We start from the raw sequence: 71,289 nt of genomic DNA, 5'->3' as shown, positions 1-71,289 counted from the left end.
CATCCTACACCCACTCACATCATGCCTCTCCCACCTACACCCGCTCATAGCCACCTACCCGGCTGCAACTAGACCCCCTCACTCCCACCCTCCCACACTTCCCTCTGTTGGGATTTTTTTTTTTTAAGGCACTGCCAAAACCAACATGAGTAATAAATTTCGTTGTTTATTTGATGGGATTTTGATTGTGGGTGCAGAGGATTTCTGGGATTTGGCTCCTTGGATTTGCCACGATTTTCCACGCCCTCACCCTTTCACACCCACCTACAGCTACACTCTCCCACACCCACCTACAACTACACCCACCCACACCCACCTACAACTACACCCACCCACACCCACCTACTGCTACTCCCACCCACACCTACTAAAAGGGTAGTGGTGTTAGGTCTAAGCATAAAGCGGTCATTCCCCTTCTCGCCTCTGTCCCCTTTACATACATACATACCTACACACGCACACACACACACACACACACACACACACACACACACACACACACACACACACACACACACACAAACACACACGCACGCGCGCGCATAATGTTATATAAATATGTTAGACTCAAAGACCGAGAAGTGCTAGAGTGTGTTGTGTGTATATTTAGGTGCGCCATATGGTGTCGATATTCTAGTTGCCAATTATACACTGAACACTGCAAGCCTCTCCTAACACAACCAAGACAAGGATGACCTCATCGCGCTTTGGGTTCTGTTAATGACTTATCGCCTACAGACCGACATGCACAAATGTCTTATCATAGTGCATCGATGTGTACATGATATCACTCTTCAGACACAAGCAGCTTGCTCACCAACATTTCACCAGCATCAGCATTGTTAATATTCAGGCCTTTATTCTCCTACCTAGAAGAATGTCGGATAATTTAGTGGACCTATTATGGCCACTTTAATTCTGAAGTAAATAATTTCTGACCCATCCATCAAACTGACATAGCTGCCTAGGTTACTTGTATAGGGGAGAGAGAGAGCGGCAGTTAAGGTAAATCTTCGTGTGAAAGTACTAATTCTCATTTTTTTTTTTTTTCACTACCTTTGGACGATTTTTATTAGTAGCCTAAGTTCCATAAGTATTGAAGAGGTTATGGTACATCCGCCACCACTATACTCTTTTTACCTTAACCTGGCTCAGATTTTCGTCCTTTTGAGGCTTATTTTCACGTAGGTCAGTAGAGGAAAAAGACAGTGCTACGGCTCTACGTACTGACCATAGCACTCCATGACTAGCATCATAATTTGTTAATCTGTTTTTCAACCAGGCATTCAAGAGGGAGAGATTGCGGTCTGTAGGCCAAGTTAGAGTAGAAGCAGCGTAGTTCGATATCTCAAAAGCTAACTAAAATTGCTGAATGATAGCCAGATGTTTTACAAAGACGTCCTCGTGTGAAAGGGTTGTGTCAAATAATCGAACTGAAGGGGCAGATAATTTGCTGTCTGCAGCCAGATGCTTTAATCCCTTAAGGAGGGCCACAAACAACTCGCCTCCATGTCGCCCTGTCCCCTGCTATTGCACTGTCCTCCTCCTCCTCCATCTCATTCTCGGTCTCCCCCTCTCTCTCCCTTCTTTGCACCTCACTCGTATGCTCTCTTCTAGTTAGTGTCGCACTCTCCGTCCATTTTTTACAAATATTTAATGGAAGTGAAGAGTTGATCATTTTCTGCTAATCCTTTCCTGCATACACTGTATCAAAGGGTTGGGTCATTGTGTGGATGTAAGATAGGCGTATATGTGGCCCCCTGCTGTCTACCTCCTGTCTGCTCGCTGTCTGCTGCCGGGCTCCTCTATCGCTCCCTATCGCTCTCCTATCTCTGTAGTATCTCTCAGGGCAAGTACGATTCACGGTCCCTCTTGGGCGATTATGTGAGTTGGATTTTGTTAGGTAAGGTAGACTGTGATGGAATAGGTTTGGTTAGGATGCTGTAGGTTTAGTTTGGTTTAGTTTGATTTGGTTTGCTTTGGTTAGGTTACATTAACTTAGCTTGGTGAGGGGGAGCTCCCCCCCCCCCCCAATAAAAACCATGATTAGAAGATTATATTGAAAGACCTTCGGAGTAACCAGATGAACTCACTTGGGAAGTTTCATTCCATCCATCCATCATCCAATCCTATGCTGCCCCATGAGGAGCTAGTCCGGGGCTAGGCAGGTTGTGTTATGACATTTAAGTATGAGAGTGACTGCAGATCCATTAAATAGTGTAGGAGGAGTTAAAGCGCTCGCACCCACACTGAATGATGCGCAGTGGTTTAGGGCAAGTTGTCGAAAATTATACCATCCTCGTTCGTAGAATTTAAGGGTAAATAAATAAATACATAAACCGTTCAATTAATATGAAGCTTTAAGGATTTTAGACAAGAAATAGTTATGATAATAAAGTAAGGATTAGGGTGAAAATCAGTGAAATGGTGTAATGGGAATGGAGGGAGGGAGCAGGGGTGGAAAAATGAGAGAGAAACTATATAGGAGGGTGGATTGTGAGTGTGAAGGCTGGCTATCTCAGCGTCCAGCCCTCCTCCTCTGACGTCACGAGAACGGTTGCCACATTTAACTAGATAACACAGCTTCGCATGTTGCATTTTTTTCTCTCCATCGTTATTATTGTATTTTTCGATATTTAGGAATGGAAGAATTTAGTTTCCCAATTAAATTTTCGTTTTCTATATATTTTCTTTATTCGTTTTATTTTTATTTTTTTTATTTTTTGTATATTGGTTTTTGGAGGGTATGGTTTCCTTTTTTGGTTTTTGGAGGGTATTATTTGTTTCCTTTTCTGTTTGGATATTTGGAATGATTTTTCCAGTACCTCCTTTGTGTGTGTACACACATCTATCTATATTTATTTATTTATCTTTCTACACACACACACACACACACACCTACACACACACATTCCCTCCTCCTCTCTTTCACTGTTATCAGTGTCTTTCATTCAGTATTATTATCTCCCACTTTTCATGCCATTTTTGTATAATAGACGTTTTAGTACACATGAATAAATATGTAGTTTCAGCCGATTAGTTTTCAAACCCGTACATTATATTCTTGTCTTGGAACATCGTTCGAGGATTCCAAATGCATTGTTCCCTGTCCAGTAATTTGAGTGGGTCAGAATTTTTGTCCGCAATGGTAGCCTACGTGTTAGGAAGGTGTCGGGAGGAAGACCTTGGGAAGCTTTAGCCGTACTGGAGATTGGAGAATTAGTGGCTGAGTAAGAGAGTGTACTGGTATGTGATTGTCGGGGAGAGAGAGACTAAGGATGAAGTGGCGGAATGAGTCGAGATCAATGAGTGGAAGTTGGTGAGGGTTACCTGATGGCGGAGGACAGAGTTTAGGCTATAGATGGATAGATAAATAGATCGGTAGATAGAACACTACATGCGCTTGAGTACCTAGGAGTACGGTAGAGGTAGTGCGATAACGAGACTGTTGGCAATTACCTTACGTTTATCCTTTCATAGTTGTTAGATAGATATATAAGTAGGTAGGTAGGAAGGTATGTTATTCAGAGCACCTAGGCTTGGAGTACGGTAGGGGCAGCGCGATAACGAAGCAGTGTTGGGGAATATCTTTAGCTTATCCTCTCGTGGTATATTCCACCAAACGCCAAACTATTTTAGTCAGCTGGAAGTGAGTCATAGGAGCCTGAGTGTTAATAAGAATAAGAACATTTACCCTCATGATAAACCTGTTTATGGGGGTCATGTTTGACTTTGCCGTACGCTGTGACCGGTTGACTTCCTCTGCTATCATTTGTTCTGACTTTCCTGTTTTCTAACCTAATCTAATTTAACACCTTGTCCTGTTTTTCTGTAATTTCCTCTAACTTTACCAGCTTCTGTTTTCTAACCTGACCTAATCTTACACCTTTTGCAGTTTGATTTACTTGATTTTTTCATCCTGCATTGTCTCACAACCTAACCTCACTTACTCTGCTCAGTCTCTACCTTTGCTTGCTATGACAGCCTAACTTGATTTGCTCAGCGTTACGCAGTGTAACTTAACTTTCCCTGCAATTATTATTATTATTATTATTGTAGTAATAGTAGTATCCTCCACAAACGTTCAATTAGGTGTTTCACTCTCCTAGACTGGAGTGAAGCCATATTTTACCGCCCCGATGATCCCGCATCTCCAGTATTTGTGCACTTGCCATTATATTCGTGCTGCAGTTAGACCCCTGTATTCGGCAGTTATTTTGTCCTTTTTTTGTGGGGGGCAACAATCTTGTGGGCTTCTAGTCTTTGGTTCCTTCTTTAAAAAAAAAAAAATCCAAAATGGAAAGCCATTTGAAGGAGGTTTGTAACGTACTCATTTAGTAATCCAGTCTAACTACTCATTTGTTTATTTATTTTTATGAATTTATTTACTTACATTTTCACGGGTAACTCAACACCTTCAGCCTATGCTTTGCTGAGCTGAATAAAAATCGTGTTTCGAAAGCCAGAAAAAGATATAAATTACGTCCTCGAGCTGGATTGGTTAGTGCAACATGATCTTAATGGTAATGTAAAAAAAAAAAATGCATCCCGAAATTCTTGTGTAACTTAGGAACACTTTTTTTTTTTTTTAGGGGGTCTGTCACAATATGCCAGAAGACAATGCCTCCCCCACCCCCTCCTTTCTCTCTCTCCCCTCTTTCCTCTCCCCTCCCCTCCTTCCTCGCCCCCCTCCCTCCATTCTCGCCCTCTCCCTCCCTCCATTCTCGCCCTCTCCCTCCCTCCCTCCTCGTCCCCCTCCCTCCCTCCTCGCCCCCTCCTTCCCTTCTCGCCCCCCTCCTTCCCTCCTCGCCTCCTCCCTCCTTCTTCCCCCCTCTTTCTTCCTTCCTTCCCCCTTCCTCTTTCGTCCTCCCTTCCTCTTCATTTTCTCCCACTTTTCACTTTCCCCTCACCCTCCTCCTCCTTCCTCCCCGCCCTCCCCTTCTCTCTCTCCCCTCTCCTCTCCTCTCCTCTCCTCTCCTCTCCCCTCCCCTCCCCCCCTCCCTTCTTTCGTCCATTCCTCTCACTCCCCTCCACTCTGCCTCCCAGTCCTCCTCCTGCTTCCTTGCTCTTCCCCCTCTCCTCTTACCTATCCTTTCCCCCACTCCCTCGTCCCTCTCCCTCCCTTTCCTTCCGTCCTGTCTTTCTTTCCCCTTCCCCCCAGATCTCCCATTCCTTATTCCCTCGCTTCTCCTCCTTCACCTTTTCCCTACGTTCTCTACACAACCTACTTTCTCGTGCTTCTCTCCCTTTCCCAACCCTCCTTCCTCATTCTCTCCCTCCTTTCCGTCCTGTCCCCCTGCCACCCCATCCTCTCTTCTCCATTCTCTCCACTCCCACCCCCCTCCCTCCCGTTGGTGAAATGTAGATCAGGTAAAGTTTGAAGTTTGTTTGATTTAATGTTTGGTTCCGATAGGCCAGACCTGACCTGACCTACCTAACTTGACCTCATCTAACCTAACACTTAATCTGAGTCCCCAATAACATCACTTACGGTACTTTAACCTAACACTTAATCTAACCTAGCCCCCAACAACATCACTTAATTTAACCTAGCACCTAGCCCCCAACAACATCACTTACTTTAACCTAGCACCGAGCCCCCAACAGCATCACTTACTTTAACCGACATAATCTAACCGAGCCCTCAATATCATCACTTTAACCTAGCACTTAATCTAACCTGGCCCCCAATTACATCACTTACTTAAACCAAACCTAATCTTACCTGACCTAACCTATCCTATTCTATCCTGACCTTAGCGATACCTAACCTTACGTAGTCTCACTTGGTCTCTCCCAACCTAACTTATCCCCACCAAAGCTAGTCTGGTCAGAACTAATCTCCCGTAACCTAAATACTGTATGTCTAGTGAGGTTAGGTAAGGATAGTGGGGTGCATTAATGTAGTTTGGGTTGGTGCATATGGGCTATGATTGGTGAAGCTTAGTTACAGCAGGTTGGGGTGGGGTTAGGTAAGGTATGGTAGGGTAAGATACTGTAGGAGGATTGGTTAGGATGGCTTAGGATCAAATAACTTGGGTCAGATTGAAGTAGGTTAGGGTCAGAAAAGCCAAGATCAAATTAATAGACTGATTATATTACCTTTTTTTTTTTTTATACGTACCTACTTACCCACCGTACTAATTTACCTGCCTACCTTTTGACCTACCTGCCTACCTAATGTAGCAGCATACTTCCATAATTAACCTACTTCACTCCTGCTTAGCTACCTGCCCGCCTACCTACACACCTAACTTAGCTGGGGGAACCATATCCCACAGAGTTAGCATAATCCTTAAATACGAAAAATTCGCGTCACAAGACAGCGGATTCGAAGTATCGAAACCTGAATTTATTTAAGAAGATAATAATATATGTAAATGTATATAATCTTTGGGTTGGTGACGGGATATAACTATATAGGTAAATCTAATATCAAGGATAATATTACTCTGTAATGATGTGTTTACAGTACTCTGTATTCAGTCTGAATTTACAAGTTATTAAAATCACGAGACATTCACTATACTTCTGAAACTTCGACCGTACACGAAAATGTTTATAGAAGTTGCGTTAACAGGAATTTTTCGAAGCTTCAGTTACAGACCCGAACTAAACCCTAAAGGAAGGGAGTTTAGTCAGTTGCCTCTTAACCGCCGGGCATTAAACACGGAGTGGTTTTTACAGATAACACTTTTGTGAACTAAAATGGAAAGGTTCTGAAAACAGTTGAAAACAGTTCAAAGTGTTCTTATGACTAAGAGCAGGAGCCTCTCTGCCTAAAGTTAAGTACCCTCATATAGGATGGGGCTTGCCAGTTTGTATACACATTTTTTTTTTTTTTTTATATAGGTTGGCGTTACACCGCATGATATCTAAAATTATACCGTGAGTGTCCTGGTGTCATTATCGTATACAATTTATGTTCGTGCAATAGGCCTTCATAATGGGGATAATAGTTGCGGTAAATTCAGACTGTTAGACTAATCGACAGTATTTGATCATGTTATAATTGTGTTTTGGCGCTAGGAAGAGAGGGTAAGGACGGAGAGCGAAAGGTAGTGGTGAATATGACAGTTAAATCCCTACCTAATTAATTTCAAATGCATTTACTCAGCCCATATTTAAAACTAAGTGTTTGTAAATAATCGTCAGTCGAGGGACGACTAGGGAGGTCGTGACGGATATTTTCCACATTAGCAGCCTACTTCCATAACCTACATACATATCCTCCTGCATACGTACGTACCTACCTACCTAATTTCCTACCGTACCTGCCTGCCTGCCTGCCTACCTACCTACGGTTTCTCGCCCTACTTACATAGTTTAAGTATCTTCTTTGCCTGTTATGCTACTTTACCCACATATACCTGACCATGTCACCCCAACGCCATCTGTCTATCACACTACATGACTTACAAATCCCACTCCTTAACCATGTGTCTCATTAAATATCTATCTGTCCATCCATCTTTGTTTGACTTTGTCTGTCCGTCTCTTTGTCCTTCCTCTTTGCATATCCATCTCCTTCCAGGTATGTGTCCTATCCCCGTTGCTCTCTACCTATATCTGTGTACATATCCATCTGTGTTTCTGTCTGTCTTCATCTGTATAAACATCCATCTTTTATATCTCTGCATCCACAGGCATGACACAGCAAAAGGAGTGTGAAGGGTAACAAATCATTGTTTGAAAAGGTGGCTTGTGGAACATGAAACACCATCCATACTCGCACACACAACTGTCTGTCTGTCTGTTTATCTGTCTACCTTTGTATTTTTACTTACTTATATATCTATCCGTTTATCTAACCATCTCTTATGTTTATCTTTTTATCTATATCTGTCTATATAACTTTCTCAGTATACATATGTACTTGGCTATATCTTTATCTGTACCGTATCAGTTTATATCTTACATTTGTATCTGTCTTCATCCTTATGGACAGTACCTGTAGCTGCTGTATCTAGTTACCTACCTATCCATCTTCATCTAATCTAGCAGCCCACATTCACAACTATATCAATTCCTCCCATCTACCACACTAGCCCTCATTCCTCCTCCTGTATCTCTCCTCGGAATACCCACATCTCTGTCAATCTTTCCATCCACTTGTCCCCGCTGCCATCACCCACAGCGCCATAGGAAGCAGTAAAGAGAAGCAGGGATGATTGCTTGGAACGGGTAGATGTGGAACAAATGAAAGATCACCGCCCATACATCTGTCGTTCTGGCTGTGTCTGTGTTAGTTTATCGATATGTACCTTTGACTCAACCTGTTTGTTCGTCTGTATATATCTGTCCGTCGATCTAACTATACGTAACTGTATGTGTCAATTTGTCTACCGATATCTTTCTATTATATCCATTTGACCCTATGTACCTATCAGTATATTTATCTGTCCGTCGATCTATCTTTCCCGTATATGTCTGTCTGTTTGTCTGTTTACGTATGTCTGTACATATCTCTGCCTGTATCCTCGTACCCATAGTGAGTAGGACTTGAAGGATGCATTGAAGGGTGGTAAAGGTGACCGTTTTGCTTGATGGCTTGTGCAAGATAGGCCTTTACCCATATATTTACACACACACACACACACACACACACCACGCAGAGAGAGAGAAACACCTTTTAAGATATTAACACAAAATTGTAGTTCAGTATAGCGTTATTTAATGGGATTTTCAGAGTCAATTTAATCCTTCGATCCAGCGATTTTAGTTTTCGTGTTCGTCGTATCTCCAGACGATTGGAGCAAGTTACAGCTAGCTCATCGTATTTTAAGGCATCTTTAGAGCAAGTTAAAGTTATCTCTGCGTAATTTAGGACCATTTTAGAGCAAGGTAAAGTAAGCTTAACTCATTTTAGGACATGAGAACAATTTAAAATTTAAAGTTCGCCACGTATTTTAGGACGATTTCGGAGAATCTTAAAACAGCTTTTATGTATTTTACTATCTTTTCCAGCAAACACAAGTTAACCCTACTGATTCAGGGACCTAAGCGGAAGTTTGTGCTAGCTCCGTATTTTATTTTATAGCAAGATAAAGCTAGCTCTACTGCACTGCACCACGCCTCGCCGGGCTTACATTCGTGTGTGGGCACAGGAAGTACACACACTGCTTGCTTGCACAATACACACGCGCGCGCAAGCACATTTGTTGGGGGGGGGGGAGAGAGAGAGAGGTTTCTGTCCATCTAAACATGTTTTTGTCTATCCATATATCTATATGTCAGTCTGTCTTGCAAATATCAATCCATTTACCGTGCCATTATGTATTTATCGATGTGTCTGGCAGTCTGGTTCCCAACCCTGCATCCTGTGAGAGGTGACTTCGACAAAAAGGTCCTCAGGTGTATTTTTCCCTACTCGTTAACGGTCCCTCCCAACACACACTACCCTCCTTCATATACTCCATCCTTAGTCCATATATTTGTCCCCGTTTAGTAAGGGCCCTTCCCGCCACCCATCATATACTCTTCAATCTCATCCCTCTCTTCTTATTTCCGGTCTGATTAGTCTTCGTCTTCCTAGTTTGAGTCCCCTGAATTCGGCGACTGTGTGTTGTGTCTGTCTGTCTGTCCATCAATCTATCTATATCTGTGTCTATCTGTATATCCGGCACTCGGTCACTTCCTCCATCCTTCAGTTGCCTTCACCTTGGCGGTGGTCCTTCTCCTACTCTCCCTCCTCCTTCCCCCCTCCTCTCTCTCTCTCTCTCTCTCTCTCTCTCTCTCTCTCTCTCTCTCTCTCTCTCTCTCTCTCTCTCTCTCTCTCTCTCTCTCTTACCCTACACTACCCTACCCTATCCTGTCCTGTCCTGTCCTACCCCACCGAGATATGGGAAAGGTTTACGTAATAATAATGATGAACTACCATAGTCTTATTATGTAACACAAGTTTCCTGTGTCAGTATCAGTATTTTGGAAAGTTTTGCCAGGAGGTCCCCGTCCCTGTCCCCCTCCCCATCTCTGTCCCAGTCCCTGACCCCATCTCCGTCCCTGTACCCCTCCCCATCTCCGTCCCTGTCCCTGACCCCATCTCTGTCCCTGTCCTCGTCCCCGTCCCCTTTACTCACTTTGTGTGACTCCCAAGGAAGGCTTTGAGCAGTCGTCTTCCGCCAATGGGTCCTGATGCATGAACAGCTTTTGATCGCCTGTCTCTCGTAACTATGATTTGTTTGTATAGGAAGGACAAGAAAGGTCGAGTTCTAATTCTTACCGTTTGTAGGAAACACAAGGACAGGAGAGTTATGATTCTTACCATTTGTAGGAAGGACAAGAAGGAAGATCTTTGAATCTTATCTCTTTTTCTTCGTTCAGATGCATAAGAAGTGTGTGTGTGTGTGTGTGTGTATATATATATATATATATATATATATATATATATATATATATATATATATATATATATATATATATATAACCTGTCTTTTCTTGACAAAACAAGTCATGTTTGCGAAAGGGAGATGGTCGGTTGTTTATCATTATTGTTTACACTTACACACACACACACACACACACACACACACACACACACACACACACACACACACACACACACACACACACACACACACACACACACACACAGGATGACGCTTTCCACGATCATTGAAACATTTCTCCGTAGATATGTGACAGAATCACACGTGTGTGTGTGTGTGTGTGTGTGTGTGTGTGTCCCCCTCTATCAATAGCTAACTATGCATACATAAATTTCTCTCTCTCTCTCTCTCTCTCTCTCTCTCTCTCTCTCTCTCTCTCTCTCTCTCTCTCATTTATCCACAGTCAGGCCACACACCCACCTCCCCCATTCATCTATTCACTAAGCCAGTCCTAACATACTCGACATCGCCAGGACAATGCAGGAAAGCATGAGCTTCTTGTCCTGTGAGTTTTACCGGAAGCCGAGCCAGAAATTGCAAGTCATGATGAGTCTGTAAAATTATAGGTTTGGAGCGTTATTTATGGAGCTGTTGTATGAGGTGGCGTATATAAATATGAAGCTATTGTGTGTGTGTGTGTGTGTTTGTGTCATCCATGTAGAGACGACAGAGGGTCACCTTGAAGGATTATTTCCTGTGCTTCGCTAGTGTCCAGTCGTTTAACCCCTTTTGCTTTATATATATATATATATATCGATAGAAAGAGAGAAAGGTAATGCCTTCGAAAATGGTGGGGTACGCCGTCCCTCCTATATAATATTGTAGTGGGAATCCGGGCCGTCCCGACCCCCTCCCGTACTTGAAATTTCGTGTTATTTTGTAAGGACAGTCTGTAGCCTTGTGCCCCGTCCAGAATATGTCTTGGCGCCACCTCCCCCACGCCATATTGAGACCTGACAACGTCATTAATTATTGGTATTTCATTCTGTTTGTGAATAATGTTTTTCTTAGATTAGTTGGTGAAATGATGGGGCCATTGATATGGGACATTGCGGGAACTGTAAGGATGGAGCGAGATGGAGTCGGGGGGGGGGGGGGAGGCCCAGTTATGTGAGCCACCCATACTTAATCAAACTACAGGCATATACATCCAGCTTACTTTAAAGTAGATTTTATTCAACGTCCATATTTTGTAAAGGAGACGAGTATACTGTATGTCAAGGGAGAGTGCATCAGGGCGGTTTCGCTTGAAAAGCAAATGCGTTCTAGCGAATTCCTCCCAGGACGGTACATCTTGCTCTAGGGACAGTCGAAGAGCTTTTATTTGCATGTTCACTATATTAGTTTTATTACTCATCTATATATGATAAACATAATGTAACGCGTGGACTTCATAAACTCGTAAAATCTCATACTAACTCTAATTTTTGTAATTGTACGTAAACGTGGATGAGCAAAATTTAGTAAACACAACACCGGCGTGGAAGGGGACGGCAGAGGGCAGCTTGTGTGTTTTTAAAGGTACATCAAAGTACCGCTGATGTCTGTGAGTACAATTATGGCATTAAAGTGAAATAGTGATTAGGGAAGCCATTTGCCAATAATATCAATGTTGTCGTGAAGACTTAATGAGATGTGAGTATATTTATGGTACCCCCCTCATTCGGAGCACGACCTTGTGAGATTTTGTATATTACTATTTAAGGTGATTTTTAAAATTTTCGTAAGGTATTCTATATTTGATTATAACATTGTAAGAAGCTGCAACACATGGTAGGCAAAATGTATACTTATGGTTGGAATTCACACATTTGGTTTTATAATTGAAAGTTTAATAAAGTTGAAACCCCAGGTTAACATACTTTTTTTTGGAAATCTAGAGTTCAGCTTTGAATAATAATACTGAAGAGGCTACAGCTATTCTTGTTCTGTTACTACCAGGTATGTGCATTTTTGTGTGTGTGTGTGTGTGTGTGTGTGTGTGTGTGTGTGTGTGTGTGTGCAAGTTCTTTAAAAAGTAGGTAATAGGAAGGAAATCTCAGATTATAGAAATTTGAGGCCAAAGTTAAAAGAGTAAATTTTTTAGGTCAAGGCCAATGGTAGGAGCATAAAGAGCTCAAGTAAAGACCATACGATATTGCTTTCTCAGGTAGGTTATGGTCTTCTACTGTATGTGTTGTGTGTGTAATACCCTTTTGTACGTAACTTTGGTAATCTTCAGGGAGATACAGGACCATATATATATTATATTGGTATTAAAAAAAAGGTACCTTTAAAATATATAATTCAGTAATTTGGCTCATCATTTAGTGCTTCCTTCTGTCTGTGAGTGACAAGCCAAATGGTTTCCTGTACAGCATGGGACCAGTAACAGCACTGGTGGTAACCATATAACCAAATTATGGTGCCTGGTGGATTAGTGGGTAAGTAAGGCGCTCCAATTGGATTGAGCCTTTACAGGTTTACATCCAAGGGGTGGTTGGGGATAATTGCTTACCTAATGCCACTCTGGGATGAGTGAGACTGGTCACTCTCATCTTAAATGTCAGGACCAACTTGCCTAGCCCCGGCCAGCTATGCTCCTCATGGGACAACACAGGATAGATGATGATGAATGAAAAACAAGTAAATGTGTTTACTGCAGTGCATTTTCAAGTATGGAGTCATCAATAAATGAGAAAAATGCAATTATGAGGACTAGGTTACGTTAGATTAGCATAAATTAAGTTGGGTTATGTTACAAAAACTTAGGTTTGGATAAATCCATCACTGATGAAGGTAATTGTGCCAAAAATGACATTCTGCGATGGAGTCTGTCTTCAGTGCACCACTAGATGGTAGCCCTCTGTCATTGGTGCCATCGGGTATTGCAAACAAAGACTGCTTTTTATGTGCGAATCAACACGTTTAAGGAGTAAAAGCATTGAAACTTGAAAAGGCACACTGAAAATACTCATAGAATCCCATGAATTGGTTTAGTAAAGATAAAAACTGAAGAAAACTGCAAAACAGGTGGTCCCATGGCTCCTTGATAATTCATGACTGAACAGTACCAAAGTAAGGAATGAAGAATGCGAAGGATAGGATCAAAGAAAGGCAGCTGTGAATTGATTACTTTAGATATGAAAATTTGCGGGATTAGGGCGTCGGGCTATAGATAGATAGATATGAAAATCATGAATAACAGCCTTTGCCAAAACATGGCCTGGATTTGCAGGTTTCATGGGTTCTTTATATTATAAAATTTAGTACAATAGCCTCTCTGTATTGATGGGAGTTGCCAAACAGACACCCTTGTGAATGGCAAGATCGACAAATAAATGGCTCCTCCTTGAAATGACCTCTGCAGTTTTAACCCATTCACTGCATCAGTGTTTGTTTACATGTACATCCCATGTGTGGCAGTTTTCAAATATTTAGAAAACAATATTAGAAAAAAAAAAATATTGTCAAAAGATACAGAAAAAAATTCCCGAGTTCAGTGGTATATAACACAATATAGCAAACGAAAAAATAATCCCCGACACAGATCCGTGAAGTAATAAATATTCCCTGTGTGGTGGTGCCAGATGAACGATTTGTTGTGGTTGCACTGTGTCGTTAGTGTCAATCTTGCGATCAGATAAGGTGTAAATCAGCATCTGAACCATCACTGTCATCACCTAACAACATATCACTATCATCACTACACTTATCCGGAGATTTCATCCAATATTTGTTTGGGCTACTGCTAATGGCGGCATGGAGAATATTTCGTACCATTACCTTCGTCATTTTGTAGGTACCCAGTAACTGAGCTGAGCTCTGCTCCTCATACTAATGCATAATCTATGTATGGCAATATTCTGTAGGGTTCCATGAGTTGCTAGCTGATTTATTTCGTGCCATTTCTGACATCGAAATTTTTGAAACCAGGAAATCATATATGATACAGCTGCAGTCAATGGGTTAATCTGATATCTTGAATCTGAGTGGCATTCCTCTTAAGTACTCACCATTCCAGGAAGTTTTATTCAACTTCTCATAGCTATTAAATGGAGTTAATCAATCCTACAGTTTATCTCTAGTTTGGATTGTCTGTCTTAGGCTGAGTAAAATCATCAAGAAATTGCAAGAATATAATGAGCAGACATCACCAGGGTCATTGGGTTGATCATGTGATTGCTCAAAAACATTTTGCAGTGCCCCGACACACCATGGGGTGTTAAGAACCTGTGCTTCAGACAAGTGGATTTTGAGATGCCTTATTAGCCTGTGAATAATGAAACCTTGATTATGGAGGGCATATTGGTTTATTTGGATTCTCTCCATAATGATGATGATGATGATGAAAAAAAAAATAATAATAAAGGTACTGGTAGAGGAACAAAAAAAAAAAATGCCCTCTTTTAAATTTGTGGAGCTTGCCTAGGACACCCCTGTGAATGGCATAATCTGTAAATAATATGCATCCATCCAAAAATATGACAGGCAAAAACTGTAGGCTAAATATGTGCCCCTCAAAAGTGACTCCTGCAGTTGTAAGTTAATTGTGATTGAGACCCTTTGCATTGCCCAAAAACATCATTGGACATTAGATTTTAGAGTAAGCAAGTGTATTTTGGAGTAGTTTAGCCCATGGATTGTGCAGTTACCTCTCTCTCTCTCTCCCCACCCTGTGGTGCACATTGATTTATTTATTTATTTTTTTATTATTATTATAAACGATAAACATCCAGGGCATCATCTGGTGAAAAGAAACAATCTCTCCGTCTTTGCATAGGGCCATTTGTAAGTTTATGTAGGGGAATAGTGATTTTTTTTTTTTTTTTTTTTTTTTATCATAAACTTATAGATAAACATCCAGGGCATCATCTGGTGAAAAGAAAAAAATCTCTCTCCATCTTTGCATAGCTCCATGCGTAAGTTTGTGTAGGGGTGGAGTAGTTAACGGTGATGCATGGCCAGCACTGCCTGAGCTCTGGCTCGCAATCCAAGGGTCTGTTAATAATCGAGGCTGCAAGATGCAAAACCATGAATATGGATGGCCGACTTTATCCATTTACTTTGTTAACCTCTGATTTTCTCTAATCTTCAAAGCCCTCCTTGTGTTGTGTGGGGGTTAATGTTGTTTCTGTTTGGAAGGTCGTACCTCAAAAACAAGTCATTTGGTATGGAAACAAATATCAGTTTTGAATGAATCACTCTGAAAATTGTAGAAGAATGTAGATTTCACATCCAGAATGAATTGGGGCTGAAATGGAAAATATACCAAATGCATTAGACGTTGTTAACTGTAATGTGAGGAATAGCAGTAGCCATGTGCCAAGTCAGAAGTCAGACTTGACATGTTGCCACTTGCCTCTGTCTGTCTGCAAAAGTGATGAGGTTGTGTAGTTGATATTGTCAAAGCTACGCATGTTTGTAACTTCTTAAATCTATTAGTTATAATTTTTAAGGTGAAAAAGTGATAGGTGGGGGCGCTCACCATCCGCTTAATCAATGTAGTGCTTCTGTCTGGTGACTGCCCTTTCCTTCCTTCCTTCATTCCTCTTCTGTCTTACTTTCCTTTTTTCTTTCCTCTTCTCTGTCTGTGGATGACTACACTGAGTGACAAGCCAAATCGTTTCCTGTACACCAGGAAACTATTTACAGTAAAAGTCTTCCAATCCGACCACCAGTAATCGGAAAATCCTAATTCATTTCATTCATTGCCAGACGCCATGTATCCCAAACGGGGTGGTCAAGGGCTTAGAGTTAATTGTTTTACAGGGAGGGGCACTAATCCTCCACCAACCCCACTTGACACGTAGGGATGCCAACAGCATCTGGTGTTCCAAGGCGGTCACCCATCCAAGTACTAACCAGACCCAACGCCGCTTAACAGTACTGTACTTTAAAATTGTCAAGGTTAAATATTTTTAATTTTGTTTTTTCAATTTTATTTGGACTTTAGATAAAAGATTTATCTGGCATGTACTTGGATGTACCTGCCTGCAACTATTCATCTACACTTCCGTGCATTTGAGGTGAGAAAAACAATAACCCATATCATTTTAACTGGTTATTTAATGATCGTGTTTATATTTCTAATAATTTCAAAGGGCCCTCCCAATAATCCGAAAGACCTTCGGTCCCCTGTGATTTGGATTACAGGACTTTTACTGTATGTACTGTGTATATATTGTGTGTGTGTGTGAGTGCAGTGTTCAGGGCCATGATAGGAGTAGATAAAATTGACTGAGAAGATCAGTTTGTATGGGATAAGAGAGCAACAAGAGGACACAGAATGAAATTGAATAAGTCAAGCTGCTTGAAGGATATCAAGAAATATAGTTTTCCTTATAGAAGTACCGGTATAGACTTGTGGTAGGAAAAATTTAAGTGAATAAATGCATCCTCTGATTGAAAGGTTTACAGGGCAGAATTTCTGCAGTAATTTTTGGTAGATTTATTAGGAAGAATTAAAGAAAATACTGTATTAGCTTATCTTCAATACGGTAGCTACATGGCAAATATACTGTAGTAGCAAAAGAAAAAAAAGGCACATCTGAAAAACCAGTACATGGTAAAAATGATTGCAAAGAAAAATTATCAGCCTTACTTCAACATCTAGTAAAGGTCTATCTATCTATCTATAGCCCGACGCCCTAATCCCGCAAAGGGTGGCCGCAGACAAAACGCCTCCAAGTCACTCTATCACCCACCATTTGACTCCCCTCCCCCCAACTCACCCCCCCCCTCCCTCATATACCTCTCAACTCCATCCCTCCACCTCATCCTCGGTCTACCCCTCCCTCTCCCTCCCTCCACCTCACCTACATACACCCTCAGAGTCAGTCTTTCATTCTCCATTCTCTCCACATGTCCAAACCACCTCAGTGTATTTCTCCTAATCTTTTCAACCACATTCACATCTACCCCACAACGTTCCTTCACTTCTTCATTCGTCAACCTCTCCCTCCACGTCACTCCACATGCTCCTCTCAAGTAACTCATTTCCACTGCTCTCACTCTTGACTTGTTCCCCTCTTGCAAGGTCCACGCCTCGCTTCCATACGTCAGGGTAGGGATCACAATACCATCATGCAGTGACTTCTTAACTTCCATACTCGCCTCCCTATTTCTCATCACTGCTTTCAGTGTACCAACAACCTTTCTTCCCTGCTGTACCCTTTCACGTACTTCATCCCCCAAAGTTCCATCCTTACTCATCACACTACCCAAGGTAATATCAAGAAAGAAATTTAATACTGTATGTAAAATACATCTTCTACACTTGGTGGCTGGTGCACATGATAGTGGTGGTGGTGGTAGTGGTAGTAGCAGTAGTAGAAGTGGTGGTGGTGATGGTGGTAGTAGTAGTACCGGTGGTAGTAGTAGTAGTAGTGGTGGTGGTGGTTGGTGGTGGTAGAAGTTGCAGTAGTAGGAGTAGTAATCATTGATAGAGGTAGCAGCCCCCAGGTTCATCTAAATGTGAATCCAGTGGACTGCAAGCAGAAGATGCCCTTCTTCAGCTAGTCATCCTTCTCCTTTTAGGGGTTAGGGAGGGGATTGAGAAATGTTTGCATAATCTCTGCCACCTGGTCATATCAGTGTCACCTCATGATAGCTTCCATCTCTATTGCGACATTATACAGTAGTTAAAATAAGAATATAAACAGTGACTTCTAGGAATAATTTACGTTATGGACGGTTACGGAACGTTTTCAACACTTGGGTAATGTTGATTGGGTGTGACCTTGGATACAGCTGCCAGGCCACAGCTGGTAGGGAAGATCAGTGCTAGCACCATGGATACACTGCGAACCCAATGCTGGGGTTCATGAGGCTTCTCTAATTACCTAATTAACTACTTGAGTTTGGGAGGGGGAGGGGGAGGATGGGTTGGAGAAGCAAATGAGAGAGGGAGTTGTGAGTTGAAGAGAGGGCAACCTGATGGCAGAGACAGGGTGATAGAGATGACTTATTAGTGGCCATAGATAAATAGAATCTGGCTGATGTAATTTTTTCTGTGATTGCTGCTTACAGATTAACCCGTTCAGCTTCAGTTTTGGAAAGGGTCTCATGCATTTGAAGCCATTTATTGATGCATTTATCTGACCCCTCCACATCAGAAAGTCTCTCCCAAAGTGAATAAAATAATAAAAGAAATGAACCAGGAGGAGAGTTGGTGGAAGCTGTAGTTCTTTCACAGAAGATAAGGAGACTGTCAGCAACAAGAATGAACCACCATGTACATAAGCTAGATTCAGTGTTATTAGTCTGCATTTACCCATTGAGTACAGTTATGTCCTTTATTATTTGACTCATGCCATTGCTTTGTACTCATCTTGATAATGACTTCTGGTAGTGAAAGGATTTGACTGTTCGGTTACAAAATCAGGGCCAAAAGAACTTTCAGAAATGGCAGTGCCTAATATGGAGTGGTTTGAATCAGAGTGTTTACTAGGGAATTATGTATCTTGAACAGTAAGTCCTTGTTATACAATAATGAAAACTTCTGAAATTCTACTGCTAGTTGGGTAAAATAATTTGGGGATAATAAAAAAGAAACAGAAAAGACAAAAGGGTGAGGGAATTACAAATAATGCAGAAAGCCGGTACTGTACCATTTAGTGTAACCGTGGATCACTTTTTTTTTTTTTTTTTTTTTTTTTTTTTTTTTTTTTTTAGTAGTGGTAGGTGGTGGCGAGCATCATCCACTCACTTGATGTAGTGCTTCCTACTTCTTCCATAGCCTTCATCATTATTTTTCTGTGCCTGCCGTCCTCTCTTCCTATTTTCCCATCTTTCCTGTCACTTCTTATTGCTTTTCTTTCTTTTACAGGTGGCTTTACATTGAGTGACAAGCCAAATGGTTTCCTGTAAGCCAAGAAACCATTTACAAGGCTGGGTGGTAACCATATAACCAAACTTTACGTGCTCCCTCCGTGTCAGCAAGTGGGTTGGTGGAGGGTTAGTGCCCCTCCCCATAAAACATAACTCACAAGTCAAATGGCCACCCCTTACGGGATTATGGCGTCAGGCAATAGATAGATAGATTATTTTTAGTGTACCGTGTATGTTGTATGTGTAGTTTTCATGGTCATCTTGTATCCCAGTGCTTGAAGTTTTGAGTGCTATTGTGTTTGAGCATATGTGTTTGTGTGGTTGAGGTGGCAGGATAATGAGTGTGGTTTGTTTGTCGTCAAGTTGTTTGTGCTCGGTGCTCTCAGTTGTTTTTCCCACTCACTCCTTTCTACTCGTGCTTTTGCTTGCATTAGTGTGTGAATTGCAGAAAGGATTCTGAGGGCTCAAAAAATTGTTTCACACATTCCTCTTTGTATGCATATGATAGTTCTTCCACTTCTGCACATTCTCCCTCCATATTTCTTATCTCCCTCTCTGTTTCTGGTCCCTGCCTCACCCCATCCAAATGTGGAAGAACAAGTCATGATGTTCATATTCTTGCCTGTAACCCTTCTACCACTCCATCCCCACCACTTCCTGCTACCTCATCACCATAGTTCCTTCTTTGAGGTAAAGACCGTCTTATATATTCTAATACTGATACCAGTAGATGATTTTATTCAGTTCATTAGAGATTTACCAAGTATTAAGAGTTACAGCCTTCATTGACTTCTAACACTACAAGATGTCTTCTTTAGGCTAGGGGAGAGAAAAATCATTTGTAGATATTCTAGTTTATATTTGTTTTAAAATCTTCCTTTAGTATGATTGTTTCAGATTTTTCTTCCATTCTGTATGGTAGGGTTCTTAAGCTGTGAATTGTCTTTTCTGCCAGGTCTTCATATTCACCTTTATCTTGTGTTTGTCTTGGGTGGCGCATATATAAATTTGCCACAATTATTTTCCCTTCTGATGTACTGATCTCTGCTGCAATCAGTTCTGCTTGCAAGGGTGTGTCTGCCTCTTTCACTTGAAGTCTTTTCTTTGCGAGTGTCATAATTCCTCACCCTTTTTTTAAATTTCTGTCTCTTTGCCAAATATTGTACTCGTCCAAATTTAACCGCTTTCCCGTGCTATTCCCTGTAACCTCGTAGCTGCCACGTACTTCATATGACTGAAAACGTGCAGCTGATATTTACATTGTGAGCGCTTTTTTTATATTTAAATGGGCTCCTTTTTATTGCCATTTGGCATCTCAGCTGAGCTATTTCCATCACCATGCACCCATCCTCGGTATCTCACTGTTACTGTGCTAGTATGGAGATGCAGAGCTTCACTACTTCATGGCTTAGCTAAGGTAAATAATGAACTCATATATGTTTTCCCTATACTTTTCCATACATTTTTATTTCATATGAGCAAAAATTACTTTTGAGATATTCCCCCCCCCCCTTTGCACATGGGGGGTGGATCAAGAAACATAGTGCAGCAGTTGTCTGGTTAAAAGGTCCTATTGACAGGCTGCGATGTTCCTTTTAAAATCCATTAATCGATTTCAAAAGTTGCACCCTATATTTTGGCGCGAATACTTTGTGTATTAATCTGCCTATGCATGGGGTTGCCAGTTTGTCAATTAGCATCCTCCACACCGCATCACGCAACCATGTGAGCCCAGTTTGCTTCAGGAAGTCATGGCATCTATAGGTGGTCCATTGCATTTGCTGCAGCCCTCAACTTTGCATGGTCTTACCAAGAAAAGAGGCGCCAGATGTCGTATTCCACAGAAAGGAAGTATGCATCTACTACTGGCAGCGATTCTAATGTGGAATATACTGTAAAACCTCTGAAAAAACAAACCAGCACACCACGCTCCAATCGACGCCAACCCACCTATATTACACCACCTTGATCTTCACACACTCATCAACTTCTAGCTCTTCTAGAAAAGTAACTGAACAGATATAAATAAGTAATAGAAAGTAAGGTGACTAAAATATAAGGAAAATGAAAGTGTCTGGTGTTAGCTCTGTATATATCTTTCATTGAGTTTAGCATTGTTTACTATTACTGAGTAGTTTTTCACGGTTTAGTATCACACAATTTTATTTTATAATGTTCGCGAAATAATGATTTTGAAGTGCTAAGTGAATCATTCAAGATAATGCAAAGAAAATGATGTGTATTGCGGTACGTGGTTGGGACATGAAGTGTGGTGAGCGGTGGCATGAGTGGTGGTGCATGACGGACAGTTACGATGACGCAAAAAAACACTGAAAATGGCATTGCATCCACCTCTCTTTACAGCATTGTAAGAGCATCTAAACATTCACTGATGTGCTCATAGGTACAAAAAATGTTTTGCTTTCTTGTGTGTGTTTTATTTATTTATTTTTTCATCTTGTGTATTAATATGAATATTATTGCATTGAAAATGAGTGATTTTAGTGAGGATTGCCGCAACAAGGATATCGCTCACACCACAATAGTCGTAGCCAAGGGGTTAAGGAATTGTTTGATATCCTTGGGGTTAATTTCAATAATGTTAGACAAATAATATGAGGCTCATTTTCTATGATATAGTCGTTTATCACTAATAATTTGGATACCATTCCATCCACATTGGGGTACATCAACTTAGCTATATTGTTCACATATTTGACATTGGTTGAGTCTACTACTTTAATTTTATTTAGTTCCAGCTCTGTGTGTGTGTGTGCGTGCTTGCGTGCATGCATGTGTGTGTGCATGTGCATGCACACATGCTTCTAACTCTTGAAATAGCCCCCCAAATTTTATCCTTGGTTGCATTACTGACTTATACAATACTAGTCAGTTGGACTAAATAATTGTTATAGTTATTCTTCCACAGTATATGATGCAGATTATCACCGAAGTTATCATTGTTATTTGGACTGTAATGGCATTTAAATTACATTTTTTCATAGGTGTTTATTTCATTGACTGGTTTCTTCCACAGGGGATGATGCAGAATGGCACACAAGTTACGGTCATTAATATCTAACAAGGTAAGTTAATTATTTTTTTTTTTTTCCACAATGTTTATTTGATTATTTCATTAAGTAAAAGCTCACCATAATGGACTTTCTATACCTGTATCTGACTTCTGCATTTTTTGAGTGTCCTTAGTGTGAGAGGGTAGGGCACAGTAGGAAAGAAAGGTTGCTGGTTCACCGAAAGCAGTGGTAAGGAATAGGGAAGCTAGTATGGATGAATGAACTCACTGCTTAGAGTATTGGAATCTCTTAACATATGGAAGTGAAGTCTGAACCCTACTGAGAGGTCACAAGCCAAGAGGAGAGCAGTAGACGTAAGTTATTTGAGAGTAGCGTGTGGAGTTACATGGAGAAACAAGCAGATGAATGAGGTAAAGGAGCATCTGAGCTTTGTAGTGTTTATGTGGATGTGACTGAATTGTTTGGAGAAATACACTGAAATGGGTTGACCATGTGGAGAGGATGGAGAGAGACTGATTAGAAGAATCTATGTGAGTTAGGTGTGGGGGAAGAGGGAGTTGAAGGAAACTGAGAATGTGATGGAGGGATGGAGTGGAGAGATTTATAAGAGAGTGGGTGTGTGTGTTGGGAGAAGGGCAGCCTGATGACATAGTAGAGAGTGACAAGACAATTTGTTTATGTCAAGCTTTATGGGATTAAGGCTATAGTAGATGGATAAGCAGTATTTAAAGATACCAGTCCTTCTCTAGCAGCCTCTCTATGAACCATACACATTTGTCTGTTTATTTAGCCCAGACATTATATTAATATCCATGCATTATAGTGTTTCATATGTAGTCTAATGTATTCGGGAAATTTATGACAATATGGTAATTGAAAGTACACGTAGATCAGAGTTTGAATGTTCCTCAGTTATTGCTATACATTGAAGATTTGTTGTACACCTCCTTTATCTTGACTACATTGCACTCCAGCCTGGGCTTCTCAGAAATATATAATTTGTGGTGTATTGTGCAGTATTGTGTGTACTGTACACAGTGATTATAGATGTACAAAGGTTTATGCAAAAGAAAACAGTGTAACCACAAACTGTAATACATACATGCATGTAGATGTACATAAGGTATTAAGGATCAGTTGAGAAACTTATGAAATCACCAGTAATTATTTGTGGTCATCAGTGTTTTGTCACATCTTTTAATATTACAGTTGTATATTCAGGCTTTTCAGGTAACACCATTCTGTGCATGAATATTACTGTACCCAGTTCTGTTGTTAGTTTTATTAATCATGGGGAGAATTTTCAAACTATAGCATTTGTTAACCACTTTGCTACGAGAAATCCCTTCTTAGATTAATCAAGTCATCTGGTGTTAGCATGATTGAAATGAAAGATACATGGTAGGAGTAAAGTTTTTAGATGCAGTACCATTTCTTCATCAGATTGTTCAGGCACTGGAGGGTTTTCCCATTGGTGGACATGGACTGAAACCATCATCTGTGTTGCCATGTGTCCAGGTTAGAGCCACACTTGTTTATGCAGTGCTGGTCTTTGTATTTTTATTAGTAGTTTCTATTATTGTATGGTGGAATTGTAAGATTATAACTATAAGATTAATAAAATATAGGGTATACAAATTCAATTGTAAGGCAGTAGAAGGTACAGTACAGAAAAGGGCAACTCATTTACCTTAACTGGAAGATTTTTGTCTTTTTTCAGCTTTTCTGTAGCTCAATAACAGTGTAAGAGTACTGTTGCTGTTTTTTTAATTACTAGGACCATACCTTTTCTTACAGCTGAACATTTTGTGTGGAGATGTGGCACTTCTAGGTAAAGTTGATGTAGATGGTATGATAGGTCTTGTCACCTGGAGATATAATGGTCATGTTCTGAATGTCTGATATATTAGCTCTGCCTCACCCCCATCAGATTGATGCTCGTGGTGCAAGTCTACCAGAATTCAAAGTATCCCTGAAGGTGCTGCGACAGAGGGGTATTTTAAACAGCTTTGATGAAAACACTTGGTAAGCTGAGGTGTAAAGAGATAGTAGTACAGTATATGTATATTTTATAGATAAAGTGCATGGTATGCCAGAAAGAGGGTAAAAGAATATGGTAAATGTGTGAGGAAGTGTGGTATAGAATTTGAGAGGCAAGGGAATTGACAGGGGATCAAGTTGGTTGGATGAGATAAGGACAGAGAAGTACTTGACAAGGATATAGTAGACCATTTTTTAACTTAGTGAGTGGAATGACTATGCAGTAGGGATGTGCAGTCAGCATTAAAAAAATGTTAATAAAAAAAAAAAAAAAAAAATACTGTATATACTGATGGTTTTTGCAAGTGAATTGGAACCAAGATTGCAAAAGCTAGAATTACTCAGGTGTGTGAATGTTTGTGTGGCCCATTTACTGAGCATGTGTTTGATAGTCTCCCACTTGTATGGTGGATCTCTCGTGTTTTTGGATTCTGCCTTACACCATCCTTTTAGGTAAAGTTAAGTGTTTGGATGGTGATATTGAAAGGTATAGTCATACTGTTACAATCTCTATATCGTCATCCCAGCCCTGATTCCAACTTAAAGGATGAATTACAGTACGATTACGAAGCGAAGAAAAAAGAGAAAAGCAGAAGTGGCAGACAGGATACCCAAGGAAATTGGTCATACAGTCAGGTGTACATCATATAAGCCTTTGTTTTCCTGGATTCGCTTCTCAAGCAGACAGTCTGTACTTTTTCAAGTTCAGGTAGATTCTGTTGTACGACCACTCGATACACGAGAAACCTATGATATGACCTGGGTAAACTAGGCACTATTTTCGATATACGATCTCAAAAATCAAATGATACGACATTCAGTCTGGGGCGAGGTTTGAGGATTCTCAGTTGTCTCAGCAAAACAAATCCACTTTTCCCTTTCTTGTGTTCAGTGGCCACTACTAATTATTTCTTAATTTTTAATTCACTTTACTTCCACTCTTCACCTTCCACAGTTCAAAAGCCTGCTTGGTATCAGAGCCGGTGAAGTGGCTTGGCATGGATTATTCTTATTAATTTATCCATTTATTTGTTTTTATATCCACTCTTCACCATCCACAGTTCAGTAGCCTGCTTGAGTTGGAGGTGATGAAGTGACTTGACTTTATTATCTGTTTACTTATTTATTTATACCTTCCACTTTTTGCTTTCCCTAGTTCAATAGCCAGCGTGGGGTCAGAGCTGGTGGAGCGACTGGACACAGATTCGTCTGTCCCAGCCGTCTACCTCAACCATGGGAAGGCAGAGGTGTCTCTCAATTTCAAGGGTAAGTGTTTACTCTCATGGTAGGGGAGCTTTAATTCCTTCCATACAGTGATGCTTTATTTATTAACATATGAGTTTATTTATTTATTTATTTTATTTTATTTTATTTATTTTTTTTTGTTAATGCATTAAAGGAGGAACCAAAGGCTTCAAGTCCACGAAGTTTTTCCCTAGTAGAAAAAACAAAGATGAGAGCCAGCTATTTGAATCCGATGACGTATATTAAAGTTTAGTCTTGCTACAACCTGACTTTTTATACTAAGCTTGGGAAAGATATCTGTTGTACGGGTTAATGAAGATCCCCCCCCCCCTCCAGAATATAAATAATCTGCAGATAATAAAATTAAAAATGAAATACATATATACTATAACAGTTAAACAGACAAGGTGAAGGCACTATTTCATTTTGTGTATTAGAAGTTTATCATGATTTTTTTGGTCGTCTCTGTATTCCCAGTTTGCTCACCTAATCTGACTCTTTTATTTTATTTTATTTATTTATTTTTTTATTTTAACCCAATTTCAGTGTGTGTGTGTGTGTGTGTGTGAGTTTATTTGTTTAAGGATTGTACCTCATCTCTTAGATTGGAATTAAGGTTTGGTTTATAATGATGATGATGAAGAAAGATAGGAATTAGGGTTTGGATGGTGATGATGGAAGGTGGGAGTTCAGGTTGGGATACTGCTGCTGCCGCTGATGATTTATGCACTACCCGCCACTAGTGAGTTTGTTATTAATTGCAGTGGACTACAGCCAGCTAGCATCAGAAGTCATCAGCATCACCAACAACAAACCCAAGCTGTTCTGGCAATGTAGTGCACTCATCAACCTCCTGCCACATGAGAGGGTCATTGTGGATTACAGGTGGGTATGGGAGGGTGGACATTTTTATTTTGTATGCCTTTTGTTAATTCTCTCTCTCTCTCTCTCTCTCTCTTATATGATAAACTCAGGATGATCCCATCCCTTCCTGTAATAAGATTATCGTAGAATATTATTCATCCCCTCCTTGTTTAAAGTTTTCATGGAAGCAGCAACACTCACAATTAGCACCAGTATGTAGAGTATTTTCAGGGACTCCTTATATCACTTACAAAGTCTTCCATTATTGCACATTAGCCCAGGGCTCCTGCACCTCAAAAGGGACAGTTTGAAACTGGCCATTGACATTTGAGGACTCTAGCGGCAGAGTGACATATGCGCCAAAAATGGCCGATGGTGAGTTATTCCCGCCAATATGTAGGTGGAGCCTTCTAGATCCTCCCTGTATAAAGCTACATACAAAAAGGGCCCTTACGGCTGACTGGCAGATGGGCAAGTGTTGCATGTTTTAGGCCTTGAAAACCCATAGAGGAAGTCTGCTCCCACATGACAGAAGGACATATGTGCCACGAGCGGCTAGCCATTGGGAGGCCGGGTCTTGGTACTGGCCCCCAGCCTCAGCCAGTCCCCCACCAGTGTCCTCCTAAACCTTGCACGTGGTTGATGGGCTGCACTGTCCTCTGCCCATTTTGTGTGCTTTTCTGTGTTTTTTTGGGGAGGGCATTATGACATCCTCCGACTCAGAGAGTAATATAGATAGTTCCAGTCCACCACTGAAACAGAAGAGACGGCCAGAAATGTGGTCTCTACACGTGAGGAAGAAGAAAAGAGACAGTGGTGAGGCCTATATCAGCCACTCTACAAAGTAACAGGTTGCTGCTCGATCCATAGGACCTCCTTGCCAATGTATAGATGCTTGTTTTACTAAGATTGGTGAAGAGAGCATTAAGGAAACATTTGAAAAGTTTTGGGGTTTGCAAAGTCATGACAGGCAATCACAATACATTAACTCTTGAGTGAAAGATGTGAAGGTAAAGCACTGAGAATCACTCTATACATTAGATAACTCTTGCAATCATCCAGGAAAATAGATTTAATTAAAAACTTACAATATGAAAATTAAAGAAAAATAAAAAAAATGCATGATTATGATAAAACTTTCACAATTTATTATTATTATTATTTTTTTTGGAGCAAATAATTATAACCCAGGTTAATATTTTGTGTGTGACCCCCAATGGGGTTTGTGTGTTTGGTTTTGGTTTGTTATTTTTTCTAAACAATGGATTCATTAAATTGCATTTTTTGAGAGCATTACTTGGATATAAAACATCAATTTTTTCTTTATACCTTTTATGTACACATTCTTCAAATTTAAGCTTTAATTACTTGAAAGTAACCCCCTGGTGCATATGTCACTCTGCCGCTAGATGCCTCATTTATCAGTAACAGTTTTCTTTTCTTGAACATGACCATTATTTTTTTCACCACCCATCCCACAGCTCACCCAACATTGCCAAGCCTTTCCATGTTGGCCACCTGCGCTCCACCATTATTGGGAATTTCCTGGCCTGTCTCCACTCAGCCCTGGGCCACCACGTCACCCGCATCAACTACCTGGGCGACTGGGGCACACAGTTTGGTCTCCTCAAATATGGGTAAGACTCAGGCACAACTTTACTCAGTCAGTTCATTATGTACAGGTATACCCCGATATACGATACCACAGCTTAGCAGTGGGGGTAGAAATACCACCATACCCCTCCTAACGATGGCCAGCCCCTAGTTTAAAGATGGGTTTGTATTTTTCTTACCGCTTATGATGATATTTTAGACATAAATTTTGTTTAGGTTGATTTATAAACTGTTTTTAGACATAATGTGTGTTAGTCATAGGTGGGTGAACATTGTCATTTTGGGGTACAGTTTACTAAGTTGGATTTTTTGCAGACACATTTGACGATTTTCAGATTTTATTTTTGGGTTTAAGTGAGTTATAAACTGTTTTTAGGCTTAGTTTAGCTTGTTTTAAAGCAATGCGGGGGGGTTTAGGACTTGGTTGGGGGGGAAATCAGTGGCTTGAAAACAGATCCCTATACATGTTAAATCTACCCTGTTATACGATACCCCGCCTAGCAATGGGTTTTTACTTAACCATTTGCATCGTTAAACCCGGGTATACCTGTACTCTATTCTTGCGTCTCTCATGCAGTTTTATACTGCTGAGCAGAAACTTGGTGTGGAGGGGTTACAGAGTTCATTAACATGTTCAGTATCAGAGGTCTTTTCCAAGCCGTATATAATTGTTAGTTCATTTGACCTGTGGAGTGGATAAGTGGATAGAAGAGAGGCACTGAGGTGGTACTGAGATGATGTGTATGTGTGGCCAGAGTGCTGGAAGATAGACTGACAAGGAGAGTGTTAACCCCTGCAGTTCTGATTATTGGTGAGGTAGTTTGCCTCCCCTGAGTCATTGTTATATATTCCATTCCATCATCCAATCCTACGTTGCCCCACGAGGAGCGTAGGAGACCGGGGCTAGGCAAGTTGGTCCTGACATTTAAGATGAGAGTGACCAGTCTCACACATTGCTGAGTGGCATTATGTGAGCAATAAACCCCAACCAATCCTTGGATATAAACCTACACAGGCTCAATCCAACTGGAGCACCTAAACCCACTAAATCACCAGGTGTCATAATTTGGTTATATGGTTACCACCCAACGTAGTAAATGGTTTCCTGGTGTACAGGAAGCCATTTGGTTTGTCACTCACTGTAGAGTCACCCATAGGCAGTAGGAAGAGGAAAGAATGATTGAAAGACAGAAGAGAAAGGATGGAAGAGAGGAAAGGAAAGAAAGACAGAAGAGGAAGGATGGAAGAGAGGAAAGGACAGACACCCAAAGTAGCACTACATCAAGTGAGTGGATGGTGAGCACCCCTACCTACCTGAAGAAAATTGTACCTCATATGAGACCTGCAGCTTGGCCCATGCAGAACGTCATTGTGCCACATAAGAGGGCATGCTTGTCAAGGGTTAATCTCTTTCACTTAGTAATATAATTTGTAAGACTTTTGTTCAGTATATGCTTAATCACCAGGGCTAGAAATATTACATTGATACCAGGCATGTATAGGATTCCGGACAAACTTTGTGAGTTAAAAAATACATATAGAAATGGCACAAATTTTATTCCTATATTTCTTACATAAAATACATGCATTTCTAAAGTAAATTATTTGTTGCTTACATTTTGAAATGAAACTAGCATAGAAGAGGAAAAAAATTGGAAAAAGTTGTCAAAAATGGGAGAAAAAATGACGTATCTTCTGTGGATGGCAGCCAGCCTCAACCTTGAGGTATGCAGCTGAAACTTGGCACACGTGGGAGTCCACACGTCCCAAATGATGCTCCAGTTCTCCGCACGGGTTGCTGTTTACAATGTTGCTAAATGAAGGGTATGTTTCCATTCACCAGGTATGTCCGGGATTCCGGACAATGGGCTTTAACTCTGTGGTAGAGACAGAAGCCACACAATTGCACCTCACACGGCAACAGCACATTTCAAACTGAGATGTCATGGGCAGCCAGCATCATAGGCCTAACACCATTTTGTCCACGAGGCAAACTAGGCCTCTTGTCGGAATCTTGGACAAGCCTGGTGATTACAGGTGTATCTAGTCCACAATACACACACGCACACACACACACACACACACACACACTCTCTCTCTCTATATATATATGCCGGGCCATTTATACTGCCGTCATCCTCTTAGTACAGCAGATTTTCCCAAAATTACTTGTTTTCAAATATAGCAGTTAGGGAAACAAATTAAAAACCGTATTACTGACCAACTCTTCTTGCGAATGAAAACAGTCTCAGGTCTGTAGGTGGTCGCATCGATGAGTAAGGATGAGAAGAAGATATGGTAAGTAATTTTTGGCACACGAGGCAGGATGTATTTGTTCGAGTGTTCGCGGCCCCAACTTTGGCTTCACTCTCAGCATAATAACTTATCCATCACTAGATAAGCTAGACACAATTGCATCCAAGGCACACCCTATGACATTGTCACAGCCCTTTCCTAGTATCCTCGTAAAGAGGCTTTGCAGGGGTGGATGAGGCAAGGGGTTCACGTGAGGCGGAAACGGAATCGGACGAGAGGTTTAAGAAAACATCATCCTTTACCTGGCAAAGTCACAGAGACAACTGAGGTATGCTTGCCTCAGGCGACAGGAATCTATCTGACCCGTTGGTGATAAGATCAAATGGCGGCCACTTCAAACTGTAGCACGAAACACTTGCGGTTATATCTGACACCCAGTGTCCCTGGCCCACCAATTTCGCATTAGATATAACCATTCCCCTAGTGGCTAGGGGTAATGTAGCTGTATCTTGGTATAAAAATACCAGGGTTCATTTTGGACTAAATTTCCTCCAAGTTTACTCCAAATACCATCAGAAAAAGTTGTTGCTGATGTGCAGTAATAGCATGTCTCTACAGTACTGTACATTTGTTTATTTTTCTTAAAGCAGGACAGTACATCAGTTCTACTTTTAACTTTTTGTGTTTGTTATTGATGTGTTCATGAGTGAGGTTTTTAGGTATCCCCACCATCGTATTTTTCAGATATGATGCACAAAACCTGACCGAGAGTGACTTGGAGGAGGATGCCATTAGGAAGCTGTACAATGTGTATATTTGGGCAAACCAGCAGGCTGAGGCAGATCCCAGCGTGTTGGAGAAAGCCCGTCAGACCTTCAGCAAGATGGAGGAGGGAGATCAAAAGGCATTGGCCATATGGCAGCTCTTCCGGCAAAGGTCTGTGGTGGATCTGAAGAGAGTTTATGCACGGTTGAATATTCAGTTTGACGAGTACCATGGGGAGAGCATGTATGGAGTTCAGAAGTGTCAGGAGGTCGTGGATGCCATGGAGAAGAAAGGCCTGCTGAAAACCCAGGAGGATGGACGGAAGGTGTTTGTGGGTGGACCCAACCAGAATGTAACCGTAGTGAAAAGTGATGGGACAACTCTCTACTTATCCCGGGACATAGCAGGTGCCATAGATAGATACGAGAGGTACAAGTTCACAAGGAGTTACTACGTGGTGGACAATGCCCAGTCGGATCATTTCTTCCACATGTTTAGCATCCTTGGTGCGCTGGGATACAATTGGGTGGATGGGATGAAGCACATCAAGTTTGGGCGGATTCAGGGCATGAGCTCGCGGAAAGGCACAGCCATATTCTTGCAAGATCTCCTGGATGAGGCACAGCAGGTGATGAGGCACAACCAGGAGCAGTCAGTGAGTGAGTGTGAGGTTTGTCATCTCAGTTTGTGTATAAGTAAACTCATCACTTTATACTGTACCTGGTAACTTGAGGTAACTCGTATGGGTTGGGATAAATCTAGTATAGTAGCTATTCGCTCCCATGTCCACTACAACTCTCTAAAACAATTTGTATTTCCTGTTGTATTAATGGATTTTCACCAGATGTCTTGCTGCAGCCATTTAGTTTTTATTAGTTTTCACTTTTCCAGTTGGAGTACACTCAAACCTCGATTTAAGGGACTCCATCATCTACCTGACAAACGGACAGGACCATTCAAAAAGTCCTCTGCTTGAAACATTAATAAGTGAAACAGTCATTGCATTTCATAATAAGACTGTCTTTATGGTGGTAGGTGGGGGCTATTTAGTGATCCAGCGAACACTGGCAACTTTCAGGAGTTTGTGGGGGCTCTAATTGGAGCATCTTAATTACCCACTAAACCTCCAGACACCATCATTTGGTTATATATATGATTACCACCCAGCATAATGAATGGTTTCCTGCATATTCGTCTTGTCATTCAGTGTAGTCACTTGCAGGCAGAGGGAAGGGTAAAGATTGAAGGAAAGAAGAATAAGAGGAAAGGGTAGTCTCCAGAGCACAGCACTACATTGAGTGAGTGGATGGTGAGTGCCCCCACCTACCACCATGCAGTATTAATAACCCTTTTAATGTTGACCTCTTTCTTATTGTATTCCTGTTTCTGCTTGATGGATTAATTCAGCATAAGAGTGACATAGCATGCTGGAGGGATTGAACAAAACTTCATTAACTGTTTCACTTCTAAGGTGACTAAAAATCATGCCATAGTTGCATGAATGAACTAAAAGAAAACATCACCATATTGAGGAGAGTTATTGGTGATGAAACTGTTATAGTAATTAGATGGACCAAAATTCTTCTGTTCCTGCAGCTACAAAGGCAAGTGTGAGAGCAAGTGGTGGTGACGTGGCTGAGAAGGTGGCCGTTTCCTCCATCATCATCGGGGACCTGAAACAGCGGCGACAGCAGGATTATGTCTTCTCATGGGACAGGGCCTTGCAGGTTAATACATTGGGATCCCTCTCCCCGGCTGTTGTTCTTCATTTAATACTGGGAGATCAGTGGTGTAAGAGTGATGGCAGTATACCCCGTGTTGTGCTAATAAACTCAACATGTATGGAGAAGGTATTGATAGAAAGCATCTGGGTATTTCTCCCTACCTCCATCACTACTTGGCTTCATTGTGGCCGTTTCATCATGAGAGGTTTTCTTTGGGACTCGGGATCCAATACCTATTACATCCTGCTAATGGCACATACACACCCAAATTATACTGTTGATACTTAGTTTTGCAACAGGACAACAAGGAGTGAAAAATAAAGTGGTAAAGAGGATTTAGATGTATGAGTGAAAAATAAAGTGGTAAAGAGGATTTAGATGTATTCAGTAGGTGATATATGTTGTCAGGGTGTGCTGTTGGTGGAGTCCTGCAACCTGCTATACTTTAGATTTTCTTTAGCTGTTAACCAAGACTATGCACTTCACAGACAAATTTGAAGTTGTGCTGGGATGACATTGCATTTTTAGTGAAATGTTTTATACTCTTGGCTCTCTGCATTTTGCCCTTGAGGGGGGGGTGGGGAACTAGGGTCTGAAAGTGTGACCTAAGTCTTTATTTTATTATCACTGCCAGTTAAATTCATCTTGAAGGAGACATAGTGGAAGAATTGATTAACGAATGGTTTCTGTTTAACACACTATGAACCTTAATGTTGATCCTGTAGTAATGTTGCATATTAGTAAAATATGTTTAGGTCATAAATTTGATATTGCCAGTGGACTTTCAGAGCCGGGGAGACACGGGAGTGAAGCTGCAATATGTCCACTGTCGCTTGATGAGCCTGGAGAGGGAGTGTGGTCTGGTGCATAACCCTCAGCTCACCCCCATCCCAACCCTCCTCACTGACACCCCAGCAACATTGCTTGTACGAGACTTGGCCAGGTCAGCTTTGGAGACAGATAACTTAATCACCTATATTATCCTAATCTAAAAAAACTAAATCTCGTTTAACTTTATAACCCAGTCCTACCCTATGCTAACCTGTTAAATCTAATCCAGTGTATCCTAATCTAATGTAAGCTAGACCTTGCCTCTTTTAAGAGTGTATACTCATAACCTCGTCTGACGTACACTAATGTAATTGTCATCCTAATTATCAGTTGCACTAGTACAGTCCTAGGATGTGTCATTGGTGAAATATTGTCAAATCCAACATGAAACTAAAGGGGCGTTCTGTGGAGCGCATTTCTCCGACAAGGGCAACGTCATTACCAAACCACTCCTCATAATTGGTTAGTTTTTCTCATCATTGATTGTTTCCTGTAAAGCATTTTCTGGATCCAGAGTCTGTAATACGATCCGAATCGGTCTCAAAAGTTAATCAGTTGTTCTCAGGGCTGTCTACCCACCAAATTTTGTCCTGATCTTTTAGTTTTTGAGTAATCCTGCTAACAGACAAACACAAAGGTGAAAACATGCTCTCCTTGTCAGAGAGAATTATGCCTTGGTTCCTCTTAAACAAATCACCATATTGAGGTTGGCCATGGTATAACTCATGCGTTCTCGAGATTCGAAGCTATAACAAGTACCCTATCCATCTACCTGTCTGTGTTGCCAGATGCCATAATCCCATAAGGAATGGTTACAAACAAAGTACCCAAACCAGCTGATTACTTTTTGCAGTTGCTGGAAACTGTAGGGAGGGACTGACTGATGAAATTAATAGATGATTTTTAAGCAACCTCCACCATGTCCCATTCTTGCAGGTTTGATGAGGTGTTGGTGGAGACGTACCAAGAACTGGAGCCGTGTATCCTTGTCAACTACCTCTTCATTTTATGGTATGTCAGTTACATGCAAATTTTGTGCATGATGTTCATATACAGCACTTTTCCCCATATTTTACTTTTTCTTTCTGTGTTTTCTGGAGAGTTCCTTGCTGTATCTTGTCTTGGTTGGGGAAAGAGAGGCCTCGATGATATTTACAAGAGGTGTCTGTAATTATATTTATTGGCTTTTCTCCTCTCAAAACCTCAGCAGAAGCAAGATTTTAATTCAGTTGTTTTCCCTCATAACTTCTACCAGTAGATTAGGGAGTTGAAAAAATTGCTGATGGTAGAGAGAGTAGAGCATAAAGGATCATCGTATCAAAATTAAACCTGTTGAAGTTGCAGGTCTCTTGAAGTAAATAAAACTTGTCGTCAGTAAGAAAGTTTTTTTTTTTCAATGCTAGGAAGAAGGAACCAAAGGCCACATGCCCGCAGTAAGTAATTGTAGGACTCATGACTGTATCAGAAGGATTTAAATGTTTTCCCTAAGCATAAGAAAAATGGATGGCAGAACTAATAGGAAGTCTGGAGGGATCATCATATAAAGGTGTAGAGTTATGGAGCCCATCCCAGACAGGCTGATAAGGGTATTGTCGTAGGGTGGTTTGGTTGAGGGCAGGAGGACAGAGACGACACTTAGGGTGAAACCAAAGACAGGTGAAGGAGACTAGTGTGGTGTAGGTTTGGTTGTTGCAGACACGCATTAAGTTGCGAGTCCACGTCACAAATGCATTGGCACTTGGTGGGGCCTGAATGCACCACTTAGTTTCCTCCAGATGTAGAGCCAGCACTAAACTGAGCCACAGAATCTACAGTGACTGGCTTTTGATATGTTTCTACAGTGGCACCATCAACAGGGCCTTGAAACAGCTGCCAGTAAAATCTGCACCCCATGATGTTGGTGAGGCCAGGCTGGCGCTGTTCGTGTCAGCACGACACACACTGGCTGCTGGCATGACCATCTTGGGAGTCACACCACTCAGGGAGATGTGATGACCACCACTACCTCTACCGCATGTTCCCCCTCCCTCCCATTCTTCCCAGGTTAGTCTAAAGAGTATCTCAACAGTGTCCATTATTAGTTAGGAAGCAGTTAGCTGGTTTTGGCATTTAGCACCAAGAAATAATTTAGCCAGTACTGATTAATCAGCTAATGACTAATAATATTAACCCCTTCTTGCTGGGATATTTCAAGTGCCATTGTTCTCAGTACGGAAATTTTTCCAAAAGTAGCCTGTTTTCTAACCTTAATATCTCGGAAACTGTAGCAGTTGGGGAAACAAACTAAAGACCATATTACTCACCAACTCTTCTTGCGAACAGAAGTATACCCAGGTCTGTAGGTTGTTGTATTGATGACTAATGAAGTGAGGAAGAGGACTAAGGGTGGTAGTATTGAACAACCTCTTCCCCTTCTTGTGAAGGATCTGTGTGATGAGTTCGTGCCCAGTTTGGTACCTTTAACCCACCGCATGCCAGCTATTTTTAGCCATGTGGGTCGCCTCCATGCCATCCATTTTTCGACCCTTTTTTCAATGGCTAAAATGATAGATTTTGATATGAAAACAACGAATTTCATCATTAAAATGCTCACCGAAGCTCGGAAATGGGTTTTTATCAAGTCCTGCATACTTGTATACAGGTACATCCGCTCTCTCACACTCACCATGTAACTGAGAGAAAGCCGTTTTCTGTGTAAGGTAGACTCTGGTATTTATGCTGAGAAGTTATAGCAGTGTTCAGCCTACTTTTCTGATTACTTATTACTTCAACATCTGTCACAATTTGCATCTCTCACTATGAATTCATTATCATACACTTACTTGACGATGGGTACAACCTGACTTCATTATGTACTATCCTGGCACTTACAAGAAGGCATTTACAACTTGAACTTCTTTATATAGTCCTTACACTTACAAGAAAATATTTACAACTTACATTTACGTGAAAATATTTGCAAAATGTATTCACTATGTTCAGCACTGGGTGAGGCACACAGGCAGAGCGAGCGTGAGGGGGGGAGTGAGTGTATGGCCTTGACAACCTGGGGGATGGTAGAGGAACGGTTACTATACATTCCTGTCAATTTTTAGCCGCAAATCTTGAAAAATGCGGTCACAGTGAATGTTTTTATTTTAAACTGTTTAAAACTACTCTGGCACTGGCCGTGGAATTATGTCAAACCATTTTAAAATGGCACTAGCACACGGCGGGTTAAACCCTGGCTGAGCAGCCTCTTCCAAGGAGACTAAGGAAGGGTTGGTATGCGGCAGAGGTGCATTCTGGGAGAAAAATCATGAGATTGGCATGCTGGAGGTGCTGGTTGCCTACATCATTTATTTTGGGTTTACTCTCTTGCGTTATTTTGACTGCAAAGGTTCTTCATCATTGTGAGTCAGGCCAAACCTTTTTTTTATCCCCCCCATCCCAGCTTGTGCTTGTTTAACCTGTTTTTTGTGTATTTTGTTTGCAAGAGCCATAGAAAAGACTCCGTTGACCTTTATCATTATAATACTGTACCTGGAAGTCACACCAACAACATCTTCAGGGATGGATTCAACAAGTCAGCCCCATGGCCTCACTAGAACTTGATATTCCAAATTTTATCGTATGCAGAACATTACAGCTGCGTGCAGTAATTTGATCATAAACATGTAACATGAGTCTCATAAAAATCCCTAAGTAAAGGTAGAATCACACACACACACAAAAATGATAAACATTTTTAAAAATTGCAAATGCAATTTGTGAATGTTAAGGTAATAATTAGCTACATGAATATGGTATCAGTATAAAAAAAGATAACAAAGATATTTGGGAAGAGGCAGGTGATGGTCCTGCTTCATGTTCCAGTACGTTTAACCCAAATCAGACTCCTTCGTACGCTGTGAGATGAACCTCATTTAAAACTACGGCAGGAGCGACAGAGGTTGCTTGTGGGAAGAGATTAATACCATCAGCCCAATTTTTGCCGCCAGAACAGGATGTGTTTGTGTGTCTGCTTGTGGCCCCATCTGTGACTTTGGTCTCAACATGATAACTTCTCCATTACTGGATAAATTAGACACATCAGTGTCCAAGGCATACCCCATGGCATTATCACTGAGTAGTCTCCTAGTATTCTTGGAAAGAGGCTTGGCAGGGGTGGATGAGGCAAAAGTCCGCATGAGGCAGGAATGGAATCAGACGAGAAGGGTTAAGAAAAGATCGTCTTACACCTGGCAAAGTCACAGAGACAATTGAGGTATAGTTGGTTCGGCAGGTGGGAATCCCTCTGTAGCTTTTGGTGATGAGATAAAGTGGCAGCCACTTCAAACTGTGGCACGAAAACAAGTGCAGTTCCAACTGATACCTGGCGCCGCCTGGCCACCGATTTCTGGACAGTTCTGACAGACATGGCAGTTAGGGTGTTAAATATGAAAAGTCTTCAGATTAAGAATCAAACTTAGGGTGTCGATAAATTCATTACCCTAATGTTATTATCAGCTTTGTATTGCAGCCCATTTTCCATCTTATGCATACATCCATATATTTGTTAAGGCAGTGTTCCATGATTGTATGAGACAGCCTTTCTTACTTAATGGCTCTTTTTCCAGTCTACATGGTTTCCTTCAGCTTAATTTCATCTGGTTAAGTAAACGTGAGATCCCTTCTTAGGATATCATCCCATGTTTTCCTTGGTCTGCCGGTATGGGTTGTCCTTCAGTGTTCAGTTTCCTAATGAGCTTCACACATTGTCTCCTTATGTCCAGACTACCTTGGGCTACACATGCATATCACCTAACTAACGCTTTCAGTGCCCTGGCATTATCTTCATATTGCCTGTGTTGTTCTCTCACTGTGGCACTGTTCATCTGTTTCATATCAATGTTCATCGTTGTTCTCAGTTCAACTTCTTCCTTTTTTGCCTGTCTAGCATGTAGCAAACAACAATGGTGACTGATTTTCACACTGCCTAACTCCTGCATTACATGAAAAATAATCTGATAGAGTACACATCCATCTACCATTATACATTACTAGATGCATTTTTATACATACTGTGTAATACTACAGTTATCATCCCATTTATAGTATAACTGTAAACTTTTCAGAGTTACAAACAAAATAGAAGAAACAAGAGTGGATGATATCCTGTGATGTTAGATGGAGTACAGCAATTTGTGTTTTACAGCCCACAGCCCACCAATGGGAATTAACCATTTATGTAAAGGTAAGAGTATATTGATGTATTCCCCCCACCCCCACAAAAACATGATCATAGGGAGCCATGGCCAGTCCACTCAGTCCTGACATTTTAGGCAAGGGCAATCAGCCTCCCTGGCCCGAGTTTCATTATGTGAGCAAGAAGCCCCAGTTGCCCCTTGGATGGCAACTTACAGGCTCCATCTGATCCTTTGAGCCCCATCCAGTTGGAAAGCTTTAACCCACGAGACCCCCAGGTGTCATTTGATTGTATGGTTACCACTCAGGATAGTAAATGGTTTCTTGGATTACAGGAAACTATTCAGCTCGTTCCTCAGTGTAGTCACCTAGAGAGAGAGAGAGAGAGAGAAAGCACTACATTGAGTGAGTGGATGATGGGCATCCCCACGTACCATGTACATATTGATATTAATTGGCAACCAAAGCATTTCTGCTGTTTTTGGCCATAAATATTAGGTGAGGGTGAGGATGAGGGATTGTAGGACAAGTGAGCCAGTGTTTGGGTGGTCAAGCTATATGCATTGTCAGTTGCGTGCATGAGATCTGCAGTAGTTTTTAAAATGCTTCTCATCTGATCAGCTGATAAACATCTCAGGATGAAACTGCATAGATGAAATCATGTTTATTTTTTTGTACAGAGTTGATACTGATTGTGGAGTTTAGGTACATCCTGTATATCTACATGTCTGTGTCTTTGTCAGTCATTGGTGTAGCTTTGTTCTGAAGACAGTGGGGCGTGACTTCCGAAAGTGAAGAGTACGTTGATATAGAGTGAGAAGAAAGGGCTACCATAATGGGAAATGAGCTGATAAAATTTCACATATATCAACTATCAATCTGTGCAAAATGTCAAGCTAGTAGCATAAGAAAAAGAAAAGTTACCTGAATTCCTTTCATGCAAAACTGGCACCATTGTATCATCACAGTGGCATTGATTGTGAATTGTAGTTTGGTACATTGGACTGTTTTGCATTTTCAGACTTTATAAATTTCTCTGCAGCTTCGGTTTTTCTATTGGACTTGATGATATATATCGTCATTTATCCATGTTATCCATGACTCAAAGACAAACCCAACTAACTGCCACATTGTACCTTTTCTTCCATTCTCACTCACCTTTCAGCAACTCCTCATTCTTGTTTGTCTTTTTTACTTATTTGTTTATTGTAAATGTTTTTTTTCCCTTACAGCTGATTAAGGAGTGCGAAAATGTTGGCAGTATAACGGCACTAAGTGTTACTACGTAGAGTGGTGTGACCTCAGTTTTTAACATTCACTCGGGACTTATCTTCGAAAGATCATATTACATCTCTTGTAAAATCAGCTGCCAAGAGATTAGGTGTGCTAAGCCGACTCCTTACCTTCTTTACCCCTGCACAGTTGTTGACTTTATACACAGGTTTTATTTGCCCCTGTGTAGAGTACAACTTTCACTTGTGGGAAGGCTTCCCACATACAGCTCTTCTCAGTAGGTGGAGTCGAAAGCCTTTCGTCTCATTTACTTTCCTCCACTTACTGGCTCCCTTCAACCTCTGTCTCTTCGCAGCACTGTTGCATCTTTATCTCTTTTCTCCCTCTGCTTCAATGGTCACTCCTCCTCTGAACTGTCTGTTTGCATCCCTCCACCTCAGTGATGGGCGCATAGCACCCATCTAGCAACAAACTCTCATCCCTTTTCTGTCCAGCTCTCTAATACAAGAGGTAATCGTTACTCTAGTCCTTCATTTATGCATTGGGTCAACTCTGGAACTGTCTCCCTCTGTCTAGTTCCTACTTCCTATGATCTCCAGTCTTTCAAACGCAATGTGTCCAGGCATCTCGAAATGAACAGATCTTGAATTTGGCTTTCTTGTATTGCTTTTGTTTTTTCTGGGAAGGAACAAGTTGCGGGCTCCTGGCCTTTGGTTCCTTCTTCCTTTCATATATAAAAAAAGAAGTCTTTCACAGCACTTTGCATTCTTTGTTGGAATAACCTTATACAATAATACTGTCAGTCTTTGATTTATGATTGGGTAACGTCAAGTAATGATAAATCGTAAAATGGTTTGATTGTAAACCAAGGGTATACAATATTTTCATTATAATTAGGGGGTTACATTAAGTGGAGTTGGTAAAGTCATCCATATAGTATTAAAAAAAAAAAATCTCAGCTCACTTACATTGGTTCCTTAGCTGGTCCAAGTCATCAGGGGTTGTCCCCCTCAAGGCTGGGGGGTTGCTAGTGCCCATAGGCACTAATCAGTATCCTCAAAATCTGATATTTAACAGAAGGGAGAGGCAGCAGGATAGGTTGGGCCAGAGCTTGATTGACATGATTTTCAGCTGCTGAGTTGAGCACAAAATCAAATGCAAAACACCGGTACTGAAACACATCAGAGTGATCGCAACACTTCACTGAGTATACTTAAGTTGCACCGTGATGGTATTAAGACGCCAGTAGATGGTATGACGCAAAGTTTTGTAAGGGAGTTTGGAGAGCACGCGATCGCTGGAACTTGACATGGATGATTGGGGAGATGGTGGGAGTTTTGGTAGTGCGCAGATGAGCTAAAACAGTGTTCTGCCCATGGTAAACACATTACTATCTTGACTCAGACAAGTGATTTATTGAGACGGGTGTGGCTGGCTGGCTGAAACACGGCCGATCTGTACTGTAATCAGATCGAATCTTGAGGAATTGACAAGTATGCATACATCATAAACACAGGGCAATTGTAAATTTGTTGATCATAAATCAAGGAATGACAGTATTCATTTCACATCTCACAATGTTATTTTTTTAATTTTTTTTACTATATTATTACTTTTCTCAAAGGTATATTGTATCATATTAAGAGTAAGGGAAGAGAAACAGTAATATACACATATATCTCATAATTCTTAAAAGACAAATAAGTGTGTCGAAAGTGAAATACTGGAAACCCCTTCGTTTTGTTTTGACACTGAGATACGTTTTCCCTTGTGTTGCAAGTAGCCATGAGAGATTGCTTTTGGGGCCTCTTCTCTGTTTAACTGCAGCAGGCACCATGCGGGTGAAATATGAGGACAAGCTTGGTAACTAGTCACACATTCAGCATTTGTAGGCTGGAGACTTTCGGCCACAGGTTCGGTCACTTGGTAACTTCTTTGTAGTGATTTCTTAAGAGTCCAATCTGATACTCAGATTGTTACAAATCTTATGAAACTTAGATTTCTTTTATCCAAATATCTTGGCAACTGTTGGGAAGTAATTAGCTGGTTTTGGCACTTGGTTTAGCTTCCACCCCGTAGAAAAGCAGCCGTACCATGGCCAACCGCAGTGCAGGGACTTCAGTTTTTGAAAATCAATATAAAGAACTATGTTGGTGGATGCTTCAGCATCCAGTATTCAGATGCACTGTATTCATAACTGTTACACCTGTGCCAAGTAGTGTCAGGTACAGTATGTTACACAGAAGAAATTGATTTAAAACAAAAGTAATAAAAAATAAAAATAGTGTATTAATAAAGGGTCTTAACATGTGGCCGTGACTTTTTCTTACCTTATACTTTCCTAATTATTGTTAATTTAACAGTACATGTAAGCCCTCCTGATGGAAGTTCTGCAAGATATAGCAGGGCTACCCACCCAGCTGCCCTTGTGATATATATATGTTGCAGTAGTAATGGTGTTGCTCCTTTCATTCATTGGTTCTCTTTTATTGTCACTTTATGTGTACTGCTTAATTGATTTATGTTGAAGTTTATTTCAGGTGATACATATTCATGTGTTATTTCACTGCACAGTAGTAGTTCTCATCATACAACAGTTTATATTTGTTATGAATAGTTAAACCCGCAACTAACTAAGAGAGAGTGGGTGTTATGTTTTGATGTCTGTGTGTGTGAGCATAACTTACTTTTTATCATAATGTATTTTATTTCACCCAAACTTGGTGGAAGGGTTGAGAGTCAGAAAAAAACATTCAAGTTTAAGTACAGTCACCTGAAGGTAGACAAGATGAAAGAGTGCCCCTTGTGTTTGGCTAGTGGTTGTGGATGTTGCTGTACTTTAGCGCTGCTTGTTATGTTTTCTTAAAGCCCCCCCCCCTGTTTTCTCTCTCCAACCCATTACAATCTTATTGAGTTTGGGATAGATTAGTTGAATGAGTGAGGTCATATCTTATTTTTCATTAACCCCATCCTTACTGATCCCTAGACTGTATTGACCTAGGAAGTCTGCAACAATTTTTTTTTTTTTCCCCCCCCAACTTTGAAGTATTAATGGCAATAATATGGACAATCAGTTTTCACATGGTTTCAGATAAGGTGTAGGCTGCAGGTTGTTGGCTTTGCCTAATTTCTTCAGTAAATTCAGCTGCTAGGACCAGAGTTAAACAAACATCTCTCAGCTTCCTCCTTGTCTACAAACATCTCTCAGCTTCCTCCTTGTCTCCCTAAAGGGAGGATAGTGGACTGCAGGAAGAAAACCTTAGCCTGCTGTCCACTGGGCTCATGTTTAGTTTAGTCAGGGACCACAACCATAATACTACTGGTACAACTGCTACATGGATTAGAGGTGCAGGTATGTATCTGTCATCTGTTGTACAAAATGGCAAAGATGTCATAACTGTTTTGATCATCGTGAAATTGAATACTGTAATTCCAAATGTAACTTTGCACTGTAAAGCTGTTAACATATGAGCACTAACATACTGAAGCTTTTACATAGCAACACTTCACATAACATGCTGATTTGAAGCTTTTACATAGCAACACTTTACATCACATGGTATTTGAAGCATTTACAGAAACTTCCTTTATTTGAAAATTTAACACAGGAATGCTTCACAACACATTGCTCATTATTAAATGGTCAGGATGTGCAGTGAAAGGTCAGGGTTGAATGCTTGCAACTTACTAGCAGTTTCTCTTTATCAGACAGCTTTAGTTTTTATATTTAGTTTTAACTGTTATGCATTATTTTGTCATTTATGAACTAATTTTAGATGATTTAAATTTGTTATGTAGTTAATGTACAGTGAGGCACCAGGTTTTGTGGCATCCAGATTGGCGAAATACAGGACTGGATTATCGGCTATAGGCAAAATGGGCAACTGCCTACCAGGCCTTGGCCTCTCACAGGCAATCCAGACTTCAAGAGTGGAATAAATATATGCTTTGGGCATTCCAAATAAGGGCCATTGCCTATCATGCCATCAAAAAAGGTCATTATAGGTCAAGCCAAAATTTCACTGGAAGATGTTGCAGGCCAACCATCTGTGTTGCCAACCAGGCCACAGCAGGGTTAATCCGACCCGCCGAAATTACAGTTTGGCGGCAGCCATAAAATATTCCTGTGATTGCACATCTCGCTCCCTCCAGCAGCACAAGTTTCAGATTCTTGCCACGGTAATGCTAGCTCCAACACTCAGTTTTGGCCTGTTTCCTACACGTTCAGTGTGTCTGCAAGTTGAGTGTTACACTTTCGTGTCCTTGATTAATAACTGACAAAAATATCATTTTGTACCTCAAGTGGAGCCAGAGGTGGACCAGGTAATAGTGGAAGTGATGTAAAGAGGAGTGAAGCTGGAATAGCAGATGGTAAAGGGAAAGCCAAGTAATATTGATAATGCATACTTTATTTAAGTGTACTTTATGATGATTTCGTTTGTGTTAATGTTACTTTATGATTTATTGTGTTAATAGCAACATTTTAAGTAACTTTAGGACGTATTTAAAGCAGGAAACACACAAGGGATGAGTTTTCTTACAAGCCTGGTCCGTGTTGGCCTATTTCCCATAAGGTCAGTGCCCCAGCTTTGGTAGCACTTTTCACGGTCCCTGTTAGGCCTGAAACTTGGTGCCTTATTGTAGGTGTCTTTGTTATTGTGTTACTCCTACTGTATGGCAGCAGTGACCGTGCTATGCTGTCATGATCTTCAGTGTAATCAAATCAGTATTCAGACTTTCCCACATTAGGGTGGAGGGGGGAGATAGGGTCTAGAGAGCCAGGAAAATACTCATGTTTGCCCAGTTGAATGACCACACTCCCAGTTACACTTTTCGGATCCCTAGAATCCTAGCTTTTTTAATAGTCACACTAAATACCGTTTCTCATACTTTTGGACCAGAATATATTTTTCAGTACCGCGTTAGAGTTTGGATGGGTACATCAATGTATGTATAAGATCAGATATGGAAAGAGGACAACATAGCTGTTATGCTAGGTGTTTTTAGGTCGGTTCCCCGTCCTAGAAATGCCTGGTAAAGAGCCGGGTTCCTTTATCAAGACGGAGCTAGAACACACAACGAGAAGAGCGGGGCATAAAAACTCTGGCCAACAACCTTACACGTATATTAACTATAATTTCCAGAATACAATGTGAACAGGAGTCGCACAATACACTCTTCAGTATCAATAGACTCTAGACAGACTAGGGGCTCAGACTGGCTTGTGAGATGTCAGTATCACGCAGGTTACTTCCCAGTCGCGAGGATGTTGGACGGACACTGTGTATCAGGTGAGAGGAGTTTCTGCACAATCTGTATATACGGCTCAACATACACAGTCTGGATCTGAGTGTCCCGTCGTACACTTAGAGAGGCACTATTTCATCACAGTATACCGGATGGGTATGCATATACACAGTTCGAGGTATAGTCACTGGAACACTATCTTTAACATTCACTGTCTGTTGGTGGAGACAAGTTCAGCATGGTACACCTAGTGGGTATGCATTCACACGGTTCACGATGTGGTCACTAGAGCACTATGTTCTGTTACTGTATAGTACATGGGCATTATGGTCACTCACGGGAATAACAGTCACTGATTATACAGGGCAAGCCTGGGGTGTCCGGCCGGTCTGTGAAGGCCCGGAAACTCCCAGGTGTCAGTGGAGTCCTGTCGGGTGTCCCTTCTTAAGGGCCACAGGACTACTCGTAATGGTGACATCGCTTGCTGTGGACTGTGGTCAGGTGTGGTGAATGGCTCAGCTGAGGGGTCTGGCCCTTGGGGCTCAGGCCAAACAACTCGAGCAGGCGCTCTTGTCTGTGCCTGACCTGGGGAGGAGGTTGCCGTCACCTGGGGCCGGAGAGGTTGTGCCTTGGGGTTCTATGGTCGCTGCTGAGAGTGCGGCGTCTGCGGCCTCCCTCCCGCCGGCTCTCTGTCAAGATCATACTGCAGTGTCACCTCTGGCAGGGGTCCGTCAGTTGCTCGTCTCCCACGGGCACCAGCTGAATGGCACACACTCCCGGGGATATCACAGGTCCTCGCTACACTTCCTCCAGGCAGAAAGGCTCCTCCTGGGGGCTGCCTGTGGGGAGAGAGAGAGGAACGTCCCACTTGGCCACAGGAGGGGCAGGCTGAGCATGGGTCGTCCTCTAGCTGGGAAGTCACAGAGGGCAAGAGACTTTCTGGGTGGTGCCTTTCCCTGGCACGGCTACAGGCCGTCACTGAGATCCCGTGGTCAACAGGGGGAGGGCGGCTACAGGCTGTTCCTTCCCTATCGGTGCAGCTGCAGGCCGTCACCGGGGTCCAGCTTCCTGACAGGACCGTGGGCGAGGTGCAGCTACAGGCTGTTGCCAATGTCTGTGAGGAGTGAAGTGTCAGCGACATGCGGCTACAGGCCGTCACCTGCTTACTGGTGCAGCTACAGGCTGTCACCGGTGTCTTGCTCCCTGAGGCAGCTGCAGGAGAGAGGGCATACCCTTCTCTTCCCAAGTGCGGCTGCAGGCCGTCACTTGTTCTGCCGGGGGAGGGGCGGTAGGCAGCACCTGAGCAGCTACAGGCCGTCACTGGGGTGCTGCCTGGAACTGTCTTTTCAGAGTCCCCCTGATCCTGTCGAGTGCTGATCTGGTGAGAGGGTAGCGCACCCGGACTGCGGTGTTCCTGTCGGGTCCGTTCCGGAGAATAAGGGCGCAAGGCCGTAGGGGATATAGGCCCATACTGCCCGGGTGGTGTGCGCGTCCTCCAAGCCCCTCCGTGGTCGCCTTCTGGGGATGTTGTCACGTCCTTGTGGTGTTCCATTGCCACGGCCGGTATTTCAATAGCTTCTCCAGAATTATGTTTGCAACAGCCGAGTAAATACACTTTGCATGCTGCAAAAATATTAAAAATTTTTATATTGGCTTATTCAGCTTCCACAACTGGATTCTTTTGGGGGAGGGAGGGGGGTATTTTAGGAGATATTTTGGGACTTCGAAAAGTTTATTTTGTGCATTAAGTTTGAGTCGGGAAAATTGTCTTTAATATTCCCCACGTTAGTTTAAGGACATTTAGATTTGGGACTAAAACTTGGCTTCAAGTTTAGTAGGATTTTAGATTGGGAGCTTGGACAACCTTACTTTTTATGGGTGCCAGATTTTCCAGAGCCTAAACTGGAACAAATGCTCATACTCTGTGAATTGTGTGAACTTTTGCCCTTACTTGAAATAACTGAGTTCTTATTCCACGTATGGGTGGTTTGCTTTCTTAAGTAAGGGTGCCATAATAAAGAGGACAATAGGAGTGGGAGGGAGGGATAACTTCATAAGCAGTTAATTTGGATATAATTTCTTTTAATAAAATAGACTGATTAATAATTGGACTATGTAGGTGAAATGATATGGTTAAGAATCATGCTAAGGTTAGGGATCAAGGCCAGTGGCTAGGGATATGAGGCTGTGGTGATGGTTCAGGCTGTGGCTGAAACTGAATTTAGGTAGGCATTTGTAAGGCTATGTATATATAAAGCAATTGGTAGTTTATGTGGGGATAAAGGAACAATGATAATGTGTACAAGCTAAATTTTTGGATTATAAAGTTTGCTGCCTTTTTTTTTTTTTTTTTTTTTTTTTTTTTTTTTAGCAAAAAAATAAAATGAAAACGCCCCCCAAAATTACCTAATCATTAAGGAAAAAAAAAAAAACAGTAAATCACTGAAATATCCAGTTGCTGAGAAAGTTTAAAAATGCTAACGCTGTACAAAAATTTTAAAGGAAAAGATGTTACAAAAATAACAATAAATAGGCAAATGTTGAAGAAAATCTGGTGGTAGGAAAGCTGAATAAGCCAATACAAAATTGTTACAAAGATTAGTAAGAAAAAATCAATTGGTGAGAAAGCTGAAAGGCGAAATACAAAAATAAGAAAATTTACAAAATAGAAGTGCTGTGAAAAATAATAAGTGCAACCAAAAGTAATCGGAAAAAATAGTGAAAGATGAAAAAGATAATTTAATGGAATCACCTGCAAAAGAAACTAGTATTAATACAAAGTACATAATAGGCAAGGAAACTCACTTGGAAGGCTGGAGTGAGGTGCTTAGTGGAAGGGATGGAGGTGTAATTTTGGGGGCAGGTGGTGAGGCTACTGCGCCCCACCACCTCTGGCACCTCCACCTTCCTCTGTCTTTGCTGCCTCTGCCTGTCTACACAACACATCAGTCCTGTGCTGCATCTTTTCTGTCTGCTGCTCCTGCACAAACCCAGAGAACTTCTCATCCCTGAGCAGGTCTATGATGGCATCTGCATTGGGTTGTGCTCCATGTTCAGTTGCCCCTGCTGCTTGCACTGGGCCTTCCACCTCTTCCACTTCCCGGGTTTTGCAGAGGTAGCGGGTTATCAGAGCTTGTTGTCTTGCATTCAATTTCTCATTGAACACAGTGTGTATGAGCTTTGCTAATCCAAAAATGTGGAACAGGCATTCATGCTTGCTGGCAAATTCTGCTAGGTTAGCTTCCTCCTATTAATTCTCCAGAGCGAGTAGCCACGATGAAAGCGATGACATTGAGTTTTGTCTTTGGCCTTTGTACTGGCTATTGCTGTTCCACATCGTCCTCCTCCAACTCCAACATTTCTGCAGCAGTTACTATTGGTGTGTGGCCGATCAAGTGCTCCAATTTGCTTGGTTACATCGGCAAACCTGGGGAAGTCCGTGCACACAATTTGTTTTCGTTTTTCTCGCAGCGAATGGAGGGGTTTTCACGGGAAATCTGTTTGGGAATCATTTGCAGGGCCACTGCTAACCATGAAACCGCAAAGGATGATGGCACTAACCGCGAGACTCCACTGTCGTGTCCTAGTTCAACAGGTTATAAATTATTTTTTTAGAGCCCAAGGTCAGATTCTTTCTGAACAGACCTCGTAGGCAAAAAAGTCAGAGGTGCTACAAACCCTCCAGACCCCACGAGAGAGTGATCCCAATTTTCATTGTAGAGAAACACGAAAATTCTAAGTGAATAAGCTTGCCTTGGCTGTGTTCCATTTGGGAATCTAGTTAGATTATGAATTACTCATTTTACCCCAAACTTGGCCAAGATTTGAAACATCTTGAATAATGAGTTGTAAAGTAGATTACCGTCAGAATTTGATGCTAGTCATGGAGAAGCGCTGTGGAAAACTTGTAGAACTGTACCACTTCCCCCCCCCCCCGCTCCCCCTACCATTGAACGGAGAAAGGCCATAGAGGAATGAAAATCTGTGCCAAGTTAAGTTGGATAGGGTAAAGTGAAAAATCGAAAATGGAGCTTGGTTTGGTAATAAGAAATTGAGGTTTTAGAAAAAAAGGAATTAATATGGGTATTACTAATGACAAATAGTGAAATTTTGAAATGGTTGATTTAGTATTAAAAAAAAAAAAAAATTGGAAAACTGAATTCGAATCTGACTGAACTTTTGAAAGTGGGTTACCCAGTAGTGTTCATCATGCAGAGAACTTTACAAGAATTAGAAAATGGATTTTCTATAGCTACCTCCTACGCTAACCTGGCCTAAAATTGCAATCTACTCATTTTAAATATTGCGCTGCAACAGGAAATTTGAATATATGAAGTGCCAATGGAAAAGTGTTGTACAGTAAAACTGTATTTGTGGTAGATATTTGTGCATTGATTAGGAATAAGTGAAATTTCATTTATTGTAATGCAGTGATGCTAGAGAAGGGACTTTGTGTGACTCACTTCAGTTCTTCCATCTGTTTTACCCTTCTCGCCGAACATCCAACTGCCTGTAACCACCCAAAGCTTCTGTCCCTACCCTATTCTTTCAACCACAACTTCTCTATCCCTCCCCTCACCTTTATACCTACCCCTTTCCCTCACCTCACCTCCATACCTACCTCTTTCCCTCGCCTCAATCTCTACCCCCTTCCCTCGCCAACATCCACCTAACCCTCTACCCGTACCTCTTATGCACTCCTCCTGCCCCTACCCTCATCTCTCTACTCCTTCTCTAATATCACATCCCCCTACCCCCTGCACTTACCCAACATCCCTCTACTTGCTACCCTCAGCCAGCACCCCTCTTACTCCCTCCTCAGCCAACATCCCTACCCCCTACCCTCAGCCTCAGCCAACACCCCTACCCCCTACCCTCAGCCTCAGCCAACACCCCTACCCCCTACCCTCAGCCAACACCCCTACCCCCTACCCTCAGCCAACACCCCTACCCCCTACCCTCAGCCAACACCCCCCTACCCCCTACCCTCAGCCAACACCCCACTACCCCCTGCCCTCAGCCAACACCCCGCTATCCCCTACCCTCAGCCTACACCCCGCTATCCCCTACCCTCAGCCTACACCCCGCTATCCCCTACCCTCAGCCTACACCCCGCTATCCCCTACCCTCAGCCTACACCCCGCTATCCCCTACCCTCAGCCTACACCCCGCTATCCCCTACCCTCAGCCTACACCCCCCTACCCCCTACCCTCAGCCTACACTCCTACGCCTTACCCTCAACCAACATCCCTACCCCTTACCTTCAGCCAACCCTGTACCCTTAGCCAACACCCTCCTACCCCTTACCCGCAGCCAACACCCCCTACCGTCAGCCAACACTCCTCCCCCCATCCTCCAGCTCCTCCTCCTCCCCCTCCTCCCCTCCTCCTGCTTCTCATCCTCCTCCAACCCTCTCATTCCCTTCCCTTCCTCCTCCTTTCCCCCCTTCTTCGCAGTGCTTGTTGTACATCAATCACGTGGGTAAAGGTAGGTTTTTAATAACTGTACAGCATTTTCAGGTACCAACTAAAGGTACTTAATAGTTTTTAGAGATGTTTGAGAATATTAGCTTTATCCATACACAGTATCAAAAATTGTTGCTAGAATGGATGGCAACAGAATAACCAGATAAATGCTTAGTGGTCTAGTTGGTTGAGGTGTTCGATCTGGACGAGACCAATAAGGGTTAATATCCTGGAGATAATTGGGATTTATTGCCTACACAGTGCCATTTGGGTGAGCAACTGGTCACCCTTTCATTTAATAATGATGAGTAACATAACCTCAAGTACCTCTTTTGATGACAAGTGTAATTAGATACCTTTGGCAAATCAGCTTACTTCACGTTGCTATTATTCCTGCATGCATGATTTTATTCAGGATGAGAAGAGAAGAGGGCGAGGTGAGGAGATGAGGGAGAGGAGAGAAGTTCGGAGAGATGAGAAAGGGGAGAAGTTCGGAGAGATCGGGAGAGGGGGGGGAAGGGAGGAGATAAGAGAAGGGAGAAGGGTGGGGAGATAAGCTAGAGAAGTTCGGAGAGATGAGAAGCTAGAGAAGTGAGAAGAGAGGAGAAATGGGAAACTAAAGAAGTGAGGAGTGATGAGAAGCTAGTGAAGTGAGGAGTGATGAGAAGCTAGAGAAGTGAGTAGAGATGAGAAGCTAGAGGAGTGATGAGAAGTGAACAGAGATGATAAGGGAGAGAAATTAGCAGAGATTAAAGAGAAGTTAGGAGATGAGAAGGGAGAGATTGTTGTAGCCCCAGGTTCATCTGAAATATGAACCTGGTGAACTGCAGGCTTCAGTCCCTTGTACAGTGCATCTTCCTTCTAGAGGATAGGGGAGTAGGTGATGGATGTTTGTATAACATGGCAGTTGAGCTGCCTCGTTATATCAGTGCCATCACATGAAGGCACTGATATGTGACATGGTGCTCAAGGAGCAGATGATGAAACAGGACCTATGAACCTAGGAGGAAAATATGGAAGCTGAAAACAGTAAACCTTAACTGTCCCTCAGATATAAGCCCCTACCGACCCCATCTTGCTGCAATACCTTAACCCTCCATACTCTCTCTCTCTCTCTCTCTCTCTCTCTCTCTCTCTAATCGAGGCAAAGATGCAGTTGACGGTTGGTGATGGCTGGCTGAATGCAGCATGTCCAAATAACTTTTCTAACCCAGATTTCTCCCTCAGGTATATGGTGGTAATTAATAATGTTAACGAGTAAAGAGATTATGAAGTAATGTTGCATTCAGCCAATCATCACCAACCTGTTAAGTGCATCTTCGCCTTGATGGAAGAGAGAGAGTATTGATCAGTAGGCAACAGCCATACTCGGTTCATTTTATCCAGGCGTAAAATTGCCATCTCACCATCTTGAATGTTTAGCTGTAACAGATCATCATCACTGTCATACTGTGCTAATAGTGTAGTTGTTCTGTGGAAAAGATGTTGAACCATAGTACAGTCGTCTTTTGTCACTGAGCTCTGATAATTATGCAAAAGAACAAAAATCATTATGGACTTAAAGAGTGAGCTACACACTAATTTTGTGGCCTTAACATGGCCTAGATTTTTGTCCCTTTGCAGCTTACCACACAGTTCATTGGCAGAAATATGCAGTGCAATGGCTTTTCATAGCACTTCATGACTATCACCATATTCTCATGTTAATCTCTTGTTAGAATTCAAAATTCAAAGTGGATGGATGGATGGCAGCTAAGTCAAGTCAAAGGAGTGGAGCATTTGTTAATTTTGCTTGAATTCAGACTTCGAACTCGGTAGAATTTAAGGCCAAGTTATTTTTTTAAGAAGAGTATATGACATTTTAACCCAGCCATTGAGTTGTGCTTGATCCGAGAGTAAGGAATCTTGTTTAACTCAGTGCCGGTCCCAAGCCCGGATAAATTGGGGAGGGTTGGTGTCAGGAATAGGCATCCGGCCGTAAAAATGTAGAAAGCCCAGACACGGTATTGTACCACATTATTTAGCTTAATTAATAACAAAATAGCTTGCTGGCATTAAAATATATGCCTAGTCACGAAAATATAATATGTTTGGTGACGAAAATATGTGCTTGGTGACATGAAAATATACCGGTATGCTTGGCGACATGGAAATAATACCGTATGCTAGGTGACATGGAAATACATGCCTGGTGACATGAAAATATACCTGTACAGTATGCTTGGTGACATGAAAATATGTTTGGTGACACAGGTGCTTAGTAGAGGTAGAGAGATGTTTGGGGACAACTTACAACTACTTTGTGTTACTTAGAGGGTTGGTAACACAAATCTTAAAACTTGGTGACCTTATTTAGAGGTATGGTGACATCTTAAAGGTTCAGTATTGATATTTTTAATATTTGGTAACATGAATATTTAATGTTATGATATTTGGTGACATCTTAAAACTTGGTGACCTTATTTAGAGGTATGGTGACATCTTAAAACTTGGTGACCTTATTTAGAGGTATGGTGACATCTTAAAACTTGGTGACCTTATTTAGAGGTATGGTGACATCTTAAAACTTGGTGACCTTATTTAGAGGTATGGTGACATCTTAAAACTTGGTGACCTTACTTAGAGGTATGGTGACATCTTAAAACTTGGTGACCTTATTTAGAGGTATGGTGACATCTTAAAACTTGGTGACCTTACTTAGAGGTATGGTGACATCTTAAAACTTGGTGACCTTATTTAGAGGTATGGTGACATCTTAAAGGTACAGTTGATATTTCTAATATTTGGTAACATGAATATTTAATGTTATTATGATATTTGGTGACATCTTAAAACTTGGTGACCTTATTTAGAGGTATGTACACCGGGTATGTGATATTTCTTAAATGATTGATGACATGAATATTTAATGTTACTATGAGGTTTGGTGGCAAACCTTATAACATGGTGACCTTATTTAGAGGTATGGTGACATCTTAAGGTACTTGATATTTCTTGAATGTTTGGTGACGTGAATATTTAATGTTACTATGAGGTTTGGTTACAAACCTTAAAACGTGGTGACCTTAATTACAAGTATGGTGACATCTTAAAGATATGTGATATTTCGTACATGTTTGGTGACAATTTATTTATATTTAATGTTCCTGTGAGGTTTGGTGACAAACCTTAAAATTTGGTGACCTTATTAAGAGATGGTGACATCTTTAATATACTTGATGTTTCTTAAATGTATGGTGACATAAATACTTAGCTAATGTTACTACGAGGTACTAAAACCTTTGTGACATTATTTAGAGGTATGGTGACATCTTAAAGGTACTTAATATTTCTTACATGTTTGGTGACAAATACTTAATGTTACCAAGAGGTTTGGTGATACAAACCTAAAAACTTGGTGACATTATTTACAGGTATGGTAACATCGCAAGGGTACCCAACTTGGTACTTCTTAAATGTTTGATGGTATATTTAATGTTACTTAGAGGTTTTGAGACAAACCTAAAAACTTGGTGACATTGTTTAGAGGTATAGTGACATAATAGTACTTGATGTATTTTAGATGTTTGTCGACTTCTTAATAGGTACTTGAAGTTACAGAGGTTTGGTGACATTTAAGATTCTGCAGCATTTAGCGCCTGGCTCCAACTGACGGGCTCCATCCTGAAGACTGGCAGCTGATGAGAAAATCAGTTAAGTCTTGTTAATGTTTGGTTGGGTGTGGCAAGCAGACTTCCCATTACAGTATTTCCATCTTGACAAGTACGGTTACCAAGCACTTAATAAAGTCAGTCAGATCTTTTTTCACAAACTTTCCTGTGCTCCTACTTACATAAAAAAAAAAAAAAAAAAAAAAAAAAAAAAATGGCAACTGCTGTCTGTATTCAGTGTTTGTTCATACTTAAATCACATATAACTACAACCTAAAAGTATATTGTGTACTGATTGACTTTGGAGACTTAGCAACCGTATAAGAAATGGTTACATATATACAGATTCTATCATCCAGCTTTATTTCTTTTGTCCAAAATGCATCTTTTTCACACAGTGTCTTATTTTTCATTATTGTATAATGTCAACAAAAAGTACATTGACTCAAATAATGAATGACTTTATAGTAATTGCTGCATACATTTCTTCTAAAGGTACCGTAAATGTGCAGTCATGTTAATTGTAAATGTACAGTAATGAACGGTCTTTACTATTTTGCAGTGTCACATTAGGACCTGTCACATATTTACCCTTGATACATCAAATCATAAAGGATTATTAATAATGAAAATAATAGTTATAAATGACAATGATCTGTAATATTCTGACTTTTACACTGGATATATCATAACAGTAGACCATTGATGATGATAATGTCTTGTTTTATGTGTCATGTTCATGTATTTGTGCCATGTTGTGTGGTGAAATTTATGTACTGTAATGTACTGGATTTTTTTTTTTTTTTTTTTAATTGCTCCCTATCCTCCCCTGCTGACACCTCCTATCCTTTCCTACTGTCACTCCTTACCCTACCCTACTGTCACTCCTTGCCCTACCCTAGTCACTCCTTTCCTGCCCTACTGTCACTCCTTGCCCTACCCTAGTCACTCCTTGCCTGCCCTACTGTCACTCCTTGCCCTACCATACTGCCACTTCCTACCCTACTGTCACTCTTTGTCCTGCCCTACTGTCACTCGCTATCCCACCCTACTGTCACACCCTAGCCTACCCTTGTCATCCCATACCCTGCCCTGTTGTCACTCTCTATCCCACCCAGCTGTCACTTCCTATCCAATCCTACTGTACTGTCACTCCCTATCCTACTAGTAGAGCAGATAAGCAAAAAATTGTGCATTTAATGACTAAAGCATGTAATTTCTACCACAGTTAGTACACACCATAAGGTTCATTTTCAGATGTGGAAGCAAGTTGGGTATGACCTCTGATGACCTTCAGAGGTCAGTGACCTTGAAACACCAAAATAAGCAATATTTCGGGATCCAGGCATCCTAGACTCTTAATTTTTGTGTCTAAACATACATTTTCAGGGACAAGAAACTCAATGGAACAACTTGCAAGTTCACTGGAACAAAATACAATGCAATACTGTGGTTTCCACCTTGAATTTTACTACTGACGACATTGTTTTCTTATAATTTTGTTGCACTGTACACCCTAGACTGCTGGATTCAATGTCTAACAGTCTCCTGAACAGGCACACAGTGCAGTGCACTTAAGTGCTGCCTTGGTGCACCTGCACCGACCAGTACATTCCTTCTTGCAGCCACAATGGATGAGTTCATGGCACGACTTTGATGCTTCAGGCAAAGTACTCCAAAGAGGTTGCCACTCATCTCTGTCCTTTGTCCAGCCCCAGTCTGATGGGTCAAACACTTCAGGTTCCAGGACTAGTGCCTGGTTCCAGCAGTGGGCCTGGTAGCTGGCACGCTTGATGTGCTGCAGGAGTGCTGCCTGTGTAGGTGGAATGTTTTCCAGAGCCCGCAACTTTTGTGTGAAGAGCTGCTTTCTGGCATCATTCACTTCCATGCTGTCGCTGGTTCGGTCATACATCAGCACCACAAATCTCTCCAGCAGGGACATTGATTGCTCACTGATCTGCTTGGGCATTTGCATGAGTTCACTGAAGGCATCAGTCACATCTGGGAAGACCTTCCATGTTTCGCAAGCTGTCTTCTTCCCTCTGCCGGCAAATGCTGACATGGTATCACATCCAGTGATGGCATGCAAGACAGGAAGAGTGCAACACTGTCTTGGATTCATGGTGGCAACCAGTTCATGAACAGGGATGTGCCGGAAGCTTGAGCCTGTGCCAAGACTGATCCAGAGCTCATGAGGTTGGATCTTGTAGAAGGAAGCCACAGTGACCACCACGGTGTCAGTATCCACAGTGCATATGGCCACTTGCTTGCAGCCTTTCTGAACAGCATCAGCAACATGAAGGAGTAAATGCATGTCAGCTTCCTCCTCATGTGAACATGGGGCAAGGTGGGTCAGGTCTGACTCAGGAGGTGAGCAAAGGACGTCATGCCCATGTGTTGCATACAGTTCCTTACCATATGCTAAGGGAGAGTGAACAGCTGCCTGAGACAGGAAACCAAAAAGGTCGGTTTGTTTTCATCCACCCGAAGGAAGTCCTTCCAATTCTTTGGCATCACAGTAGAAGCAGCTACTCTTCTCCTGGTTCCTGTTCCTCTCTTCTGTCTGATTATAGCTTTCAGACTGTGTGGTTGGTACACGTCCCAGACAAGGGTTGTGATCAATGTTGTCCACTCCTGCTGTAGTGAACAACCCATGGTGCATTTTTGAAGGACACATAGCCTCTTCAATCTCAAACTGTCGGCAGACGCCATTGCTAATGTCGGTTGTGAGTTGCAGCATCCTGTCGTAAGAGACACACAGTCCGAGGTTGTGCAGTGTGTCAACCAACCCTCTGCTCCTAGTAACAGCGTGGATCTTCAGAGACAAATACAGTGGGAGCTGAGTTTCTTGGCTGCGGTTGTGGCGGACTGAAGTTGGTGACTTCAATTTCCGTGCATGCTTGATGCTGTTGAACACCAACAGCTGGGAGATTGCAACACCTACAGTTGTAGTGGTTGTCTGTTCAAGCTGGGTCTTGTGCTTGATGTTTGATCCATCCAGTATCATATTGACTAGCCCCGCTGAGGGGGATCACCTTGATGTTGTGGAGGGGCTTGAAGCGTGGTTGGCAATGCCACCTACTCGGGAGGCATACCTACCTTTGTAGGGTTTGGTAATTGTCAGCCTCGTGGACCAAGCACCCCCTACATCACTGGTGGAGGAGGTCTGCTGGTGATGTTAGTCCCTGCCCATTTGCCACCTAGGGCAGGACTGTTGCCTCCCCACATGTTTGCCGTGCGTGGCGTCCCGTAATGCTGGGAGACGGGAGTCCTGGAGGTTGAGCGATGCTGCACGATGCGCCCTGCAGCTAGCAACACACCTCTGTGGTCCCTTATTCTGGCTAGACGGGCGGCCTGGTGGGCCCGACCAGGTCAATCAGCTGGTCATGCGTTGGCTAGGGTCAAGTGGGCACTGGGGGGCCTGGTGGCTCCTATTGTCCTGGAGTCACCCTTGCCCAGGTCCCCCGGTGGTTACCCGTGTATACTCTCCCGCTACCTCTGGAGTCGCCAGTGGTGCTATCCCTGGCATATGACTTCCCCTTGTTGGGCTCCATGGTGGGTGGAGGGGTGGGGGAATGAAGGTTTTTTGTTATTGATGGCTCAATTTTTAAATACACCTGTTGACGACATTGCCTCTGCCCCTGGACTCTCTTCGGACTGCACATCCGTCATTGCCACACTGGAACCTTTTCAGGCCCCTGGTGACTTCTCACCTCTGCCCCATAGTTCAACTGGGGATGGGAGAAGATCCCGTCGGGTAGGTTTGGCTCCAAGGTTTGGCCAAGATGATACGAACCAGGAAAAATTCGTAAAATATCTAGTGCTGAAACCCTCTGCAGGTGGTTCAGTACTGGATACAGATATCTTTAATTTACACCGAGCAATTGTTTCTTTCTGCGGCCGCGAACCAATAATTTCAGCCCAAGGGGATGGTAGCCTCCTAATTGAGGTTTCCTCCCCAGAAGAGAGCTCACGTCTCCAGACTCTGACCTCCGTTTCTGGTCATGGCATGTCCTGCATACCTCATGCCACCTTTAATCAGTGTAAGGGGGTCATTTACTCCCGGGACCTCCTGCGATACCCTGAGTCACGGTTATTAGAGGAACTATGCGCTTATGGTGTTGTAAAAGTTGACCGGGTACAGAAGAAGATCGATGGTATTCTGACCCCAACTCCGACGCTGTTTCTGACCTTTGACCGTTTAACGTTGCTTGCCTCGGTGAAACTTGCTTGCCTTTCTCTGCCTGTGAAGCCTTATGTTCCAAACCCAAAGCGGTGTTTCCACTGTCAGGGATATGGACATGTTAGCAAATTTTGCCGACGTGCACTGGCTGGTCTTCCTGGTGTTTGTGTCTCCTGTGGCAAGATGAGTCATACGAGTGATTGTCCAGGACCCCTTAAATGCTATCACTGTGGGGGTCCTCATGCCGTATCTTCCAAAAACTGTCCTCGGTACTGCCTTGAAAAGGAAGTTTTGAGCATTCGTGCACGTGAGAAGGTTCCCTTTCCAGAAGCAAAGAGGAGGGCCCAGACTCTCTTCTTTCAGCCCGGAGTTACTTATGCTTCTGTCCTTTCTGGGGCACCTGTACGTCGTTCTGTGTCCCAGAAGTTGCCACGACCCTTTACAGTGACCACTTCCCCAACTACTGATATGACGGATGTTGTTAACCCTGGAATTACTGATAAGTGTGTGACTGATGCTCATCCACCCACTGCTCCAACTGTCTCTGCCTCCACTTCAGTGGCTGACGGTTCACATACTTCTGTGGTGGTGGCAGATGTACACGCTGACGAGACTCATCCCCCCTTGTCCAGTATGAACGAGGCTCCTTCTGTATCCGGCAAACGTCATCGTAATTCGTCAGAGTCCTCAGAGCCTGAAAGCCGGCCACCTAAGGTTTCTGTTGTCGAACCTTGTATCAACCTTTCTACTGTTCCCTCTGCCTCAGAGGCTGAGAGGTCTAGCCAAATGGAAGCTGCTGCTGGTGGTTCACCTGTAGTCAGGTCCCCACCTGGGGATGGTGTTGGACAGACCGCTGATGCGTCCATTCTGAAAAGTACAATGTCAACCTTGCAGGGTTCTAATCCTGTCTACTCTGTTTCCACTTCTGGAGCTTCTAATGGTAGCACTGGCCATCCTACATTATCCAAGGCGGCCTCCAGGCATCTATCCAAACCGAATATTATTCCACCACAAAGGAAGAGTGTTGTAAAACTTTCCTCTTCCACGTCCTCACATTTGCCCACGGATGTTCAACATAAAGGATGGGTTCCTGGTGGTGGACAGTCTCTTACCAAGGGCCTTCCTAAGCATCATTCCAAACCCGCCCGCATGTCAGGAGGTGTACAGTCCCGCACTTAATCATTTTCCCCTCCACTATGGGTTCTATCATCCAGTGGAATTGTCGGGGTTTACGTGCTAACTATGAGGAACTGTGTCATCTAGTTTCTCAATTTACTCCGCTATGCATGTGTATCCAGGAGACCATGATTGGTGATACTGCTCCTGCTGGTCCTTCTGGCTACAATGCTTTTTATTCTGATCCTGTGCTGGGCCAAGGTCATCATGGAGGTGCTGCTATCTTCCTTCGCCAGGATATTCCATATAGTCATCTGGATATTTCCAGTCCCTTGCAGGCAGTTGCTGTCCAGATGTTTTTATGTCGGCAGTATACAGTTTGCAGTGTTTATCAACCTCCTAGTGCAACTGTTGAAAGGGCGGATCTGGAACGCCTTATTCATGGCCTTCCTTCTCCCTTTCTGTTATTAGGCGATATGAATGGTCACCATCCACTATGGGGAAACAGTGAGGCCAACCCTCGGGGTGTTATGCTGGCCTCTTTAGTGGAAGATGAGGAGTTAGGCATTTTAAACTCCAATATAATGACTTATTTCCATAGCCAGACAGGAACTTTTACTGCCATTGATTTGTCCTTATGTTCAGCTGATGCTCTTTTAGATTTTAACTGGGATGTGTTGCCAGACCTGTATGGCAGTGACCATTTTCCGTTACTCTTAACTGCTAGTGCAGGTGGACCTCAGCCACGTCTTCCTCGCTGGCTTCTGGATAAGGCTGACTGGCCATATTTCAGGGAATTAAGTTCCATTTCCCTTTCTGTCAATGAGTTTGGCTGCCTTACGGAGGCTGTGTCATATTTCAATACCGTGCTGCACTCAGCAGCCCTATTATCTATTCCAAAAACAAAAGGTCAGTTTCCTAAACGTCCAGTTCCTTGGTGGAACTCTGAGTGTAGTTCCGCAGTGAGAGCCAAATGAGTCGCCCTCTAGGACTTCGTTGTCACCGTGGAGATTCTCAGTATCTGGTGGCGTATCAGAGGGCACGAGTTCATATGAGGCGGGTCTTAAAGGAGGCCAGGCGTTCGTCCTGGAAGGGTTATGTTTCCTCCATCAATTCGAGGACTTCCATCACCCAGGTGTGGAACCGGGTAAAGAAAATTTCAGGTAAATTTACTGTTCCATCCCCTCCTGTTTTATCTGCGCCAGGTGGAACTGTGGCTGATCCATTTGCTGTTGCAGAATTGCTTGCTGACCATTTTGCCAGTGTGTCAAAGAAGGATGCAGATACACCTTTGGCTTGCCACCGTCGGCGCCTAGAATCTCGTGGTCTCAGTATTGCCTCTGCTGGGGGAGAGCCTTACAATGTTCCATTTTCAATTTTTGAACTCCAGTCAGCTCTGTCGCAGTGCCATGATTCCTCTCCTGGTTTTGATGATATTCCTTATGCCTTTTTACGCCACCTGTCTGATGAGTCCCTGTTGTTTTTGCTTTCACTGTTTAATAAGATCTGGTGTTCTGGGGAGTTTCTGGCTTGTTGGGGTGTTGCTGTAGTTATCCCCATCCCCAAACCAGGTAAGGACCACCTACAGGCGACGAATTATTGGCCTATTTCTTTGACGTCTTGTATATGTAAAGTTTTGGAAAAGATGGTCAATGTTAGGCTTGTGTGGTTTTTAGAGAGAGGTGACTTCTTATCTCCTTCCCAGTATGGTTTTCGAAAAATGCGATCTACCTCTGCTGCATTACTGTCCTTGGAATCTTCTGTCTGTGAGGCATTTTCCACTAACCAACACCAGGTCACGGTCTTCTTTGATCTGGAAAAGGCTTATGACACTGCATGACGTCATGGTATTTTACTCTCTCTTCATGAGTTTGGTCTTCATGGGCGCTTACCTGTTTTTGTTCAACAGTTTTTATCTAACCGAATTTTAAGGGTGCAAGTGGGAGGAGTGCTTTCTAATGCCCAAGCACTAGAAGATGGAGTACCACAGGGGAGTATCCTTAGTGTTACTCTGTTCGCTGTAGCCATTTAAAGCGTCATCAGTGTACTTCCTGATGGTGTACGAGGATCACTGTATGTCGATGACCTCTCGATTTCCTTCACTGCATCTAGAATGTCCCTGATAGAGAGGAAGTTGCAGCTGGCTCTCAATAGAATTTCTGACTGGGCAGAAACACGCAGTTTCCATTTTTCTTCAGCAAAGACAGTGGCTATACATTTTTTTCGTCTTCGAGGAGTCCACCCAGACCCTGACTTGTATCTCTATGGTAGAAGAATATCCTGTGTGGAAGAGATGCGGTTTCTGGGTCTTCTGTTTGATAGAAGATTAACCTGGGTTCCTCATATTCGTTCTGTTAAGGTGGCTTGCCTTAAAGCTTTGAGTCTTTTGAGGGTTTTAGCTCATACCTCTTGGGGTGCTGACCGTCAGAGCCTCCTCCTCTTGCATAGGTCTCTTATTCTTCCTAAAGTTGAATATGGGTGTGAGGTCTACTCCTCTGCAACAGATGCCCGCCTCCGGTTGTTAAATTCTGTGCATCATGCTGGTGTTCGTCTGGCAACTGGGGCATTCAGATCATCCCCAATTCCAAGTTTGTTGGTAGATGCTGGTGTACTCCCCTTGGACTTGTGGCGCCAGTTGCTAATGATGAGGTGTTGGTATCGTCTTCACTGCATTCCAGACTCAATTTCTTGTGCCATTGTCTCACAGGATTCCCGATCTTCTGTTTTTGAGACCCGTCCCAATTTCCCAAAGCCATTTGGTTACAGGGTCCGGTCTGTTATGCTAGCCCTCTCTCTCCCGAGACTGGCAATTTGTCCACATCGGATCCCAAGGGTGGGTTCTTGGCTACTCCCTCGTGTGACATTCTGTAGGTCCGTTGTTGGGAAAATTGGCTCACTTCCCTCTCAGGTGTCCCTCTCTCTCTTTTTAGAACATTCCTCTATTCATGAGGGTTCTGTCCCCGTCTATACTGACGGGTCTAAGACTGATACTGGAGTAGGATTTGGTGTTGTCTTCCCTTCCTTTAGTAGGGGCAGTAGCCATCCTGGCATTACTTCAGTGTATACAGCAGAACTGACTGCAATTTTGTATGCTCTTAAAATCATTTTCACTCTCCGCCAATCCGTTTTTGTGATTTATAATGACTCACGTAGTGCTTTGTCTGCACTGGAGTCTTTTAATGCATCCCATCCATTGGTTTTATCAATTTTAGAGTGGCTTTTTCTTCTTGGCCGCCGTGGCCGCTGTGTAGACTTCTGTTGGGTTCCAGCACGTGTTGGTGTGGTGGGGAATGAGAGGGCAGATACTTTAGCTAAAGCTGCGTCTTCTCAACAGCCCCCAGCTGACTACCCACTTCCTGTTTCTGATGTAACACCTTACTTGCGGTATGCAATTCGTACGTGTTGGCAGAGACACTGGGATGGTGTTTCTCACAATAAACTAAAAGAAACCTTTCAGAGAGTGGTTGTGCCAAGGGTTCTTCCCTCTATGTCTCGGCGAATGGAGGTGGCTCTTGCTAGGCTTCGCATTGGGCATTCTCGGCTTACACATGGGTTCCTCATGTGTGGTGAAACTCAACCGTACTGTGATGACTGCCTTGTTCCCCTTACTGTCCGTCACTTGCTGGTCGAGTGAACGAGTCTGGGGGGCCTGCATCAGAGTTTCCTTCATAGGCATGGGGGAGGAGATGGTGCCTACTGTTTATCCTTGATGCTTGGTGAGGCCTCTAACGATTTTACTGATGTTTTTAGTTTTCTTCAGGAGGCGGGCCTTCTTCCACTTTTATAAGTAATTGTTATTTTATAAATTATTCTTTTATTATTTTTAGTGTTTTATTCCTACTAACAGATATTAACTTTATTTTGAATAGGCACTTTTTATTTTGCCGTGTCTTCTACTTGTCATCCGGCGGCATATGACCCTGGCAGTTGCGCCGCCAGATTGTAATTATTTTCAATCAATCAATCAATCAATCCTACTCCTTGGTGACCTTAATGGCCGCCATCCATTGTGGGGTGACTCACTTTCAAATCCCCTGGGTGATCTTCTAGCCTCTTTGGTTGGGGATTTAGATTTGGTTGTCCTAAATGATGGAAGGCCGACCCATTTTCATGTTCAGACTGGCACGTATTCTGTCATTGACCTTACCATCTCCTCCTCTAACTGTGCCCTTGATTTTTCCTGGGAAGTTTTGGATGATCTACATGGTAGTGACCATTATCCTGTAGTGGTCCAGCCTACTCACTCTGTTCCTGTAGCCCGTCTGCCACACTGGTGTCTGGACAGGGCTGATTGGTCCCTCTTTGAGGAACTATGTGTATTTGCCAACAGGGTTACTGATTTTTCAACTATCGATGATGCCGAATGTTATTTTATGAAGACCATTTTCTCAGCAGGGGTTCATTCTATCCCACGGACTTCTGGTGTTTTTTCCCAGAGACCTGTGCCATGGTGGAATGATGACTGCTCCATAGCAAAGGGAACTTACAAAGCAGCTGCTCGTCGGTATTTTGCCAATCGTAATGTTGTTTTTCTAAAAATACAGTTTCGCAAAGCACGTGCTCACTATAGATGGGTCATGAAGAATGCTCGCCGTAACTCGTGGAGGTCATATGTTTCTACAATTACATCTTCAACTTCAATGTCTGTGGTGTGGAAAAAGGTGTGCAAGATTTCTGGTAGGTTCTCGCCTCCCTCCCCTCTGGTGTTCCGCCTTCACGGAGAACTTGTATCTGCACCAGATGCAGTAGCCTCTGCTTTTGCAGATCAGTTTTACGCTGTCTCCACAAAGGATCCTTCTCAGCCGTTTGCCACCTTTCGTAGGAATCAGGAGAGGCTGGGTCTTGACTTTCGCTCTTGTGGCGGAGAGCTGTATAATTTAGATTTCAGCCTCCGTGAGCTACGTGCTGCCCTTTCAGAGTGTGGTGACACTGCTCCTGGGCCTGACGATATTCCATACGCTATGCAGCGTCATCTTCCGACTGATTCACTTCAGTTTTTATTGGACCTTTTTAACAGGGTTTGGAGTGAGGGCTCTATTCTGAGGAGTTGGAAGTTGGGTATTGTCCTCCCCTTTCTCAAGCCTGGTAAAGACCATTCCCAAGTCTCCAACTATCGCCCTGTCACTTTAACATCATGTGTGTGCAAGCTGTTCGAAAAGATGGTCAGTGTTAGGCTTATGTGGTTTCTGGAGAAGGGTTGCTTTCTCTCTCCGTCGCAGTGGTTTCCGTAAATTACGGTGCACTTCAGACAACCTTATCAGGCTTGAGGGGTCAATCTATGAAGCTTTTGCCTCCAAGCAACATCTTGTGGCTGTGTTTTTTGACCTTGAGAAGGCTTATGACACTGCCTGGCACCATGACATCCTCCAACAACTTCATGCCTTTGGTTTACATGGTCTCCTGCCTGTGTTGCTTGGAGACTTCTTGACTGATCATGTATTTCGGGTCCGTGTGGGTTCTACCCTCTCTGCGCCACTGTGCCAGGAGGAAGGTGTCCCGCAGGGGAGTGTCTTAAGTGTTCCCCTGTTTGCAGTGGCCATTAATGGTATCATTGACACTGTACCTGCTGGGGTATCCTCATCCCTTTATGTGGATGACTTAAGGTATATGGTTTTCTGGCTCCCGCATGTCTGCTATTGAGCGGCAGATGCAACTTGCCTTGGACAAGATTTCTGCCTGGGCCACTTCCAAGGGTTTTTGGTTTTCCCCTTCAAAGACTGTGGCTATGCACTTCTGTAGGATGAGAGGGGTACACCCAGACCCTGATCTCCAGCTTTGTGGCAGGAGACTCCATTGTGTGACAGACGAAATTCTTGGGCCTGACATTTGATTGTTGTTTGACATGGGTCTCACACTTGGCAAATCTTAAAACATCATGTATGAAGGCTCTCAATCTATTGAGATTTCTGTCCCATACCTCCTGGGGTGCTGATCGAAGGACACTCTTGCATTTGTTTCAGGTATTTGTAACCTCTAAGCTGTCATATGGCTGTGAGGTATATTCCTCTGCCACAGAATCAAGACTAAAAACTTTAGATGCTCTCTATCATACTGGTCTTCGCCTTGCAACTGGGGCTTTTCGGTCCTCTCCAATTCCCAGCTTATTGGTGGAAGCTGGTGTGCTTCCCTTAGATCTACTGCGTCAGTCTGTTGCAGTACGGTGCTGGCTTTGGATTCGTCGCCTTCCAGACTCACTTGTCTGTGAGGGTTGTGACGAAACAGTCTTGTCTTTAGTGTTATAGTAGACACCCTCGCATGCCTCGTCCATTTGGCTATAGGGTTCAGGATATAATGGAGGGGTTTGGTTTGTTGGCAGTACTTGTCAGTCCTGTTCGGATCCCGAGGGTTGCGCCTTGGATATTGCCCAAGGTAACTTTCTGCAGGCCTATTGCAGGTTCAAAGGATTTTGTCACTCCTCAGTGTCTTTTAAGGTTATTTTTAGAACATTCTTCTAGTCATGGTGGTTCTGTGCCTGTGTATACTGATGGCTGTAAATCCGCATCAGGTGTTGGTTTTGGGGTGGTATTTCCCAATTTTAGCCGTGGAGGTAGTCTTCCTTTGGTTGCCTCAGTTTTTACTGCGGAGTTGTCAGCCATCATTTTAGCCTTGAAGTTGGTGTTTGTTCATCCTGACAATTATTTTACTATTTTTAGTGACTCCCAGGGGGCACATTTGGCCCTGGACTCTTTTAACTCTTCCCATCCCTTAGTTTTAGCTATTTTGGAGTGGCTGTTCCTCATTCATCGTCGGGGGAAGAGAGTGGATTTTTGCTGGGTTCCCGCACATGTTGGTGTGGTGGGCAATGAGACTGCGTATGCATTGGCCAAGGCTGCGGCTACTCAACAGCCCCCAACAGAATATCCGCTTCCTGCATCTGATCTAACACCTTACTTGCGGGACAGAATGCATGTGTGTTGGCAGAGATGCTGGGATGTTGTTGCTCATAATAAGCTGAAAGAGGTCTTCCAGAGAGTGGTTGTGCCAAGGGTTCTCCCTTCCATGCCTCGGCGATTGGAGGTAGCTCTTGCCAGGCTTCACATTGGGCACTCTTGGCTTACACATGGGTTCCTGATGAGTGGCGAGACTCAACCATACTGTGATGATTGCTTTGTTCCCCTTACTGTCCGTCACTTGCTGGTCGAGTGTCCAAGTTTGGGGGACCTGCGTCGGAGATTCCTCCATAGGCATACAGGGGTAGATGGTGCCTACTGTCTCTCCTCGATGCTTGGGGGAGGCCATAGCGTTTTTACTGATGTTTTTGGTTTTCTTCAGGAGGCGGGCCTCCTTCCACTTTTATAAGAAATTGTTTTCTCTTTTAACTCTTCTTTTATTATTTTCAGTGTATTATTTCTAGAAAAAGTTATTAACTATGCACAATTTATTTGCCATGTGTTTTAGCTTGTTGTCCGGCAGCATATGACCTTAGCAGTTGCGCCGCCAGTTTCTACTACAATCAATCAGTCAATCATTATATCTGTTTTGTGCTTTTTGTTTCTGTCTTAAAGGTACATTGGTATTTTCAACATTATAATCTTGCTGATTCATGCTGGCCACCACAGTATTGCTTTGTATTTTGTTCCAGTGAACTTGCAAGTTGTTCCACTGAGTTTCTTGTCCCTGAAAATGTATGTTTATACACTAAAATCAGGAGTCTAGGATGCCTGGATCCAGAGATATTTCATAGTTAGGTGTTTCAAGGTCATTGACCTCTCAAGGTCATCAGAGGTCATACCCAAGTTGCTTCCAGATCTGAAAATGAACCTTATGGTATGTACTAATTGAGGTAGAAATTTCATGCTTTAGTCATAAAATGCACAATTCTTCTCATATCAGAGCTTATCTGCCCTACTATACCCTTGTCACTCCATCCTTCCCTTCTGTCACTCCCTACCCTACCGTTCCATCACCTCTCATCCTAACCCTTCCATTACTCCCCATCTTACCCTACTGTCCCTTCCCATCCTACCCATCTGTCACTCCCAATCCTGCCCTCCTGTCACTCCCTACCCTGCCCTCCTGTCACTCCCTACCTTACCATACTGTCACTCCCTACGCTACTCTACTGTCACTCCCTACCCCACCCTACTGTCTCTCTCTGCCCTACCCTACTGTCTCTCCCTGTCCTACCCTTCCATCACTCCCTGTCCTACCCTTCCATCACTCCCTATCTTGCCCTACTCTCACTCCCTATCCTACCCTTCCATCACTCCCCATCCAACCTTACTGTCATTCCCTGTCCTACCCTACTGTCACTCACTACCCTGTCCTCCCAGTCCCTACTCTTAAATCCCATTTCCTGCCCTGCTGTCCCATCCCATTCCCTTCCCAGCCATCCCCTACCCTACAATCCCATTCCATTCCCTGCTCTGCCACTCCCTGTCTTGCCATCCCTGCTTACCTTCCCTCCCTATTTCTTGTCCTTCCCCTCCATCCCATTTCCTACCCTTCCAACCCATTTCTTACCCTTCCAACCCATTCCCTACCCTTCCATCCCATTCCCTACCCTTGAATCCCATCCCATTCCCTACCCTTGAATTCCATCCCATTCCCTACCCTTGAATTCCATCCCATTCCCTGCCCTTGAATTCCATCCCATTCCCTGCCCTTGAATTCCATCCCATTCCCTGCCCTTGAATTCCATCCCATTCCCTGCCCTTGAATTCTATTCCATTCCATTCCCTGCCATTCCATGTCTGACCTTGCCATCCCATTCCCTGCCCTGGCACCCCCTACCCTTCCATCCCATTTTGTACCCTTCATCCCATTCCCTTATCTGACTCCATCCTCTACCATGCCCTGCCTCTCCCAACCTTTCTTGTCATCCTCCACACTACACTTCAGTTCCTTATCCAGCCTAATCATTCATCTCTACCCTATCCTACCCTGTCATCCCATACTCGACTGCCATCCCCTGTCCTGCTGTCATCTCGTACTCAGCTGCCATCCTTTACCCTAGTGTGTCATTTACCATACCATTTTTTCCCCTGTTATCCCAATCCTACTATCCCCTACCCATCCCTATCTAACCCTGTCATCCGCAGCCCTACCCAATCATTTCCAACCCAACCCAGTCATCCCCAACCCGGCTTACCTTATCATCACCTACTCTACCCTGTTGTCATTCCGTACCCTATCCTACCTTAACCTGTCTCTCACACCCTAACCTACTTTGTCATTCCTAGCACTATTTCATTCCCATCTTTATCATATAATACCCAAACCTACCTTTTCCTGTAACCCTACCCCACCCTGCCATCCCTTATCCTGCCCTACCTTACTATTTCATTCTTTACCCTACCATCCCCTATGGTATCCTTCCCTATAATCCCCTGCCCTGCACTGTCACCCTGTAACCTTCTCTACCCAACCTCATTCCCAGCCCTACCATACCATGTCATCCAATATCTTACCCTATCGTTGCATCTTGTATCCTATCATCCCCAGCCCTACCTTACCCTATCATCCACTACCATAAACTACCCTGCCATCCTGTATCCCCAACTTTTCATCTTGTACCTTATCCTGCCATTCCCAAACCTAATCTACCCTAACATACTCTGCCCTACCCTAACTTAACCCATAACACGCTTGGGATGTAGATATGTCCCCCTCCAAGACACCAGCAACATAGATCTATGTCCTGCACCATTGAGAAGTCATTGCAAGCACCTGAAGTAAAATGGAAGGTCATAATGTATCTCACCAACTTCAGATTTTACTCCGCTATGCTTACAACACTGATTTAGGAACGCGGGAGGCAGCCGACAATCTCACATCTGGCTTTGGTGATTACTTTTATTAGTGCCAGGGATCTTATTGATAAAAAAATAAAAAAGGGACAAAGGGGTATCAGTTCCCCCCTCCCCCCCTCCATGGTATGGGTAAATCTACCCTACCATGCTGCTGCATTGTCATCTGCCTTACTATCGTCCCCAACCTCAATCATTGTTACTCCAAAACGTGACTACCCAACCTTGCCCTGTCTGGTCCATCCCAGCAATCCTGCACCTGCCCAGCCCACACCAGCAGACCTGGCCATGGATCTACCTGCATTGCACAAGCAGCATTGGACCTACTTGGCCTGTACCAGTAGCCCTGACCTTGGACTTGCTTGGCCCACACCAGCAGCCCAGGCACTACCAGGCCTGCACCAGTAGCATGACCCTGCTCAACCCACACCAGCAGGCTTGGACTTGCCCGGCCCAGTCCAGCAGCCTTGACCCTGCCAGGCCTGCACCAGCAGCCCTGGACCTGCCAGGCCAGGACGAGCAGTCATTACCCTGTGCAGTAGGAATGTGTGATTTTAACACATCCTTTTTAGTAGCATGTACCATCATAATTTCATAGGCAATCATATTTAGAAAAAAAAAAAAAAAAAAAAGTGCAAAACCCTTGTTTTTACACTCCACCCTATTGTGCAGCCCACACTAGCAGCCCTGGACCTGTCAGGCCCACACCAGCAGCCATAGCCCTGCGAGGCTCCTGGCCCCGCCAGGCCCTCACCAGCAGCCCTGGCCCCGCCAGGCCCGCACCAGCAGCCCTGGCCCCGCCAGGCCCGCACCAGCAGCCCTGGCCCCGCCAGGCCCGCACCAGCAGCCCTGGACCCGCCAGGCCCGCACCAGCAGCCCTGGCCCTGGAGCTACCCAGCCGCACCAGCACCCCTGGCCCTGGAGCTTCCCGCCCCACACCAGCAGCCATGGCCCTGGAGCTACCCGGCCCGCACCAGCAGCCATGGCCCTGGAGCTACCCGGCCCGCACCAGCAGTCATGGCACTGCAGGTACTCGGCCCGCACCAGCAGCCATGGCACTGCAGGTACCTGGCCTGCACCAGCAGCCCTGGCCCTGCAGGTACTGGATCTGCACCAGCAGCCCTGGTCATGTAGCTACCCTGCCCACACCAGTAGCACTAGCCCTGCAGTTATCGGGCCCGCATCAGCAGCCCTGCCCCTGTGCCTGCCCGGCCCGCACCAGCAGCCCTGCCCCTGTGCCTGCCCGGCCCGCACCAGCAGCCCTGCCCCTGTGCCTGCCTGGCCCGCACCAGCAGCCCAACAGGTACCAGGCCTGCACCAGCAGCCCTGCCCCTGTGCCTGCCTGGCCCGCACCAGCAGCCCAACAGGTACCAGGCCTGCACCAGCAGCCCTGGCCCTGTAGGTACTGGGCCCGCACCAGCAGCTCTGGCCCTGCAGCTACCTGGCCCGCACCAGCAGTCCTGGCCCTGCAGCTACCTGACCCACACCAGCAGCCCTGGCCCTGGAGCTACCCGGCCCACACCAGCAGCCCTGGCACTACAGGTACCCGACCTGCACCAGCAGCCCAATAGGTGCACCAGCAGCCCTGGTCCTGCAGGTACTGGGCCCGCATCAGCAGCCCTGGTCCTGTAGCTACCCTGCCCACACCAGCAGCACTAGCCCTGCAGTTATCAGGCCTGTAGCAGCAGCCCTGCCCCTGTGCCTGCCCAGCCCGCACCAGCATCCCTACAGGTACCAGGCCTGCACCAGCAGCCCTGGCCCCGTAGGTACCGGATCCGCACCAGCAGCTCTGGCCCTGCAGCTACCAGACCCGCACCAGTAGCCCTGGCCCTGGAGCTACCCGGCCCGCACCAGCATCCCTGGCACTGCAGGTACCTGGCCTGCACCAGCAGCCCTACTGGTACCC

The 71,289-nt window shown here is 43.2% G+C and overlaps 1 protein-coding gene across 2 annotated transcripts; it reads left to right on the top strand.

The window, feature by feature from the left end:
• Positions 1–11,853: 11,853 nt before the first annotated feature.
• ArgRS-m (arginyl-tRNA synthetase, mitochondrial) lies at positions 11,854–42,264 on the top strand. Of its 2 annotated transcripts, XM_080281720.1 has the most exons (14): positions 11,854–11,934; positions 22,237–22,285; positions 23,678–23,752; positions 24,165–24,259; positions 25,431–25,540; positions 26,284–26,404; positions 27,865–28,020; positions 30,998–31,677; positions 32,615–32,745; positions 33,531–33,685; positions 34,510–34,584; positions 35,415–35,616; positions 38,670–38,788; positions 39,972–42,264. In XM_080281720.1, the coding sequence occupies exons 2-12, from the start codon at positions 22,250–22,252 to the stop codon at positions 35,563–35,565; spliced, it is 1,785 nt and encodes a 594-aa protein (XP_080137846.1). In that variant the 5' UTR covers positions 11,854–11,934; positions 22,237–22,249; the 3' UTR covers positions 35,566–35,616; positions 38,670–38,788; positions 39,972–42,264. The 2 variants fall into 2 exon arrangements, with proteins under 2 accessions (XP_080137846.1, XP_080137847.1); XM_080281721.1 differs by lacking the exons at positions 34,510–34,584; positions 35,415–35,616; positions 38,670–38,788; positions 39,972–42,264 and having other exon boundaries at positions 33,520–33,669.
• The last annotated feature ends 29,025 nt before the right edge of the window (positions 42,265–71,289 follow it).

The sequence above is a fragment of the Coenobita brevimanus genome, chromosome 90 (assembly GCF_032717465.1).
Source record: "Coenobita brevimanus isolate Jiangsu-jjx chromosome 90, ASM3271746v2, whole genome shotgun sequence".
Classification (NCBI taxonomy): domain Eukaryota; kingdom Metazoa; phylum Arthropoda; class Malacostraca; order Decapoda; family Coenobitidae; genus Coenobita; species Coenobita brevimanus.
The sequence above is the reverse complement of the archived record's forward strand: the minus strand, read 5'-3'. Positions and strand labels throughout refer to the sequence as shown.

Excerpts from the sequence above, each read along its gene's own strand:
- ArgRS-m (XM_080281720.1), top strand. The coding sequence starts at position 22,250 with ATGGCACACAAGTTACGGTCATTAATATCTAACAAG. Across the intron at positions 31,678-32,614 it reads CAACCAGGAGCAGTCAGTGA|CTACAAAGGCAAGTGTGAGA; the intron begins GTGAGTGTGAGG and ends CTGTTCCTGCAG. Across the intron at positions 33,686-34,509 it reads CTTGTACGAGACTTGGCCAG|GTTTGATGAGGTGTTGGTGG; the intron begins GTCAGCTTTGGA and ends CCATTCTTGCAG.